The following is a 60,259-nucleotide window of genomic DNA, read 5'->3' as shown; positions in this document are numbered from 1 at the left end:
TTCTGGATGATTAATAAAGAGCTTTTACATCCGTTCTTGCTGGTATGATTGCAGGTTTGTTATAAAAAAGCTAAATGTACTTTGGATTCCAGTGCTAAATCAGCTAGGATACAGACCAGTGGTAGATTAAAGGTCCTGTATTGTGCTATTTTTCATCAAACCAGTGAAAGTTTCACATGTCTCCCTACTGTGTCTTTCTATTTTTCAGCTCAAAATAGTACAAAAATGGTTAATTTTACCATGACTGCATGACTCCTGGTTTAGTCCTTTATCAAACAAGCTGTTCCAACTTCAAATGCATTTGATTTGCTGCTCACTTCAGGAGGAAAACTCTCCCTGAAGTTTCATGAAAATATTGCTGAATTCATAAAACAACCATCATTTTTAACTCGTGTGTTTGGTTAGTTTGATAGACGATGAGTATTTTAGTGGTGCAGAGTAGCTGCTTGTAAATGGCTCTGAAGTGGCTGCTGGTTAACGTGTAGTCTTAATGAGCTGTGTTTCAGTCATTTTGGCCATACTTGTTCTGTCAAAATGTTCCAATTACGACAGCTTTGTAGCAGTTTTGTAAGAAAGTACAGTATATGTAAGCAGCAGAGAAACAGTCAGATGTCACGGTCTGACACTGATACACAATTGGTGACATCAAAACATAATATCTCAACCAATCCTTGTTAATTAGTTTCAATTTGGTCCTAAAGTTTCCACCATCTCTGGATGTCCCTCATTTTCACAGCTTCGTCAGAGCTCTGACCTGTGGGTGACAGATCAAAGCTAATGGTAGCATTGGCCAACTAAGCTGCACAAAGCACTAAGAATTTTCTTTTAGTTGTGATGGCATTACCATCAAAGAAAAAAGTAACTTCAGTTCCTCAAATGCTGGGAGTGCATGGACACTCTTAGAGTCATTTTAGAGTCAGCAGAAGCTCTGAAAAGTATATAAACCTGGATTGAGAGTTGAGAGAGCTGTCGTAGCAGCATTCTGCACGATTATACAAAGTTTGAGCTGGACGACTGTCGGTTGTAGCAGCTCAGTGAAGTTCTCATTGGCTTGTAAAGTTGGAAGGCTGTCTAGTTGTGAGGAGGCATTAGGAATGCCAGAAATAAACATCTTGCATCTTATATCAACAACCACAAAACAGTAAAATGTAGATTTTTGTACAATGCGACCTTGATCCCTACAGTGAGGGGATCTGATGACTTGACTCCACTTTTCCCCTCAGAGGGAAGGATCACTGTAAATCAATGCAAAGTTTTTCTGAGTGAACACTTTTATCCAGTCTGTCTTGATGTAAATTGTCTCTTCCAGGATGACAGTGTTCACATCCATAGGACATGAGGGGGGCACTGAGTGGTTTAATGATGATGAAATTTATTTGAATCATGCTTCCCAAGTCACCAAATATCCACCAAACTGAGAAGGACTTTGGATCTATGTGTTAGACAGCACTCTCCACCACCATCAACAGATAAAATGATAGTATGGAAAAATGGGGTTCTATGCCTCCAGTAGAGTTCAGAGAAGCTGAAAGACGTCAAGGTTCAAAGAAGCTATTCTAGCAGCATATGGTGGCCCCACGTCTCATGTTGAATTTCCTTAAATTTGTCAGCCATCTGCATATTAGATGTATGGTATCACTGCTGCCACATAGCTAGGAATGAGCATCATCGTGTTGATCACAGAGTCCATTTAAGAGCATTTCCATCCAATTAGAGGGTTTCTTCGTGGCTCGGCCCCACTGGTTTGGCCAAATTACAAAAGTGGTTGAGAAATGAAGAGCCACTCCTCTGGATCTATCTGTGGAAACCAAACAGACTCAGTTGTTTATTGTTTCCAGCGGGCTCAAGGCGACCAGAATCCAAATTGCAGGAATGTCTGTACTTCCCAAACAAGCATTATTGTTTGTGTCCTGATTTGTTCCCATTGCTCCATCACAAAATTTACCGACTGTATATCACTGTGACATGTGAGACGCCTTGCTGTTGCCAAATGATTTAATGACCTCCGAAAACAAAGCTTTAAATGAAGCATGAGACACACACATAACTATTAATCACTCAAGAAAATTTGAATTCAATTTTATTTCATCATGCATACTCTCAAATGAGAAGGTGAGAACAGCAGGAAAGAAATTTAGTCATTTACGTGAAATTACAAAACTACCAGTGTTTTTTTACTCATTAGTAGATACAAATGACTGTTTATTTAACCTGTCCCTGTCCCCCATTGACCTAACAAACCAGTGTACAAAATAACAGCGGTGGAGCAACACAACAACAAACTGAGAAAACAGGAGGCACAAACAACGCTCAGTGCTTCACATCTGCATACAAGATACACACATACAACAAAGTAGCCTGTGCCACAAACTGTATAAACAAACAGTGACAAGCAGGACATTTTGTAACATTTTCACCCACATTACTGACAATAATGGTGCATTTAAGATAATATTTAGGAACTAAAAATGAAAACCAAACTAGTTCTTGTGTTTGACACTTAGAATTAAATTCATATCAAATAATAGCATTTATCATTCACAGTTGTTGCATTAATGAGGGGATTCTTATATTAAATTCCTATAAAATCCCCTCCAAAATGTGCAAAGCATAAGCCAGTTATCATACCGACATACCCACGGTTGCAAGCCACAGTGTTTTCAACTCAACCTTTTCTGTGTCAGAGTTAATGTACTGTATAAACCACACAGAAAAACAGACTCGGCTGTCTGACTTACTGAGCAGGCCATTCAGAAGTATGAGTAACTCATATGCATGGGATTTCAGTGGCTTTGCATATTTACAGCATTTCCAACGCTCACAATTACCCAATCCTTGGAATCAACAGCCTGGCTATCAATGTTTATGAGGTAAGATTTGTTAAAGGAGTGTTTTTATTCTTAAATAAAAGATTTGTTTATACTCTACTTATAAGACGCTTTTGAAAAATAGCTGAACTAATACTGAAGGCACATCCAATAGAGTATTTCTAAAGCTAAACAATGTCACAAAAAATATCTTTTAAAAAGGAAGGATACGGGATAGTAAAAGATTTTGAAGCTTCACTAAATTGCCTTAAATCTGCACAGTAGAGTCAATGTGTAAATAAATAAATAAGCAATTTAGAGTCGCCCTACAGGCAGAAGTAGGTGCAGTTAGCTTAAAAATTACATATAGACTAAAAGCTTCCTCGGTGTTTACACAAAACACAATTCAACACAGTGCAGAAACATTTACAGTACAACTTAGAACTTTTTGTCGCCCTAGTAGAACCAGTCTGAGCTACAACACACACATACTGTATACAGGTTTAGCCCACTATTACACATACAGCAACTTCACCATGAGACTTACATTTATCCTTTAAATCAACTGTCTGTCGTTGTTAATGTTCAATGTTAAATAATGAGTTATTCAAGTCTGTCGAGGAGTTTCACCATATCTAATAAAAAGTGCACACAGGCAACAAGAACTGAGCCACACCGATCAGCCACAACATTAAAACCACCTGCCTAATATTATGTTTGTCGTCTTCTTGCTGCTAAGACAGCTCTGACAGCAAATGATCTGGGTTCTGTGGATTGTGGGGTGGCTCTATCAATCTGTCTTGTTCCATTGTATCCCCTGGCTCCACTGGGGACTTTAGAGGCTAGCTGAATACCTTAGGCCCTTTCTTGTGTTCCTTGAGCTGTTCTTGAGCAGTTTTTGAGGTGTGGCAGGCACACTATCTTGCTGAAGGGGCAGTCTGGCAGTGCTGTTTTGTGCAATAGGGGAGTTTGCTTGATCTGAAACGATGTTAACGTGGGTACTAAATTTAAAAGTAACATCCACATTTATGCCAGGACCCAAGATTTCCAAGCAGACCACTGCAATGTAACGAGACGTTCGATGCTACTCACTTCACCATTCAGCGATTTAAATGTTGTGGCGGATCAGTGCAAATGAAGTCCTACAGCCGTTTTAATGCATTCAAGTTGACGATTTGGCTTTTCCCTGGTCCTCCACCTTTTTAATGGCTGCCTGAATCTTTGCCTGGTCTCCCAGCAGCTGTCGAGGTCTCACAGGCCTGAGGTTTTCATCGAGCTCAAGCAGCACAGGTATCCCTGTAGGTAAAGTCACACTGACAATATCCTCATCTGATATACCTGTTGAAAGAGGGTGTAGTATTAAAATCATGCTATGCAGTTTATCCAGCGACAGTTTGCATTATTTCATTTTGCATTAGTGCAATAATGACGACAAACTGTAATGACAGCCTGTATATCCTTTGCTGCATACTATTATCTACAGTAACTGTGAATATGTGATAAGCTACTGAGTGGGCTGTGACACATGGAGCCCTCAAGGTCTGACTGTGTTAAAAGGTCAGCATGGATTTCATTGCCACAGCCTAATGTAACATAAACTCACTGGCCTTTTTGCACAAGTTCAGCCTTCCATTTCTGGAACTGAAATATGTCCTTCCTAATTCAATGACTGTGATCTACAGAGGCCTGGACAGTTCAGGAGCAGCTGCTGATTTCAAATGAATGCATTCACAGCGCAAAGACAAAAGCTCCGAGAGCACTGTTTACAATCGCTCGGGCCAGTTCAATAGCATACCTTCCAGGTGTTTCAGCAGGGCCCTGCAGCTGTTTCCATGAGCAGAAATGAGCACAGTCCTACCACTCCTTATCTCTGGTACCACAGTGCTGTCCCAGTATGGCAGCAGCCTGTCCAACACCTCTTTCAGGCTCTCAGCTCGGGGAAGGTTCTCCTTTGGCACATCACAAGTGGTGTATCTGCGGTCATTGTAGATCTCCAGGAAGTAAGGGTGGGACTCATTTATGGGTGGTGGAGTGATGTCGTAGCTCCTTCTCCACAACTTCACCTTTTCATCTCCATGTTCTAGAGCCATCTCTGCCCGGTTGAGTCCAATCAGGGAACCGTAGTGGCGTTCATTAAGCCTCCAGGACTTGATAACAGGGACCCACTCCTGACCCATAGCCTCCAGCACCAGCCATGCTGTCTGGATAGAGCGGCTGAGTATTGAGGTGAACACCAAGTCAAACTTGTATCCCTGCTCCTTCAGGAGCCTGCCGCAGTCCTTGGCTTCCTTCACCCCATCCTCACTCAGCTTCTGGTCGACCCAGCTGCAGAAACGGTTCTCCTTGTTCCAGGCCCCCTCTCCATGCCTCAGCAGAAAGAGTTTGTACTTTGACATCTGAAACACTAGCAGCAGAAGAGATCTGGACACATTCAACAGAAGTGAAAATGAAGGTTATGCAGTTAGTGAGTGAAAATATTACATACATTTAGGCAGAATCGTCATCTTACAATTGATAGCCTCAGCCAGTCAGAGGTGTGTGATCTGTGTTCAGAAGTAGGGGCTTTATTGGAGGCAGTGGCAGCAAAAGGTTAGAGGTTGTCTTAAAAAAAACTGACCGGCTGGAGGCGGTTAGCTACAGCAGGTTCACTTATCCCCATTCATTGGCTAGACTATAAACAACAGATATGGATAGCTAGCTCTATTTGCACATATTTCATTTGATGCTACTAGAAAGCTATTTAGCTAATGAGAGGATGAGTGAGTAAATGACCGTTTATGTTGCGTGTAATACGGCCGCTCAGACCGACATAAGGATAGAAAACAGAAACACAAGCATGTGGTAACCTCATACCAAAACGACCAGGATATTGTGAAATTGATGTCTTACCCGGTGTGGGTTTTAAATCCGGCCTAAATGTAGCTTGAACATTCGCTAATGTTGACAAGTACTCTGCAGGGCACGCACAACAACGTTCCTTGAATGTTGAGGACTGACATTCCTTTCGTCCAATCAGAATGCTGGATATAGCATTTAGGCGGTGCTTAGGGGCAAGTTATGCCCATATTAGGAGCAGCAGTAACGACTAGGCGCGTTCACGATGGAGGAGGCGTGGACCCGGACATGGCTGTGATGGAGAGGTAAAGTCTGTCAGCTGTGTCTAGGTTTTGTAGTCTGGCTTTGTTAATTTATTCTTTAGAGACTATTTATAAGGTTCGAAGAAGAACCACAACAATGTTAGACAACTTTATTCACAAACAGAGAGAAGACACCGCTTATGTACGCTTGTACACCCGCCTTATCTGATAGTGGTATGTGGAGAAAATGCAAATATGACAAAAAAGTTAAACTTTCTAAGTGACAAAAAGTATAGGTTAACTACCTAAAAGGTTGCTCACTTTAATACTATGCAACGTAACTTAAAGTAAAAGTTAACATTTTTATAAATGTTGGTTGGGTACAGTTTAGTGAATTAGGAGGTTGTTCCCATTCATGTTGGAGTCAGTGGTGAAAGCTGCTTGTATCAAAGTTATTGCTGCATTATTTAAGTCTCAAAAGGACACGTTGACACATAATAATTTACACCCTCGAGATAACCAGCTAAATATATAATCTTAACCTCAAAATTTAATGGTTAAGTTCACAGTAATAGCCAATGATTTAATGTGTAAACAAAATTAAATCCCTCAAACTGTAGCACACCCTAATGCTTTTAACACAGCAGCTCTGCTTAATGAAGCTTCTACAGTCTAGATTATTGTTCACTGGTGAAAGTTCTTCTTTGTTATTGAGGCAAGGGCGGATGGTGGTGGTCTGCTGGACTGCATTACTGCTAAGTGCTTCTAAAACTGAAAGTGTAGAAATCTGTGTATGTTGTACTGGATTGCATTAGATTTCACAGATATACCTAATAAAGGTCTAGATATTTACTGTACATTGGCATACATACGCATACATAGTCTATATCACAATACATTTCTGATAATTTCCCTAGAAAACGTAATGAAAGATGATTATTGGATGGAACCAGGTAATGGGTGTCTGTTTTAGATTACTGCAGTAAGTACATAGGGCAGACCTCCACTATCCACTCTGCTGGATACAGTCAGTTTTCATTTCAGGTCTTTTCTGGGTTAATAAAGGCCATCCTATACAGTTTACTTATTATACTTTCTTGTAGCGTGAAAATGTAAGAAATTAGCTTTTGAGGTAAGCACGTATATATGGTTTATAACATTTGGCCAGAAACACCTGCGCTTTAAGTGTATCACAAACATAAATTTATGACATCATCATACCACCATCAGACAATTAGATGATTCATACAAGCACTTACATAGTGCAGTAAGGAGATCAACAGCATTCTGTGCAATGTCAAATACATTTTATTATTTGATATGCAAGTTTTTAAACTGCTTTTCTCATAATGTCTAAGTTTAATACCACATTCATTTTCAAGGATGCTCACCTTGATGTGTTTCCATGAACAGTTGAGCTCAGCATTAGCTGCCCCTGGAATGTGTATTCATTCTGTTTACCACTCCAGTATAGCAAAGGAGCTTAAGCTTTTCAAGGCAATATGGGCAAAATGATAATGGGATAAGGAAAAGTTCTTTGTCATTTGTCCATATGCATTTCCTGTGAATACTGGTGATTTCTTGTATGTGAAAAAATGTCACAAAGTAAGGCAACATTATTGAGATGACATAGATAATGGATGGTGGTGCTGTACTCATGCATATATAGGATGCTAAAAACTACAAAGTAGTGCACTATTAGATTAAATACATACATTTTCATAGCATACATAATGCAAATGCTATATGTATTCATAGGATTATCCTAAAGACTCTTTGTTTACTATTAACAGTCAAAGAAACATGAACTATGCACGAACCTAGGCTTCGACTGGTCTTCACTTTCCCTTTCATTATAAAGTTCACTGGTTTCACCTGTTTAAGAGCAACAAGCATCTTCACAGAGATATGCACTTCAAATCTACTGTCCAGCATCAAACAGCTTCTTCCTGCCCTCCATACCAGACATGGACTCCACGTTCTTACGCCAGTCAGTCACTTCCTCTTTCTGCAGGATGATGGTATGAAAAAAATTTGATCAGTTCACTCTGAAACGCTTGTAATAGTTTTGGGTGGAGAAGATGTGGATGCATGCTTGTTAATATTAAGCAGGCATAAAGATGAGGTTGCTTCACTAAATATTAGTGTCTCACACTCTGTTTTAACCTTATCTTTAGTGGCATCAGTAGCATCAGTTCAAGTTTCACATCATGGTTGATCTTTTAAAAGAACCTGAACCTACTTAAATTAACCAGAAATGTATTTTATTTGCTTATCTATTAGTCCAGGATATACGAGTTTGTTCATGGGATGAATTAAAGTGAATTAAGTTGAAACAACGCCACATAGTATGTAAATTCAAGCTAACATCTGCTGCTCTTACCTTCTCCTCCTCTTTCTTCACTGTCTTCAGGTTGGCCTTGAAGTCCACAGACTCTTTGACCCTAGCACCCAGCAGAGCTCCCAGCATGGCGTCAGCTGACACCCGCACCCTCTTCAGGTTTGGTCTCTTCATCTTGCCTTTGAGCTCATAGATCTTCTGAGACAGGTCCTGTATCTTTTTCCCCCAACAAAAATAACAAACCCATCCTCAAATCCTTAAAATGTTTAACTACCAGTGAACCTCAGGTGCAGATATTTACCTTAAAGTTTGGCCGAACTCTAATAGTTACAAGTTTTACTTACCTCCATTTCATTTTTTGAGACTTTAGATGCAATATCATACCGCTCTTCATCAACCACATCGATTTTTTGGTGTAGTTCTTTGCAAAGGTTCTGTGGACAGAAACCATGATCGTATCAGACTCATTGTAGAACCATTTATTAGACTTTGATTAAGTGTAACTGGTCTGGATAATCTTACAGACACTCTGACATGGTAAGAAACAGTGCAGAGACAGTACAGCATGTGTATGTGCAGTGATTTCTTTATAAGTTATGCCATAATTTATACAATTATATAGCATGTGTAACAGATTTTGTATGATCCACAGATTAATTAACTACTTTCCTGTGAATAGCTTCACTGGAAATGTTTTTAAATGGTCTCTACTAAAACTGTTAATAAGGACGTTAGTGGAAACTGAGATATTGTTTTTGGCAAATGGCATTGTTGTTGAATTTTCACATTTGAAGTTTGTAGTGTTTTTAGCACCACAAGCTAAATCACTTTCACCTAGAGGTATTATGGCAGCATCATAACTCTCTAAGACTGATACCTCTGAACCCATGTTAATTAACCAAAGCAAACTGCTCTGAGTTCCTTCAGAGCCACAGCTAAAAACCTGTTTTTGTGGATGAAAAAGCTTCTGATAAAAACGTACCTGTAGATCCTGCAAAGACAGCCCAGACATTTGGAGGGATGGCACTCTCTCAGAAAGGATTCTCTCTCGTTCATCTTTCCTGACCTGCTTTTCACTCTCCAGCAGAGTCATGGCCTTCTTCAGCAGTTTGGTCTGGTACACATACAGAATTACACCTCAGTCAAGCAGACAACGTATGCTTTACAGCAGCAAGGTTTCTGCAGCACTACAATCCAAGACTAACACACTTTCACATAAAATACCTTCAAGAACAGTCTGCGAGATGCCGAGATTTTTGGCTTTGGTTTCTGGAAAAGAGGACAGTGCACATTTTGTCCAGACTTCTGTAGTATGCAGCAGTTTTTTGTGTGTTAGTAAAATTTGTTCTACTTCTATGTAGTGTTACATTTTCTGACAGAAGCAGTGTAGTATAAGCACAGCAAGATGTTAGGTTGTAACTAAACAGGATTCAGTGACAGGTATTTTGGTTGTTGGCACTGTCCATGTCAGTATATGACATGCTAATACCCACTCAAGCTGTGAAACCACGTCTGACCTGTAAATCTGGATTTAATTGTATACATATCTTTTTTATTTTGACTTTCAAGTAATTCAGTGACATGAATAGTCAGGATATATTAGGAATAATGGTGCTAAAAACCTAGGTGTTAATCTGATAAATTCCATAAATTCCAACTTCAGAATAAAAGAATTATCAACTCACCGGAGCTCTGTACATTCAGGGAGGAGGTGTGCATTATGCAAGAAGATAGAGAAAAGGTAGATGTCTTACAATGTTGGAATCTCACATACAAAATGTGAATTATAGTTTAATGCAACTTAAAAGGTACTTACCCTTGAGACATGGTTGCAGTTTTGTGTCTCCGCTTGTTACATTTATAGATCCAAAAAAAGAAGGAAGACAATTTATATTTTTAGAATACACACCATTATAATCACATTTACTGCTGTCATTTAGAAACCTCATATAATTTACTGTTGATTGTAGAAACATAGCATTGGACACAAACAGTCTATGACATTGTCTAAAGGTCAAACCTGTGACTAAAAAATCCTATTGAACCAAGTCAAAAATAGTTAAAATTACCTGACAAGTAATCAATCAATAGATATACACCTGGACTGAAGACAACCAGATTTGTAAAAGTATAGCACATAAATCAAATTCACACTCTGTTGTGTTATTTATAACTGCTACTTGGACGCCTGTTTGAGATCAGAGGAAGCCAGCAGGTCTTAAATCTAAGAAATACTCTCTTCCTTGACTTACCAAAAGAGGTTCTGTTAAAATCCTTTATTCAGTAAAATATGATTCCCAGTTTTAGTAAATGTAAACTCTCTTTAACTTGAAGTCTGTTTTAGAGTTAAAAATACAACCTTGCTTTTTAAAATACTGATGAATGTGGCAACACAGTTTCTGTCAAGAATACTGCGATAAAAGTCCTTAATTTGCTCTACTGTTTCTTCATATGCTATTATTTCAAAATAAAATCCTTACCTTATACAGTAAGTGACAAATACTCACAGGCGTCTTTTTCTGAGACGAGAAGGCATCAAAGAGGGCAGATATATAGATTTCAGCGCTCATGTGAGTGGCTCACTAAAATAGACTGTCTGTCCTCACCATTCTTGCGGTGCGTCTCTCATATTCCACATGTATGAGGTGTGAAAGTTCTTCCTTGGACCATCCAGCTGTGATGCTGTCTTAGTGCCTCCGTCTCCTTGTTAAGAAGGAGACGTAGAAGTTTGAAGGAACCTTATTCCATAATTATATGTGCTGCATTAAAGCTGGTCCCACATACAGTCCAGAGTGATTATTAGATTACACAGTGGAGAAAGACAATGGCAGAACTGCTGTTTTTATTCATGAGAGCATTGCTGTAGAGTCCATACCCCAAATATGAATAAAGCACACTCCTGTAATAACTTTAACAAAGACAACAGTTGTATTGTTTCATTTTTAGAAATAGCTTTAATAGCCAATGCATTTTAAATGTCTGGCAAATTACATGACATTTCATCACAACAGATAGTACAATAGCACTTGCTAGTTTATGATGAACAAACAATATTTCTCCTCTGTCAACATACTGTACTGAAGTAGCTCAGTGCATTGTGGGGATTTGAAAGAGTGATGCTGCCATCGCAAGGCTGCAGAGGAGAACTTGCTGCAAACAAACACATGCTTCACTAATACACAGGAGCTAATGGCAAAAAAAAAAACTTTCCAAAAATCCTTAAGTATATTAAAGTCAGTACTTTTTCATTATGCAGTCCTCTCAATATACATTTTAGAATGTATTTAATGCATACTAAACTTTTTTCTATTCCATGTATAAGTTTAAAAAAATCTGAAGCACCCGGTCTCTATTAAAATTATTAGCTGGTGCTTTTCCACGACTATCCGGGTTTTAAAGGTGTCTATCCTGCTAGCAATTCATAAATAAATAAAATATAGATGGGAAAGTAATGAATGGTAAGAATTAGTTAACAGGAGAAAATGTCTTCTGTCAAAGATGGTTGTTTTTTTTTAGTTGCCAGAGGCGTCAAACAGCTTCTTCCTGCCCTCCATACCAGACATGGCCTCCACGTTCTTACGCCAGTCAGTCACCTCCTCTTTCTGGTAGAGAGATGACATGTCAAAGCCAAGATGAAGAAAAAAATCAAAAGCACAGTCACTTAGAGATTTACCAAGACCATAAAGCAAAAGCCAGGTTTACCTTCTCCTCCTCCTTCTTGACTGTTTTGAGGTTAGCCTTGAAGTCGATGGACTCCTTGTGCTTGGCGCCCAGCAGGACGCTCAGCATGGCCTCAGCTGAGATCTTCACTCTCTTCAGGGTTGGCTTCTTGAACTTACTCTGAATCTCGGTGATCTTCAGATTCAAGTTTTCAATCTGGCCAGAGGATCAAGTGATAGAAAGGATTACTGCTAGCTGTGCTACCTTTGTGAGTAAAGTAGTAACGTACCAGTATTTTAGACTCACTGATGCTTATTTATTATTTAAGGAAGCTCCCAGATTTCTTAACTGTCTCTTTCATCAGTTCACTTGTCCACTTTTTGTATAAATATAAAGTTCACTCATGACCAACCTTAAGTCAAGATATGTTTGTTAGATTATACTCGAATAGTTAGAAATGTAGTTATAGACAATGTTTTATGTGGACATTGATATTTTATGGTCAAAGTTTTGCTAATCTTAACAGATTTTAGATTTTACTTTTTCTTAGTGTACTACACTATTCAGACATTTTTATATTCCTTTAAAGTTAACAGCTCTCAAAGGTTAGGACAAAACCATAGACTGTATATATAGTGGACGTAGCATCTGGTTCCAGAATTGAAGCCAACCCGGAAGTGTCAAAAACTTGCAATATCACGCCGTCCACTAGGGTTGGCTCCAAAGAGCTTTTGCTCCATAGACCCCAATTCATTTTTGGAAAAAATAAAATTTGATACTGATTTTCTACAGCTCAGGATTTTTTTCCCGTTAGTTTTCATGGTCAAAATGAGAGATCAGGTGGCCGATCTTAAAATAAATCAATACTGAAATTTAAATAAATCATTAAAGTTGGCGGAGCCAGGGGGCGTGGCTATACTTTATAGACAACAACAGAAGCCTCTGCGGTAAAATTGCTACTTTTATGTATTAATTAGTGGTTAGATTAGTTATTTGATTAATGGACAACTTACCACATGATTGCGTATCAACACATTTTTGATATCTTGCCAACATTGGCCCAATTTATTGTTGGTCTAGCGCTAATAATAGCAGAATATAAATGCCACTGTCAGGGATTTTTGCCTCATTAAATCAGTGTAATAATTGTTGGCTCCAGACTGAGAAGTAGTCCATGTTGCATCTTGGTTTAAGCCTGATGAATGATGTGACCTTTCCTATATAAAATGTCATGAATTACAATGGAGTAGTCTGCATGCTTTCAGCTAAACTGCAAATTTCCAGTTTGCTCCCACCTTTCTATTGATGTAATTAAATACAACTGTGAACTGAGTTGCAAAATGTTTGGAAAGACTTCTTACGACAAAGTCAGGGAGCGACTAGGACTGATATTTTGGGGAATTTAGCAACTTCAGAGTGTGGTATTTCTCTCATAAGGAATTAGAGGCAACAGTGGAGACCAAACTGACAGAGAGTGAATATTGGATTTATTTTTTATATTATAATATATCGGAATTTCCACAAGATGCCAAAAAATATTTTTTTCCAGGCTTAAAGAAGAACAACAAGTTTCATGGATGATTCTTGTACTGTACATCTTGTCGTGTTGTTATCACACTTCTCCCACTTGGGAGCAGTATTTGTTCATTTTTTGTTTTCATTTTGTTATGACCTTGTCTCCACAGTAAATATATTAGATGCAGCAACTTTACCATTTCCACATGCATGTTGTTCTTGCTATCCAAGCATGAGCATCTCACCTCGTTGTCGTTTTTGGAAACTTTGAGACCAATATCATACCACTCCTCATCTACAACATCGATCTTGTGGTGCAGGTCTTTGCATAGCTCCTGAAAGAAGGGCAAAAGATGCCCTCTGGTGGCATTAGAATATTGCAACAGAAATATTTTAACAGAAAGACTTCTGATTACTGAGCGAAAAGGATCTCTGTAATATTCTGACATGAAATACCTGCAGCTCTTGCAAAGACAGACCAGAGAGATTTAGAGGAGGAACCCTCTCTGCCAGAGCAACTTCTCTCTCCTTCAGCTTCTGCTCTTTTTCCTCCTGCAGCATCTGAGCAGCGACCGCCAGCAGTCTAATCTGAGGAGCAAGAAAATGGAAGTAGATGGGGCGTTGTTTTTCACATTTTATGAGGCTCACCAGATGTATTACGGCAGTTCAGTAATTCACGTAAGTGACCATGTAATATGATAAAACCTAACCATAAATTTGACACCTTCTTTATAAATAATGTATGTAAACTGTATTTTAATTCAAATTATAGCACACTATATGCTAATAACCTTGTCACACAACTTCGAAATTCTTGAAGTTGATTTTTATCTGGCCTAAACACAGATTATAAGTGGTCACATTCTTCACATTGAATCGATTTAAAAACATTTGACAAACACTTACCTTCAACCCCAGCCTTCGAGAGGAGGAGATCTTTGATTTTTTCTTTAATATAAAATATAAAAGATATTCATTATTTTCCATTTATACCATCGATTGTGTAGCAAATCAAAATTACACATATGATTTCTATGGCCTTTATAGACTAATACAGTGAAGATGAACAAAAACAGGTTATTAAACATGCTGTGTAAGAGTTACTTACCGGTCTGTTGTGGCATAAATCGGAGGGAGAAAATACATGTGAACAGTTTTTACTTAATGAATAACCACCATATGTTTTACAGCTTGCATTAAAGCTTGTTTGTAAATGAACACGTTAATTTAAACCAAAAGTGATAATACTTACGCATCACCCATTATTGTTGTGAACTCTTACACTAGAATTGAAAAAATAACAGAAACTGTGATCCTGGAAAATTCGAATCATTATGGACAAAAATAGAGCAGATTCTCTCCTCGGCGTGTTTAGTTGAGCTGTATTCTCAAGACTGATCATCTCTCTGATCATTTTATCCACTCCAGACATTCACCGGCCCATTAAAACTCGGTGCACGAAGTTATTTATTATCTGCTAGACTCAGAGTCTCCTTGGTGTAGTTTAGAACTTTAATTAGTTAGTTAATTCTGTAACAATTCACATGTTGCTTTTATTACGTTGCCTAATATTTTTGCCCACTTCATCTTGGTCATACTTTGTAAGTTACATGCAACCAATTATAATGTTACAAATTCAAATTTATATTATAACTACACTGAAATTCATATTACAACTAAATTAAAAATGCACATACCATGCATAAATTCTTTAATTGTATAAGCAGAATTACTCAAGCTCTTGTTTTTTGTCATGTGGAAAGTCTGAAAGAGTTGAGGTGGTGCATGTGTTAAAATAACTGATGAGAGTTCCAGCATAGGTGACAAAAAGGTGAATGACCAGATAATCCACAGGAATGTAAAATGGCAATGTTCAACTTGCTGTTAATCTGAAACAATAACATTATTGCAATAAGCATCACAAGAGGGGCAAGACACTATACTTTTACTGCATTAGTAACGATAGTAGTATCAGCTGTTAGTACTTGCTTTAAAGAATAGTTCAGCATCAACATAACCAAAACAAATATTTAGAATGATCAGAAATCTGTACCTAGCTGAAGCCAGACAACTCCCTGTAACGCGCCTCGAAACTGAAGAAAAGTGTGAGTGTGCGAGGGAGGCACCATCGACTTTCTGAAAGACGTTGGAGAAAAATCAGTCAGATTTATAGTGTCTGTGCTAAATCTGAACGGCTTACTAAAATAGAGTCCTGTCTGTTGCTTCCACCATCAGTGACATTTGCTGTTGCACATAGCATCACCGCAATATTCAAACTGGAAAGGAAGTAATAAAACGTCACTTATGGGCTCTTATGGGATCTCACAAGGTTTCTGCAACACCTGTTAGTGGAGGTGACTGGGAGCATTTAGAGAGGGCGCTGAACTCGTGCTGGGTCAGTGCCACCCATTCACATATGAGCAGGGCCAGCTTGTTAAAGTTTGGATCAAGTTGTTAAGGAGTCAAACAGAAGAAAGAAATCAAAGCTGAGTGTCACTGTTACTTCGGTCACTGTATTTATAGAACAAACAAACAAAACAGCCCAAGTGCAAGATGTCTCAAGATGTCCATCTATAGACATCTAATAGTGTCACTGAGGGTTTTAATACCAACTCCTATATCTGCTTTTGTAGTGGCCACAATTCTAAAAAATGAAAAATTCATCACTTGATTACAAAAAGCCAGATAGTATAATATTCATTTTACATCCTCTGTCTGCTGTACTTTGTATACATTGCAATTCTTCTACATGCGTATGCTGAAACTTTGATAACACATTACAGGACCACCTCGGAGGCAAGAACAAAGCCAAGGGTTAGTCCAGTTTTATTTAGGCGAGTAGAGGAACAAGGACAGGTGTTAGTCAGGGCATGATGGTTTGTAAACTGAGCCAGCCGGACTTCAATTTGCGTCAATGTTTTAGCAGGCAGTCAAATGTTAACTCAAAAGCCTGCGACTCATGCCCCCACATAAGGATAGGTAGGCAGCAAACAATTAAACAAAAATAGTGAAGTAGGACCATCGGGTCACATGCTATGTTTAGAAAACTCTTTGCGTTAAAGTTGTACCACAGTGATTTAGTGTCACATTAAAGTTGCACAACTCTCAGAAAAATTCCGATCAGTGATTAAAACTGGTGCACAAGGTGCAGACAGATATCTAGATGTCTTATGTGTCGTGCAGGTTAATCTCCAAGAATTCTGGTTTTCACATGAATGCCACCAATAGGATCTTCACATTTGACCCTCACTACCTGGTAGACGAGCATAGAAGCTATAAAAATTGCATCTATAGCAGCAGTAACTATCTGGTTGACACTCCAACATAGGGACAGTTACTGTTATGGACTCCCTCCACCTGTGTGCACTGTTTTTAGTGTAATTCGCCATTATAATTTGCCGTAAAAGAGACAAAACACAAATATTAAAGCTTAATATGATTGATAACATTATTGTCTCTCTAAATTTATATACAGTGCCTTGTGAAAGTATTCGGCCCCCTTGAACTTTTCAACCTTTCGCCACATTTCAGGCTTCAAACATAAAGATATAAAATTGTAATTTTTTGTCAAGAATCAACAACAAGTGGGACACAATCGTGAAGTGGAATGAAATTTATTGGATATTTTAAACTTTTTTAACAAATAAAAACCTGAAAAATGGGGCGTGCAATATTATTTGGCCCCCTTGCATTAATACTTTGTAGCGCCACCTTTTGCTGCAGTTACAGCTGCAAGTCGCTTGGGGTATGTCTCTATCAGTTTTGCACATCGAGAGACTGAAATTCTTACCCATTCTTCCTTGCAAAACAGCTCCAGCTCAGTGAGGTTGGATGGAGAGCGTTTGTGAACAGCAGTCTTCAGCTCTGCCCACAGATTCTCGATTGGATTCAGGTCTGGACTTTGACTTGGCCATTCTAACACCTGGATACGTTTATTTGTGAACCATTCCATTGTAGATTTGGCTTTATGTTTTGGATCATTGTCCTGTTGGAAGATAAATCTCCGTCCCAGTCTCAGGTCTTTTGCAGACTCCAACAGGTTTTCTTCCAGAATGCTCCTGTATTTGGCTCCATTCATCTTCCCATCAATTTTAACCATCTTCCCTGTCCCTGCTGAAGAAAAGCAGGCCCAAACCATGAGGCTGCCACCACCATGTTTGACAGTGGGGATGGTGTGTTCAGGGTGATGAGCTGTGTTGCTTTTACGCCAAACATATCATTTTGCATTGTGGCCAAAAAGTTCCATTTTGGTTTCATCTGACCAGAGCACCTTCTTCCACATGTTTGGTGTGTCTCCCAGGTGGCTTGTGGCAAACTTCAAACCAGACTTTTTATAGATATCTTTGAGAAATGGCTTTCTTCTTGCCACTCTTCCATAAAGGCCAGATTTGTGCAGTGTACGACTGATTGTTGTCCTATGGACAGACTCTCCCACCTCAGCTGTAGATCTCTGCAGTTCATCCAGAGTGATCATGAGCCTCTTGGCTGCATCTCTGATCAGTCTTCTCCTTGTTCGAGGTGAAAGTTTAGAGTGACGGCCGGGTCTTGGTAGATTTGCAGTGGTCTGATACTCCTTCCATTTCAATAAGATTGCTTGCACAGTGCTCCTTGAGATGTTTAAAGCTTGGGAAATCTTTTTGTATCCAAATCCGGCTTTAAACTTCTCCACAACAGTATCTGGGACCTGCCTGGTGTGTTCCTTGGTCTTCATGATGCTCTCTGCACTTTAAACAGAACCCTGAGACTATCACAGAGCAGGTGCATTTATACGGAGACTTGATTACACACAGGTGGATTCTATTTATCATCATCAGTCATTTAGGACAACATTGGATCATTCAGAGATCCTCACTGAACTTCTGGAGTGAGTTTGCTGCACTGAAAGTAAAGGGGCCGAATAATATTGCACACCCCACTTTTCAGGTTTTTATTTGTTAAAAAAGTATAAAATATCCAATAAATTTCATTCCACTTCATGATTGTGTCCCACTTGTTGTTGATTCTTGACAAAAAATTAAAATTTTATATCTTTATGTTTGAAGCCTGAAATGTGGCGAAAGGTTGAAAAGTTCAAGGGGGCCGAATACTTTCACAAGGCACTGTAGATGTCACAATAATATTGTCATAAAATGTTGTTGGTCATGCTAATTGTTTAATGAAAACCTGTATGTGACAAGGTAGAAGCTAAGGGTGTAAAATTTTAGATGTGAGATAATTAGATGTGAGAGTTTTAAGCAGGAGATTGGAGTTTGTGTTCTGTCACACACATGCACTGAACGAAGACCATTAGTCCTATTAACTAAAACTACAGCCTTTCCCTATTGTGTAGCTGCCCAACCACAAACACCCATTCATTTTCCAGTCACAGTCTTTTTCCTGTCCTTAGCCATACCTTACTTGCCATATAGAGCAAGAATTAAAAAAAATAAAATAAACATCCACATCTACAGTTTGGAGAACCCAAGCCAGGATTATCCCTGATAATGGTTATTTTCTTTGGGTTCACAAAGCTATCCACAGTACCACAGGAAATGCTCTTCAACTCGCAAATAGTCCTCTAAATGACTAGTTGTTAGATTATGTTTGTTTAACCCGTTCATCACCCTTGTATATGATTTACTACATTAAATACACTGTCATAAATTAATACAGAAAGTTGTTCTCGTTCTGCTTGTTTTGACTTTTGCAAATCTAAAGATAACCATCACACCAAACGCTTTTTTTTTCTTGAGCCATGTTTAGACAATTAATCAATGCAACATTTTCCGAATTAATTCTCCCGATCAAATCAGCCCTCAACCCTACTTTTGTCAGTTTTTACTTAGTGTGAATGTTGCGTCTGCTTTTATTTGTATCTAATGTAAACTATTATTACTAACAAGGTTAATTTTGTGATCCCAGTCAGTAGTGGATTATATATATAAAGGAAAAGTGCTGCATCAATTTTCCGTGTTGATTAAAAGTTTTTATTATCATGGTCTTTTCCACACATTTCAAGATCAAGAAATACAGCAATTTTCCTTTGTTCTTTCTGTGATAAAGTTATAGACACTTTTGCAAGTCCTGACACCAAAAAACCACCACAAAGTGCATCTAATGTCTTTGCAAAATATACAATCACATTCCTTTAAATCTGAACTTGTCTTTGTTTGTTGCATGTGAGGTACATACACCCACTCACACTCAAACATGCGCAGTGTGCTAGCTAATTGTGCGAAGTACCGTTAATGCTGTTTTCCTCTCTACTTCTAAAACCCTGCAAGACAGCATTTGTACTTAAAATATCCAGAAATATTCATCTACTGTCCGGCATCAAACAGCTTCTTCCTGCCCTCCATACCAGACATTGCCTCCACGTTCTTACGCCAGTCAGTCACTTCCTCTTTCTGTTCAGAGGAAGAAAATAACTGTTAGTGATACTGCGTTGTCACAAAATTTCCCCCTAAGAACATGAGAATCCAAATCGAATCTGGACTAAAAGAACAAAGAGACAAGCCAGCCTGACATGATCTTGAAAACTGTAAAAACTAGCGTACAGGAATAAACTATCCGCTGTTAAAGTTGCTGCTCTTACCTTCTCCTCCTCTTTCTTCACAGTCTTCAGGTTGGCCTTGAAGTCCACGGACTCTTTGACCCTAGCACCCAGCAGAGCTCCAAGCATGGCGTCAGCTGAGATCTTCACCCTCTTGAGAGCAGGTCGCTTCATCTTACCCTTCAGCTCAAAGATCTTCTGAGACAGATTTTCAATCTGCAGGAAACAAATAACAAAGTAAGTACAAAGTATGCAGTTATATACCGCCAGTTTAACAATATCCAATCAAATACATATAACTGAAAAATATTATAAACCAAACTAAAGCTTTTGAAATTAAACATTACTGGTGAATAAAAGAAAATCTAGAAAAAAAAGTGTGCTGTTCTTGCTGCTTTTTGCACACATCCATAGAGTAAAGACAGAATTAAATTCGCATGTGAAGCAAGTGTTATGACTGAATACACACCTCTGTGTTGTTCTTGTTCACCTTGACTTCAATGTCGTAGCGCTCTTCATCTACCACGTCAATCTTATGGTGCAAGTCTTTACACAGAGCCTGCAGAACGATAATAACATCAACTGTATTGAACAAAGTTATAAGTACTGTGGAATCCTCAGTCTTATTTTACAGATGTGCATCTCAAAATAAATGTCTATTTTTTTCTGCATGCTAGTGCAAGACTTAGTTATTTATGAAACATCACACCAGGAGGCACAGTGTGGTGTCTTTTATTACAAGTGTCTAAACTGTTAGTGGTTACTTGGTATCCATGTGAATGCCATTGAATGATTTTCTATTATTGGTCTTTTAATTATTTAAAATTTGCTCCAAATACTATCAGTAAATAACCAAATATAAAATTTAGACGACGAGACTGCTGTCCTCTAATGCACCTAATGCACATGGACACACTGAATGCCCAGCAGCTACGTACATCAGAGGGATGCTTATGTGTGAAGCATTTCAACCATGTTATTTTACAGATGTACATCTTACGCAGTGACCTGCACATACCTGAAGGTCCTGTATGGACAAACCAGACAGCTGAAGTGGAGGGAGTCTCTCACTCAGAGTAGCTTCTCTCTCCTGCTTCTTTTCCTGTTTGTCTTTATCCAACATCGCAGCTGCCGTTTTCAGCAGCTTGGTCTAAATCACATAAAAATGAGATTAATGCAATTTCTGTCACAGACCACTGATATTGTGGCCTTGAGGATGGTGTTACAGGATATAATTTGAAATTAATTACTGTCGGTTCTGGTAAAAACATAGAATAAAATACCTTGAGAGCCAGTCTGCGAGATGCAGAGATCTTTGATTTTCTCTACAAATAAGCAGCAGACAAAATACATTGGTTACAGCACAAGAAGACAAATGAGGATTTACATTTTCTTTTGAGATAAGCAGCAAAGCAACAAAAATTCTGTGAACAACTTACCGGTCTGTTGTGAGCATTATGTTATAGGAAAGGAAAAGAAAAAAAGGTGAAAACGTTAAAGGTCTAAAGAATTAGACTGATTTTAGAAAAACACAATTTACATGTATTGAAAACAATCATCACTTACGCCTCAGACATGATTGGCTGTTGTCTGTGAAAACAAAGCAATATTTTTTTTAATTTAATAGATAAAAATGCATTATTTAGAAACAAGGAGTTCCTGTTATGTTGATGTTAGTGTGTATATGCTCAGCATAGTACCCCTACTGATATAAACACGCAACTTTTGTAAACTACAGTTAATTATATTATGATGCACAAACACGTATGTTTTCTTGCTACTGCTCATACCATTTAATCACATCTTGTTGAATGAGCCAAGTTAAAGTCATGCAGACCTTGGTATGGTAACATACCAGCATTAAGCCTCTAAATTAGCAACACTGCATGCCTGAGCGCTGCAGATACTTTAAATGATATTCCTTTTTAAATCCCAATTGGAGCCGATCCATTTTCCACATTAGAAAGGAAATCAGAATTTGTTCTTGTTAACTCAGATAAAAATAACAAAACTTTTTTTGGTCTTTGTAAGTATACAATATTTCCTGCAAGATTTGTTAAAATAAAAGAAAATGTTGGACTACATTCTAAATTTCCTGAGTCATTGTCAACCTGCATGAAATACATATTCCTTTACAATAAAAATATGATACAGTATCAGATGTAGTTGTTTTGTTTTGATAATATCAATTATACATTCTTGTAAAAAAATAATCTACTTTTAAGCTCGATAAGTTGATGAGTAAATTTGCTTTTCTTTTATTTAATTTTTTTTACTGGCTATTAGTCTTTTACTTCTGCCATTATCTAGTAAAGCACCTGCAACTAATTAGTGTTTCTACTATTTTCCATAAGTGCAGCATGAGAAAACTGTCCTTAAAAATATCTCTAAACCACGCTATCGTTACTCATGCAAACATACCTTTTTTTAATCTCTGCAGAAAACCCAGTTGATGTGATCAGTCGCTGTCATTAAATGAGAAGATGAAAAGTCAAGTCAAATTTTATGGCTCCTATTGCCCTCTGTGAGTGGCCAACTAAAATAGCCCCCTCTGTCCTGACAGCCAGTATTCTGTATATCACTGCACTTGTTTCAACCAACAGCAGGTTTACCACAGCAGTAAGCTCAACCATATGTTCAACTCTGAGCCTTTATCTGATGTTCTGTCTGTGAATCTAATACATCATGATTAGTGAGAGAAGCTAGATCAAAGTTAAATATCAAATCTACATATAAAAAAGAGAGAGACAGTTCAGGTATGTGATCTCAGTTGTTTAATCAGCATCACATGTACTACATATAGTGAGACAGCGCCATCGTCTGTGTAATACAAGAACTGCACTTTGAAATCATAACGCAGATCCGACTTTTCTGCAGGTCAGTATTAATATGTAAAGAGGACAGTATGCTTTACAATTCATGTTATTGCACTCATGGCATACAGCTGTATTTCTTTAACATGTTGACTCATGATTAAAGTCTTTTAAAACCAGTTTTAATTCATGCTGAAATGGAAACCTTTCTCAGTTTTGACCAGAATTCGAAGATATGATGGTCTGTAGGATTTGATTAAAAAAAAAACTTGTGCTCAAACATTGCAGACTAAAAATTTATCTTGAGAAGATGACAAGTTGCTATCATAACCTTTTTTTTTACCATGAGCGCCTTCTTACTGTCCGGCATTAAACAGCTTCTTTCTGCCCTCCATGCCAGACATGGCCTCCACGTTCTTACGCCAGTCTGTAACCTCTTCCCTCTGCAGGACAAAAAGATATGCATTGATTTCAAACTGTTTTTATTTCAGCTTCTTTGTATGTGCAGCTTTAGCAGTTTTACCTTTTCATCGTCTTTCTTCACTGTCTTCAGGTTGGCTTTGAAGTCGGCCTTCATGAGTTTGGAGCTGTCAGTATATGCACCCAGCATGTCATCTGTTGTTTTCTTCACCCTCTTCAGGCTGGGCCTTTTAACACCCTTCAGGTCAATGATCTTCTGATTCAGACTCTGGATCTGGGCAACAAACATTACAGTTGAAGAAAAAACTACAACAGCCAGCTTAGTAAATATGGGGTAAGTGTCATCAATCACTGATTTTATTCCTATTTTCTGTACCTCCATATCATTTTTGGCTACTTTAATCTCCATATCATAACGTGCTTCGTCTACAACATCAATCTTTCGATGTAATTCTTTGCAAAGGTCCTGTAAGAGAGAAAAATAAAGCTGTCAAAGTGGTGTAAAATAAGAATTATCGAATGGGAATGACTTGCTGCGGCAGTACCTGGAGCTCCTGGACTGACAGACCTGATAGCATCAGTGGTGGGAAGCTCTCATTTACAGCTCTTTCCTTCTCTTGCTTCTTTTGCTCACTTTCAGCCACAAGCATAGAAGCTGCCTTCTTCAGCAGTTTAGACTGAAAGACAGTCAGGTCTTAATGAAGCGCTGATAAATGCCTAAACCAGGCTCAGTCACAGTCTGTTATATACTGTTAACATGTGGACCTACCTTCAACTGCAGTCTGCGTGTGGCTGAATATTTCTGCTTTCTCTGTGACAAAGAGCAAAGTGTATTCATACATAAAATGTAGCTATCAGTGTAGGTCAGTGCCTCTGTAATGATGATAGATTATCAATCAATCAATCAGTCAGACTATATTTATATAGCACTTTCACACAAACAAAATGCAACACATACACACCAAAAAAACCTAAAAATGCAATTACAGTACCAACAACCCCGGCTTTTACCCACATTCCTACCCCGACCCCCACTCAGTTAATAATCGTGTTAAAGACATTTTAACTCACCGGTCTTCATCATCACGTGACATGAAAAGCAGACACAAAAAAACAATGTTTTTTAATAATTATTCATGGGAAATGGTGAAAAAAAGGCTTCCAAAACTTTTTGGTGGTAATACACATAAAAAAGTATACAGATTAAGGTAATTTTCTCCTGTCTGGATTGGTTGTCCTCCTTTTTAATGTTTAAAGTCTCTATAGAATTGTGGTTAAAGGCTGATACTCACCCCTCAGACATGGCTGCAGCCTGCAGTACCTTTGGAACAAAAATAAACCATTTTCAGTTCATAACATATATATGAGTACATGATACACATCACAGAGAGGGATACATCTAAATTATTATTCAAGCAAAAAGTCTAACCTGCCAAATGTACTGTTTAAAACTGTTTCAATATCATTATTTGATACTTCCCTTTGTCATACAAGAGTGTAAACTGAATGTGCTTTTGTGGTTTAGACTGACAGCCGAATAAAATCTGCTATTTAAATGCATAGTATTGGACTTTAGGAAGTTATAATGGACACTGTTGAAGTATTTTATTTATAGTCAAGCACTTAATCAATTAATCAGGAAATTAATTTGCAGAGCAGTCGATAATGATGATAACCATTAGATGCAGCCTTGCTATTTTCTGCAGTTAATGTAACTGATGCATCCAATCGAAATAATTGTTTAATAAATTCATTTAGTCCAGTTGTCCTCAGAGACTTTCAGATGCATTTGAATTTCTTTCAGGACCAGATTATTCTTCTGCTGTTTAAAAGGCCTGACTTGGAGCCTGTTGCACAGCTATTTTTGGTCACATTGCCCCCATGCTTTGCAGTGTCCCATCAGCTGCTGTGGCCTTGGTAATGCCAGAGAACGCCGAGCTGCATAAAGGTTTGGCAGCCATGAGAGGAGCAACATCAAACCTGTGGAAACCATGAGAGCACTTTAACCTAAACAGCTTTCTATGCAGGTCCTTTAGGTTTCATGTTGTTGCTTGTTTCCTATCTTACAAGGTTGTGTATTAAGTTTATCTGTCATCAGCACATAAAGTTCCAGGATAGCTGGCTCAAGTGAACATTAACTTAGCTCACCATATTTGCTTCACACCGTCCTGTTTGTGTTTCTATCATTTCTTGGTATCATTATTGTCAAAACTACATTATGTCATGTATTTGATGAATTCAACCAAACAGACGAAGGTGACTGAGCAAAATAAAAGCTTTTTCCATGGTTCTGACACAATACTATAATTATGCAACTTAAACTAAGCTGCTCCGACAGAGGGGGAAAGTCAAAGTAAACAATCAAAGCAATGGACGGCTTTAGGAAGCCTGCAGTCTTGCCCTTGTACTTAGAAGGTTGCCGGTTCATACGAGCTAACCATCATCACTTATCACATTGGCTTTTCGACCACAGCGATGGGTCAAACGTGCTGTTACCAGTGCCAGTACTTTATTATGCCGTTTAAGCTTCAGGTTACATTTCCCCACTTCGAGGATGAAGAGATCGTTTAAGAAGCTTGAGGTGTCGTGGAAGTCAAAGCCAGATTGGCATGTTCAGAAAGTTGCTTTAAGACCTTGACAAAAGTGGTGACATAGGTAGGATTCCCTTGCATAAATACCAGCTGCAGTATCTGTGTCAGGGGCATGCAGATATGCAGTCTTTACTACTCCCTTCATTAAAGTCGGACTTAACCTGACCCAGACTCGACTTGGCTGAAGAAACAGGCACTTGGATATCTGGGCTATTGTCACCGTAGCAGAAAAGATGATCCACCAGTCTCCTAATCTCATCAGTGTCAGGTTATTAAGTCCCATTTAATGTCTATAATAAATCTGATTGACGTTTATGTTCTAATAAATAGGTTAGTTATTGTATAAAACTTACCTTGAAGGTGAGAGGAGATCAGACAGGGCAGCAGTGAGTTCGTGAGTCAGAAAAAGGAAAAGCACTTTATGGTTATTAGTGAAAGATTTATGCATTCAAAGTATCATGTGAATGGCTCGCTAAAATAGACCCGCTGTCCACCTGACAATTGTTACATCATAAGGTACAATCCCCCTTTTTGATTTGTCCTCAACCCATGTCCCATTTATTTCATGCGATTGTACTGCACAAGGGCACACCTCACACGCCCCTCACCTAACTGACAGCTGAGCTATATTCTCTACAGATGCCAGGCGCACAGACAGCGTTTGCTTTTAAAATTTATGCCGTGGTGTGTGCTCATTGTGTACTGGCAGAAGATAGCATGAAAGACCATTTGCTTTAAAGGTGCCTTTCAGTGTCAGGTTTAACAGTTGCCCAACTGAAGTTCGTTATGTCTAATTAGATGTTGTTGTTGTTGTTTTTTTAACTGTATAACTTCGAGGTTGTTGTGCACAGTGGTGCTTTGACCTAAATCAGCATGTAAACATGCTTTGATAATGGATTTAAATTCAAAGAATTCCCAAAGTCAATATGATTCATTGAGTTGAGCATGAATTTGTCCACAAAGTTTCATTGCAGCCCCTCCAATACCTGAGACATTCAATCTGGACCAAAGTGGTGTACAGATCCTTACATTCAAGTGACTGGCAGGGTAAAATCAAAGCTCTACAACTGTAATGCTGCCTAGTATTAAAAATATGCTAAAATTTACTGTAATTTGCATTTCTAGAAACTACTCATACACTTAATAGATGCTTCATGCTACAATTCTATAATGTCATAAGTAAATATTTGAGAAATGTTTGTTTAATGTATTTCTCAATGAATGTATCTTGTCTTATAGTGTATCTGTAACTGGAGTATAAACAAATGTTTGCTATATGGTGCAACATGTGACTACACACACGGCTGAGTGTTTACAGTGGAACAGAAGGGAGGGGGCGTATTTAAAGCAGCAGTGTTACACACAGAAAACAAGTTATATCTGATTACACCTGCATTATGCAGTGTTAGAAACAATTTATTAGTCATACTTACATATATATAGTAAAGGGCACACAGGGATTATATAAAGTGTTAGCAAAAATCCTCTTGTCAAAATCCTGAGCACAACATGTCACATCACAGCTGAGACCAGCTGTACTGAATAAAAGTGTATTTTTACGTTTGGATCAAGATGCCACTTTGGATTCTGAATCATAATTGCCATGACACCACTCTCACACACAGGAGGGATCAAATACACCCACTACAGTCTATTCTGGTCAGATTTCAGTCACACATGACAGTCTGTCTGTCTGTCTGTCTGTCTGCCTGCCTTCGTGTTATGCAAACTGATACAGTTGCACTTTGTGTTCAGTAGGAGACACTCTGAGACAACGCGACAGGAGTTAACAGATAGCCACGGCTACAGTCCTATCCTATGCTATAATCCCTGGTAACCAAGCAGTGAATAGCTGGAGGTTTACTGGTCAAAGTCCTGGGCGGTGTGTTGGCATTGCGTGCTGATCCTCTCAGATGTTTGGGTATCTTTATATTTAGCTAATATTGCCAGGAGTCATGCTAAATGTGAAAACATGGTTTAGGATGTGTTCAGTCTGAACGACATAGGTTGAAGAAGTTGCCGTGTAGGCAAATCACCCCGTTGACGTTCTGCTGGAGATCATAATCCTCCTAAATTTAAACAAATTTTCTGTCATTTTTTTGTTTAACAAATCCTAAAATGCCTCTATAAAGCTTATGAATAAATTATTTTCTTTTTTATTTGTTTTGCTTAACTCTACTTATAATGGGAGTAATTGTCTTGGGCTGTAAACCTATTTCAAGCGACATACTACTATTTATACAAAGTGGATGTTTCCATGTGGTAAGTTTGGCCACTGCTGCCCCCTAGTGACAGTTTAGTTCTTTGAGCAGCTGTTTTGCTGTTGGCTTTTATTTATGCACACACTGTCCAGTAAATTTAAGTTGTAATTGATGCATGCATATGGAAACTAAGCAGTTCAGACAGCTGTTTTTGAGTCTATGGAAAGTCCTGCATGACAATGAAACTACAAACCACATATGATAACTTCCTCCTTCCTGCACGGTCGGATGTGAACAACTGATAAAAATGAAGCAAATGACACTGACTGAAATCATATCACAGAGAGCTTTCTCTGTGTTTGTTCGGCCAAACTAGTGGCCTGTCTTTGTAAATGTATTTGATTATTGTGTTTTTATTTTCTTCTTGTTCTTGAAGTTTTTGAAGCTTTTCCATGTGTATTCTGAAAGTACCTGACCTGCTTTAGGATGATCCTTTTTTCTTTTTTCTGTTTTTGTTTGGCTGCTCTGCTGACAGTGTCGTCTTCTCTGAGGATTCTGGGCAGCAGCCTGGACTGCAGACAACCGGTAAGAATTTAGTTATTACAAATATGGAAACAAGCAGCTTCACAAACGTTCATGGATTGGGACTCTGAAGTCACGGTCTGTGTGTTTTGTTGTATTTTGTTTTTTCCAGGGTCTTGACCACTGCAAAATTAGTAAGTATCTTATCTGTCAAATCTGAATAAATTCCACAGACTTACTTTACAGATAGAGAGGAATTCAATCAATGTGTTCAACATGGTAGTATTTTGTGCAAATAGTCTGCTTCTTTGCATTTGACTTTTTTTTTCTAACTCAATAGAGATTTGGTGTTCTTCTAAGCAAGGTTAAAGTGATGTGTGTGTGATTCATCTTCACATATACGTAAACAGCAATGGACTGAATGATTGTTTTACTTGAATAAAAATAGAAAAATGTTAACTTGAGGATGTAGCTAAACATCCAAAAGTAAAATGACTTCTTGTGCCTCATCTTATCGTATATTATATTACTGGACTATATTGGATGCACTAATGCTGTAGCTGGTTAAGGTGGGTAATTTTAATTGCTTTATATGCATAATCTATAACATGTATCGAAAATAATGTTTTTCTTCTATTAATAATCTGAATCTGCCAAGTAAGTGTTGAATTTATCAGATAAATGTAGCAGATTAAACGTATTTAAATAAAAGTAGTAAAGTAAATACCATGAAATAGAAATACCAAGTGTAAGAATGTGAAAAATATGCTTTCGTACAAGACTCGGATTAATATTGTTTACTTTCCGCCACTGCAGCTCAATGGTATATATCCATGAAATGTATCTCAAACATAATATAGAAACGGTTCCCTAAATGTCAGATAACTGCTCAGAACAGCCCATGGTCGCACGTATAGAAGATGCTCCTAGCGGCCCAGAGTGGGATCCTGAACACGAGGAAGTTGGAATGGACAGACATGGGCTGGTTCCTGTCATGAATGTGACATGGAGAATAAAGGCTGATGGTGAGCAATGCTTTTCTGCTTTTCTGGGATGTTGTATTTTAATACTACAAGGTTGTTTGTTGTAGCTCATATTTGGATATGAATCAAGTAAAGCATGGGAAAAAAGCCGGTATTTCTTCAAATGTACATAGAAAATATTGCACTCTTTTCTCTTCTTAGCATCCATCAGGACTCTTCGGGGATCAGAGTTAAACATTGTGGAAGAAAGTACAAATCAAAGAGTGTGTATGCAGTTTTCTTACAGGATTAAAAACTTGCTGACTCCAAACTACAGTAGGGTAGGACAACTATTGTTTGTTGGCTAAATGTTTTCCATTGTGCTAACCAATTAACATAATGTGTAAACTTGACTTTGTTTTTCTTTATTAGTGGACATTTTCCTTGAATGAAGTTGTGGTAGAGCCTGGATACACATATATGGTGTCAGTTTTCAATTTGCCACAGCCTGAGATTGGAGAATACATGATCAGAAAGCGAATTACCATCCCAGGTGAGTTACCTCCACATCTACAGTGAAAATGAAACATTTATAGGGCTGTTTCACTTACAGACCATCAGAATTTTCAGTAGGGCTGCAATTAACAGTGATTTACTTTGTTTATTAATGTGTTTTAAATCTTAAAACAGTTGAAAGTCCTGAACACAATTTCATTGAGGTGACACTGCTGTCATAACAACACATCTTTTCTAAAATCAAAACGGTTGCTGATTAATTTTCTGTCAATCAACTAAGCAATTGTTACGCCTGTATTTGTTGATGTCATTTTCACGTTAGGCTTATATTTACTGTTGAAGCAAGATGCCGCTTAAACTAACGAACATTTTATTAAACTTCCTCTAATATTTACTGTCATAACCAGGATGTGGTAACAAAAGAATCCAAAAGGTCCAATTGTGTCAGGAAAATGGTAAATTATACATTCTTTGTTTCTCTCAGATTTTAACAAAGTTGTCGTTGAGATCCAGGACCATAACATTGCACTTTTTTGTCACTTCAGGTAGTCTGTGGGATTCAAACATACCTGTGGCTGTGTTAGTCAATCGGAAACCTAAAATGTTATCCATTTTTGTGGGGTTTAACGCAACACAGTATTCAGAGAGATATCAAGTTTCCATCCAGAGCGGCGGTTTCTTTCGCTCAAAGAATGTCTCGAAGGTAGTTTCCCTTTTATGTAAATGATGACTGAAATAGTGATGTTTAGAATTGGTGTTTGAATTGCACAGCTTAAGACTAAATCTACTTTTAGGAAAACAGAACATCACTGAATGTGACATTTGAGTTTGGTTTGTGGCAGCTCTCACAATGTGAAATGTCTGTAACGGTGAGTTCAATTTTAATGGAATGTGCCAACTTTAACACTTAGCAAATCATCTTAAAATGTCAAGCACTAATCTTACTCTGCTTCTTTCAAAGATTCAGGCATTTTTTATACGATGCAAAAATGAGTGTTGGAGTCGCAAGAAAACAATTTATTACTGCCCATGTAAGTACAACTTTTTTTTTAGTGCTCAGATAGCGCAGAACATAAATTGTGGTCATCAATCTCATTCCTCATGACCCCTTAAAAATCTACAACATTTCTACACTAAACTTAATAGTATCTAATAATATTTGAATTCACTTTTGTGGCATTTACTTTTCAGTTGTTGTTTTTTCAGATTATCCTCTGCAGACTTTGATTTTAGGGGCCGCTTTGGGGCTGCTCGTCATTGGTAGTTGTCTTTCCTTTTTACTGTGGAGAACATTTCATAAAGGTTTGCTTTCTTATAAATTCACTGTAGTGAATCGAACACACGGCTTGAATAGATAGATAACTATTGATGTTTTTCATCTCTCAGATCCTCCGAACACATCTTCACCTGCTGACAAGGACCAACCAGAAATTTTTCAGCTGCAACAGAGGAAACGTGTTCTCATCATCTACTCCCTCGACCACCCTTTGTACAAAAACATCATTCTCAAGCTTTGTGCCTTCCTGGCAACCAAATGTGGTACTGAAGTGGTCCTGGATCTGCTGGATTCTACCAGACTGGGAGTGCTGGGAAGCATCCAGTGGTTGGAGTGGCACAAAGAGCAGATAGAAAACTCTTCAGATAAGATATTGATCCTGTGCTCACGTGGAGTACAAGCCAAATGGAGAGCAATGTGTGGCGACAAGCAGGTTTTCATGAGACAGGATGCCTGCTCACTTGTAGGGGACATGCTCACTCCCTCCCTCAGCCTCTTGGTCCCCCATTTTATCCGATCTACATCATTTAAGAAGTACATTGTGGCTTACTTTGATGATGTTTGTTCTGAAGACGACATCCCTTCCCCTTTCAACGTTACAGTACGATACAAACTAATGAAACAATTTGAGGAGGTCTTTTTCAGAATCCTGGACACAGAAAAACATGAACCAGGCAGAATGAAACAAATTGAAGGACTTTCAGAGGACAAATACCATCAGTGCCCCTCCGGTAGAGCCCTGTGTGACGCTATACAGGCCTTCCATGCATACCAACAGGAACATCCACGTTGGTTTGAAGATGAACTGATGGAAAGCTCAGAGTTGGAGGTTGAGGAGAACTCGGATGAAATTTATAGAAGCGCAAACCTCACAACATATTATGTGCATGACTCGTGAGGATACTAGAAAATGGTTTTACTACACATAAAACCAGACTTTACATGGCTGACCAGCTTCAAAAGTGATTTTCATTTGAGTTCAGCCTTCCTGTTGTTGAGGACATGCAACTGGTTTGATGTGGAGATGTTCATGAAGAAGATCCAGTTTCCAACTGTGTGAGGAAAATGTCAAGTAAAGTCCATCATTAGTTGTTAAATGTGGAATGGAAACAGAAAGCTCACCTTCTACCCATGAAAAAAAAATATGCCTGCACATTTTTTATGCCAACATGCTTTTAAATTGTTTATTTATGTTGTAGAAATGTGTTTGCCTCAGCTGTGAAACATTTTTGCACAGTGCGTTGATAAAATGATCTTTTGCCAGGAGACAATTCCAGAAAAGTTTAAACTTTCGAGATCTGTCGCTGATGCTTCTGGGCTGTGTAAACAGTGCACGGGTCAAAGTTCAGCCTTCTGGCCAAAGTTTGTAGCATTTTTGTTGCAGTGAAAAGGGTAAGTACTGAGCTGTTTTTGGAGACACTTTTTTATTATGAACTGACTGAATATATTGTGCTGTGGACCTTTTGATATCTCAAAGCAGGAAGACTGCGAGAAAATGTGTTCTCATTCCTTTTGTGTCGCATGATTATTGTTAAAATATGTTAATATTTATACACTCAAGATATACTTTCAAACCATTTTTAATGTAACAGGTTTTCAGATTTTTCACTTTTAAGTGTGTTTGTATTTGTCAGTGTGGGCTGACGCATCTCGAATTCTCTCACTAGCTTTTCTTTACATTTTACAATAAAAGAACCATTATACCATGCAATGCTGACATCAGATGAGTTATACAATTGTGACTACAATGTTTTAGTTTCTGCAAATGTGCTGCTAAAAGTGTGATGCAGTCTTGTTAGCCTTCTCATTGTATACATGCAACGAAGAAGGAGAAAAGTGAGCAAACCCTGCTCTGGAATTTGGGTGTCAGTTTCTGAGAGTGGCCCCAAAACAGGGGGAGGATGGTGGGAATATGTCCCAGCCAACTGGAGCAAAAAAAAAATCCTCACAATGGCTAAATAGGACATGTGCCTTGCAGTGGCAGAAAACACACAGCAGAGTGGGATAAGAATATGAGAGCCCGATTTGACTTCAAGAAGCTGAGGTAAAATTTGCTATTGTGTTCATTTTGATAAGCACACAATTTAGACAAATAAAGGAATCAGTCTAACACAAACCATCCTCTGGGGTGAGTAGTAGTGTTTTGATTCATTTTGAAGAACTGTTAGGCTTTAAGTTGGGATGAACTTAGCTTGTTTTTAATATTGTGGTGCTCAGTTGTTTACATGGATGCTTGAAAAAATTGCAGAGGTGACAATTGTATGTGGAATTTTGATGTTTTGAAGTTAAATTTCTCTCAGTGCTGACTTTTATTAATCAACTGACACTATTTTACTCACATGAAGATTTTCTTTATGCTGTCAGAGTTTCCCTGAAAGTCTAAACAGAATGAAGATATTCAGGAGAGCATCTGCACTCATCCTGAGACGAGGAGTTGCATCTTACCAGAGCACATTGTGCAAAAATGGTAAATGCAGTCTCTAATTATATATCTAACCTTAATAAATATATATATATATATATATATATATAGATTACTCCTTATACTTAGATCAATTATAATAATGATGATATTGCCCTCTTTTCTCAGACAGTCTGTTCAGAATTCATCCATCTGTGTCGCAGGCGTTGGCAGAAACCAAACCCGTGGTTGCACTTGAGAGCACTATTATCACACATGGCATGCCCTATCCACACAACCTGAGGTACCCTGAATGACCTTCAAATGTCAAAGAACTCTGATACCAGAAGTTAATGTTCATTTTAGTGATTAATAATAACCTCCATTTATGTTTTCATCCAGAACAGCAAAAGAGGTGGAGGCCATTGTGCGAGCTGAAGGAGCCACTCCAGCCACAGTCGGTGTGATCGAGGGTGAAGTCCGTGTTGGACTGTCATCAGAGGAGCTTGACTACCTCGCCCAGTGCAGGAGCTCCCTGAAGGTGTCACGACGGGACCTGCCATATGTCATGAGCAAAGTAAGACACCCAGACTTTGATGTCAAATACAGATCTCAAAATAATCTCTTCTTAATGACGTGAAGGTCGGTGCATGCAGTCCTGTATGTGTGTCATTTTTCATAGGGTCTCTCTGGAGGAACAACAGTGTCAGCGACGATGATAGCAGCACACAGAGCTGGGATTCCTGTCTTTGTCACCGGGGGTATTGGAGGAGTTCACAGAGATGGAGAGAACAGTGAGCTGATTACCACTCTGTTGGAAAAAAAGCCTTTTATGCAGTCAGAGGCCAAAACTGATAAGATTTTTTTTCCCCATCTTTCATGAAGAACCCTCCTTAGATTAAACAAGTCTGTCCTCAGGTGGGTCTGTTATTTAATGTGAGTTTTTTTTATGACAAAGGAAGAGTGATAAGGGGACCAGCAGGCGGTTGGTAGAAAACACCCCGCCTCTTGTCAGATTGTTTATTCTGTGGAAGGTCTTAAGTGTATGGGCACCAAACTGTCTGAACACCAAGTTTACTCATGATGTTGATAAGAATAGGTTAGTGTCACATTAACTTTGTATCTAGGGAGTGAAATAGTTATGTGAAAACTTACTATTATTTTCTACTCACCGAATTTTATTCCTCCAGGTCTGGACATCAGTGCAGATCTGACGGAGCTCGGCAGGACTCCCATTGCTGTGGTTTCTGCTGGGGTCAAATCTATTCTGGACATCGGTCGCACCCTGGAGTTCCTTGTAATAAAATCTTCATAATTTATCAGACAATCTACTAAATATACAGGGGCAGAGTTGATGTGATCACATATGTTACCTATCAATGTTATGGTAGAAATGTGTCAAATACACACAATGCCTTTAACACTGATTACTTCTTCCACTGTCTTTCTGTAATTAGGAGACACAGGGTGTCTGTGTGGCCACTTATGGAGCATCGAATGATTTTCCAGCCTTCTTCTCTCCACAAAGTGGATTCACTTCTGCATACCATGTCTGCAACCCAGAGGAGGCTGCAAAACTCATAGGTATATCAGCATTTTATACTGTGAACATTAATAGATTCCGTCAGCTTTTACACAGAGGTCAAGATTCAGCACCAGCCACTGCTTAATTTTGCTGAGCTCATATCTTAGAAAATAGTATGTTAGGCAGAGAATATGCTCGAGTCAGTATAACCATCACACAGCTGGGTCATCTTTTATGCCCCTGCACTGCTAACACGCTGCTTGGGGTTGTCTGTCCCGTAAATGTGGTTGCAGTATAGCAAGAATGCCTGAAGGTAAATTGATTACTTGGACTCGAGGATGAACTGACTCCAATTCGGTCATCAAAATTTACACTGATCTCACAAGCACATTTTTGGCTATAACTGAAGAATTTATATGTCAGTTATCACAACTTTTCACACAAATGTCAAACATGATAAAAGGATGAAGTGATGACATGTTATATCCAAAAGGTCAAGTCTGGGCAGATATGGGTGTAAACTATAAACAATTATACATACAATTGTAAAGTGGTAATTCCACTTTGTTTCTGGTCTGTATTTTTGTTTTTGTGTCATTCAGCAAGCACTTTGTCACTGGGTCTCCAAAGCGGTGTCCTGTTAGCGGTGCCCATCCCAGAGCAGCACGCAGCAGCAGGCCAGCAGATAGAGGAAGCTATACAGGCTGCAGTGACAGAGGCCAGGTACACAAAGGCACTGTTGGATTTTTTTTTTTTTTTTTTACTGTAATGTGCTGGATTCTAAATTGTCAGTAGCTGTGAATGTGAGCCTGTCAGATCAAGTCAGCTAGGATAGACTCCAGCCCTCCCACGGGTTTTTTTTTTTTTTAGATAATCAATGACCTCAGGGGAACTTTTCTGTCTGGACATGCAATTATCATTTTCTGTTCTCTTTTTGATTTCCTCAGCGCTGAAGGTGTCACTGGAAGAGATGTGACACCATTCATTCTTCAAAAGGTCAATGAACTGACTAAAGGAAAGTCCCTTCAGGCCAGTATCCTTGTAAAAATCTGAATAGATGAGAAGTTGCATAGTAAACATGATTCTATCACAGCTTCAAATAAAAAATGAAAAGGCGGAAAGAAGACTGATAAGCATGGTGATGTTACAGGGAAGTGGCTTCTAAGGTCCACGGTTAATGATGATTGACCTTCATTATTCTACATTGAGCTGTCCTTAATGTGGTACGTTTCAAGATATTGCTCTCATTCATAATAATGCTAAAGTTGGCAGTCAGATAGCCTGTGCGCTGTCAAAACAAATGAATGAGAGAACACTGAAAAACAGAACTCATCCTCCTGGAAAACTCTCATCGAACACAGAATCAGATGTTGTGAGTATACACATTTTTTTTTAATGCTTAATCAGACAAAATGAAATAATTTAAAAGGGCCTCTATGATGGCGTTTTGTTGCAGGTTGTTGTAGGAGGAATAAACGTTGATTTTATTGCCAAGGGAAAAACTGAAACGCTTCTTGTAAGTTCAACAGGTGTTCATCTGAAATTCTGCAGAATAGATTAATCAGATTGAGTTCTGAGAAAACTTGCTGTGCGTTTCAGTTTGGCCAGACGAACCCAGGAAGCGTGTGTCAGTCTTTCGGCGGTGTAGGAAGGAACATGGCTGGTTGGTTTTTTATCTGATTATGCGCTTGCACATTTTATCAGTCATTTCCATCCTATTGTTTCGCACTCATTTTTTGTTGCTTTCCTTCAAGATTCTCTGAGTAGATTAGGCCACAAACCGCTGTTCATCTCAGCTACTGGAACCGATTCAAACAGTGATGCAGTGCTGAACTACTGTAAACATATGGTACGTTGATATCAGCAGTTGGTTATTACTGAGCATGATTAAAATCCTAAACATGTAAAAGCTTCTTTTTTTCACATTTTTGTAAGAACACAAGTGGTGTGGCCAGGATAGAAGGGCAGAGCACAGCAACCTACTGTGCTGTCATCACTGAGAGTGGAGAACTGAGTCTTGGGTTGGGGGACATGGACATTCATCAGCAAATCACAGAGCAGTATGTAAGTTCTACTGACAGACTATTCACCTTTAGCCAGTCTAGACTGGGATTAGTGCTCCAGAACAGCCACATTCCCTGTGGAAAGTTATGATGCTGAAATGTTTCATCGTATAAAATCTGAATTGTAGTGCATATTCATGGTGATCAGCTGTACCCACTTAGTTACAGTACCTCTGCATATAGTTGTTTGCATTGTGAGTGGCAGCGTACATTATTCTCACTATGGATTTAAATTGTGTGCACATACATGAAGGATCTACAGATAGACATTAATTTAAAAAAAAACAACAGCCAATTCATAGTGCATACCATGTAATTTAATGTCTCTTTACCTGTAAGTGATAGTTGTGATATTTAGACCTATATTGTAGACTAACTTAACTCTATTAACTGCTCATTTGCATAAAATATAAGTCTCCAATCCTGGCTGTGTTTTATGTTTAAAATTTAGATGAATAATTTTTAGTCGTGCGTTGCTAAATATTTTACATTTTTTCTTCACCAAGTCCCTTCACATCTCACAACCAGCACATCAGTGCAGAAACCCACTTTAGTACAATTTTAACTCCAACAAACTCCTCCTCGGTGTCACATCAACTGAGTTTATACCACATTTTAGAGAGCTTTTAAGAATAATCCATGTAGGCTCACATATAAATTATTACTGCTCTGTTTTTATGCTGTTCATTTTTGAGCTTAAACAATTAGTCATTAGAGTATCGACAATAACATGATCGGCAGCTGCTAATGCAAATAATTTATCAATTCTGAAATGCTAATCTTTTACTGTAATTTACACTTTCCCAAGCATATATATTGGAAGATTTTCTTTGTCTTCCAAAGATAGTGAGCTGAATATCTTTGGACTTTGAACTGCTGGTTAGAAATGCTTTGCTATTTGTACATATTACTGTGAGCTTTGAGAAAGTGGGACAGGTACCTAATGACTGAGCTAATAATGAAACATTTTTAGCTGCACACATTGTGTGTTTTCAATTTTGTTGTTTCATTTTACACTTGACCGTATTATATGTTTTATGTATGGGACTAGAACATGTATTTCATTCCAATGTGTTTTTGTGCACTTGTGAGGAACCTCCAGTTTCAAACTTTCACCTTTTTCAAACTATTTCTATATTCTGTCTTTGCGCAGGTGTCACAGTTTGAGAAGCAGCTTTCATCAGCCACTCTTGTGTGTCTTGATGGAAACATCCCAGTCTCCACCATCGACTATGTTTGTTCTTTTGCCAAAAAGCACAATTTAAATGGTAAGCATGGAGAGATGGTCAGTAAATAAAGAAGAATAATTGTGAAACAAAACTTTTAGCGATTTTAATGCAATATTATCCATATGTGTCACAGTTTGGTATGAACCAACAGATTCAGAAAAGGCTTGTAAGCCTTTTCTTTCAGACGCCTGGAAGTCTTTGTCCTATTCATCCCCAAACCTGGCAGAATTGTGCACCATGAATGAAACACTGGGCATCACAACACCTGAAGGTGAAATGAGTTCCTTCAATAGAAAGTAATTGTTCATATGTGAACATATGTGTCCGTGCTATCAAAGACTAATTCACAGCCAAAGTTGTTGCAGTTAGAGTTCTTGTGAAATGCAAGTATTGTGATGGTAGCTAAGGATGTGGTTTTATATTGTGGCAGTGCTGCCAAGTACTCTTGATGAGATGCTGGGTGTCGCTGTGGCTCTCTCACGCCCCCTTCTGGACCATCTTCACTGTCTGGTGGTCACCCTCGGTGCTAATGGTGTGTTGCTATGTGGAGAACATGATGCAGGAACAATCAACCTGCAGCCAAGAAAACAGAAGAGGGTAAGAACTCTATTCTTGTAAACTGATAATCATGTTGACTAGGCCAGTAATAGTGAAGATGTTTTTGCTGCACTTGTGTTTGCAGAGGCGGCAGCTTTGTGCTCTGTACTACCCAGCACCCACTGTGACCCCAGAGGAGACGATGAATGTGTCAGGAGCCGGAGATAGGTGCTAAAAATTTACTCGACCTACTTTCTTTTCCCTATTCTTATTTTAATTTCCTTTTCCAAACTTCATCTACTACAGTTTCATCCACTTTTCATTTCCAATGACCTGTTTCTCTCCCTGTCACTGTCATCCTTTCTCTCACAAAACCAAGTGTAAAAATTCAAACAAAAGTCACTCATCTATCTCCACTCTGTTTGCAGTCTTGCAGGTGCCTTAATAGCAGGTATTCTCCAGGGAAAAGACACAGACAGCTGTGTTCGAATGGGGCTTCTGGCTGCAAGGATGTCCCTGGCATCCCCACACCCCATCGCCCCAGTGCTTACCTTAGACTCTGTGGATCCCAACAAAGTCCAAGCGCAGGACTGGCCCAAACCAAAATTTGTGTGGATAGATTAAAATTAAAATGTTTCTTGTGAGATTTCTCAGACTTTTATCATTGTCAGTCTTAAGATTTGTGATTAAATACATGTGGAATCAGTGTGTGATATTGTGAATAAATAAAGGGACGTCAGAAGGTGGCACATTTAATAAAACGATTACACTCTAATTAGTTTCATACTTCTGATTGTTCTATTATAATTGAAATCTTGCCAAAATACATAAAGCAACTTTGTCTGAACCTTTACTTAACCTCATGACTCCTCGTCCCTATAAATGAATTATGTAATATTTAAATTCAAAGACCATCTGGTGTTTTGATTTCTTATAGTAAAGAACGGGGCATATTACAAAAAATAAAATAAAATAAATAAAGATAATGAGAAGGAGTAAATAAGAAAAAGAAAGCTTTCTAAGAGGGAATCTGGATTTGTTGGGCTGTCAGGTATGTTTCTGTAGGCTCATAGCTTTAGTTCTAATTTTGTCCAGTTAATCCTCATGATCATATCTTAGACTTAATATTTACTGTTTAACGTTTGTGGGGTATCTTAGTATTTAAATTACCCAGGTAACTTTGTATCATAAAAAACACTGTAGGGTCTTAACTTCTGTATTTGAACTTGTTCGGCTAATTTGTGACACTAATCTTACTATTATTATGTTTATTATTATTATGTTTATTGTTTTTATAAAACTGTTGTGTAAATAACAGTGAATTGACGTTTACAAAAGGTACAAAACCGACCGCACACGGTCTAACTTGCAATGATAAATGAAGAGTTCATTTGCAAAAACAGATAACTTCGTTTTGATAAGTTTTCTGAAAACTTTTTTTATTGTTTACTTGAGATAATATCAATCAAACTGAAGCTGAGTGGATTTGACTCAGTAGAAAGTACATGACAAAATAGAGAAAAAATAAATTGTTAGTGTTATTATTGTTATTATTTCAAGTAAACAATAAAAAAATGAGTGTTTTGAAAACGGAGTTACCTGTTTTTGCAAATGAACTCTTCCAATGTATCATTGCAAGATTTCGGTAGTACACCTTCATCAGGCAAAAAAAAATTGCATTGGAAGACATAAAGTAGCCATACCAAAATGTAAAAAAATACAAACGGAAATCTTACTCTTCAAATTTTGTGTGTGTGTGTGTGTGGGGGGGGGGGGCAGAAAATACTGATGTACTATCAATAAAATGCTGTTGCTTGTGTTCATGTTTCATTGTTATTAATATATTATTGGGTAACTTTTTGTATGTGTTAATTTGTCCGCTGTCATATATCAGCATTTAATGTCAGTGGTTAAATTCAAACAAATGTTATTGCTTTCTACACTGCTATTTAAAATTCTAAGTATTTTGTTTATAATCTACAAAATAACGTCCAGTTAAATCTCATAATAAATATAATTGAGTGAAATACAGTACTTATTTCTGAAATTTACCGAAATTTGGTAGATTCATACTTTTTAAAGCGGAATATTAGTATGATGGCGAATAAGATGTGAAAACTACATCTCCCAGAAAGGATGTGGCCGTTTGCGCAGACTCAGTGGCAATGAATACTTGCCCCATTCCCTCCTCCCTACTATAATGCTAGCTAAGATGGTGGTTTGAGCGTAAATTGTCTCCACAATACCAAGAAAAGAAAGGGGCAAAACATCTTTATAGCCTTTTAATTACAATAGAACAACACAACTACTGTTATCTTAAGTGACCGTTTGTAGAAATTTTGACATTTCAGATACATTGGCTCGCAGTCCCCGCCCAATTTGGTGTGACTCCCTTGGAGTGGAATCCTAAGCTAAATACGGACAGGGTAAGTAACGCTAATGTTAGCCAAGTTGCTAGCTGGGCTAGCCAGGTTAGATTTTACCTCTGCGTATAAAGGACTGTTGTATCTCTTACGATTTTATTGACTGACTTTAGAGTTTCCTCAAGCTTTCTGAATCGCTGTCCAGGTAATCTTAATGTCGTTAGAGCATTGTCAGTTGCTTGTAGTGCCACCAACTTGGTTCCAGTTCAGTGTTAGCTTGTGTAGGCCTCATCGTAAGCTCGGCTCCAAAACCTAGTACATTCTGGTGATAATGTAGCATGCTAGCTACTGATAGCGCTTAGCAGAAAGCAAGCTGTCACTTTCTATGTAGGAGTAACCGTACCGTTATGTCATACGTTTTATTAAATCACGAACGTAAATATTAAGTTATTATTCATTTCTGTGTGTTTTGTTTCAGGATTGAAGGTACAGTTAGCCCTGTAATCCTGCTATCAGCCAGACCGGCTTCTTTTACCAATTCGCGGCTAGCTTTAGCTTAGCATAACGTTAGTCAAATAACATCTGTCATAAGGTACGATCCAGCAGACAGAGCAGCTAAAGTTACCAGCCAGGCTAACGGGGTATTCTGGCTTCGTACACGACTGTACCAATGATGTCTGCGAGTGAAGCTTCAAAACGGTGATACCTCACTACATGTCAGTTTATTAGCAAAATTCTGCCCAGCATATGAACTGTTGGCGTTTCCTTTAATTCAGCTTCACTCTGTCGGTTTTTGTCAGACTGTATTTGTCACCGAGTTCGCCTTCTAGCCGCGGTGTTGTCAGCCGAGGCTGGTGTTTAATTGCTACCTACAGGCGTTTCATGTGTAAATAAACGCACTTTGTTGTATTTCCCTTAAACATCCACCATGACGTGTCGAGTACTGTCAATCCAAGAGAGATACCACAACATCCGCATTATCATTCAGCTGTCATAGTTCTGTTTTTAGCTTGTTTTTGAAGATGTGCAGTCATTTGTCCTCCGTTAGGCTCATCTAGCAGAAACTAGTGCAGCTTAATGCAAAGACCTGCAACAATTCCTGCCTCTTTGACGGTTGAAATGTTATTTTTTGTTAAATGTATGCTGTGATAGTGTTTGGTGGCACCATCCACAGTTTTCCAGAGAACAAGGTGAGGCAGTCGGATTGCTTTAGTGTTTACGGTTTTCTAACTATGAGTCCAAAGCTCAGAGATATTTAGAATACTATTGAGGTTAAAGAAAACCGCCAAATAAGCACACATAAGACTGTGTAAAAATGATATAAATTAATATTTGACTAATAAGATATGTGCAAAGTGATGATCTGACCATCAATTTTTTCAGCTTGAAAAGACAGTGTCTGATATTTATTTGATCTTCTGTGATGTCAGCAATGGTTCTTGATGGTGTCAGTAAAGCAAACGAAATATTAGTAACAGCTGTGTGAGAAGCATAGTGCAACTGAAATGTACAACAAACTGCAGTATCCGGAAGAATCATAACTTTGAATAAGCACCTGTAAAAGAGTGTCATCATAAACTGAACAGTACACCTGTAATTGAAGTAAGCTTTATTGTATTAGAGTGCAAGGTGGACTTAATGAACCAGCAACTGGGTGGTATTTCTTCTGCTGAATAACAGGCAATTCTGTAAATTACAGATGTTTATATGGATATATTTTGGTCGGTGTCTGCTAATGTGGTCTTGCTAGTTATAAAGTCAATTCCCAAGGCTATGCCATCCTGCTTGGCGGATGTGTAGAGACAGCAAGCTCTATTAGTCAAAAGAATTGGTTCAGTTGATTATTTTCCGTCGTCTCTGGATGGAGTGCTTACATTCAACTCTTATGTTTTTGTAGCCCTGTGCTCTGTGACCAGCTTCAGTACTCCCCCTTGCTGCGCCATAGGATGTCCCACAGCCCTGAAATGAAGGACGACCCTATGGAGTGCCCTCTGTGCATGGAGCCACTGGAGATTGATGACGTCAACTTCTTTCCCTGCACGTGTGGCTACCAGATCTGCCGCTTCTGTTGGCATCGCATCCGCACAGATGAGAATGGCCTCTGCCCCGCCTGCAGAAAGGTGAGGAAGAGATAAGCTGGATGTGATTCCAAAAAACTCCTCATTACGGGGTGATTTGACTGTGGTTGGCACAGCAGAGACGATGATGTTGAGTGTCCAAATGCTAACAAAGGAAGAGAAGTTATCTTTTCATCACTCGTCTAAAGTAGCTGCTTATTTGAAACATCTGTTCATTCGTATTTAGACTTTCACATTTGCAGTCTGAACTTTTTTGCTAGTAATGCCTGTTGATCTACATTGCCAGCCAAAGGTCTCAGTTACACACAGGCCTTTATAAAGCCACATAGTGTAGACTAGCAGGGTATTTTTGCAAGCAGTGGATGTCTCAGTTTGTATCTAAGTTCTTTGTGTTTTTGTACAGCCGTACCCAGAGGACCCTGCTGTGTACAAGCCTCTGTCACAGGAGGAGATCCAAAGGATAAAGAATGAAAAGAAGCAGAAACAGAACGAGAAAAAGCAGAAGGTGACAGAAAACCGCAAACACCTGGCCAGTGTCAGAGTGGTCCAGAGAAACCTGGTGTTTGTGGTGGGGCTCTCGCAGCGACTTGCCGACCCAGAGGTGATTACAGCGCCACCGCTAACGAGCTTAGTGACTTATGCTGCCTGTGACACTGGAGTGTTGGAACTCGTGGTATTTTAGTTGGATGTGAATAAATCAATGGCTATGACGATCTAAAGGCACTAGCTGTTAATGCACTATGACAGGGAATGATTTTTAACAGTATTGTGTTCAAAAGGGTGTACAGCATTCCCAAAGTTTTGTGTTTTCATTTTATGCTTTATCCACAGGTCTTAAAACGACCAGAGTATTTTGGAAGGTTTGGGAAAATCCATAAAGTGGTCATAAACAATAGCACATCTTATGCAGGTTCACAGGTAAGACAGATGTGGGCTAGTGTCTGAATATTAATACAGATAAATCAATGTTTATTTTTGAAATTAATGAGCAATTTGTGTTTTAGCAATTGTTTTCTGAAGTTTCACATACCAAGACATCCTTGCTTTGGTTCGCATTACTTACATTTTCTCAGTTATCATATTTTTAAGTGTTGTTTCTTAATATTATATAGATGCAGTTTTGAGTAGTTACATATTACAAAGCACTAAATCAGTTAATATTAAAAATACTTGTGCATTGGTGCAATAGAGAGCTCATGAATGTAATATACAGCTACAGTCAAACTGTTGTATGTTTACTGAAGTTTTTTTTGTTTTTCAGGGGCCTAGTGCCAGCGCTTATGTCACTTACATCCGCTCTGAAGATGCTCTTAGAGCAATACAGTGTGTGAACAATGTGGTGGTTGATGGCAGAACACTCAAAGTGAGATGTTGACCATAATAATATTACTCAGTGTTACTTGTGTTAAAGTGCTGATCTTGTGTGTGGCTATGATTAGAGGTTTCATTTTATGTGGAAGCCATGTGATAAATTTGTCCTTCGTTTTCTTCCTGTTTTCTGCTGTTAAGACACAGACGCCATTACGTTAAACAATGTACCATATCTAGCTCTAGAATTACACAGAGATCAAAAAAGCATCTTGAAAATTAGCTTTGTCTTTTTTGGTACAAATTTTCTTTCATCATTTTCTCTGATCTTTAATTTCTGAATTTCTCCTACAGGCTTCTTTAGGCACAACAAAGTACTGCAGTTACTTCCTCAAAAGTATGCAGTGTCCCAAACCTGATTGTATGTATCTACACGAGCTGGGGGACGAAGCAGCTAGCTTTACTAAAGAGGAGATGCAGGTGCGCGCTTTATTTTCTCCTGTTGAAATGAGAATTAATTTTGGTTGAAGACTTCATTTTAACTCGTTATGTCACTTTCTTAGGCGGGGAAACATCAAGAGTATGAGCAGAAACTCCTCCAAGACCTCTATAAAATTAACCCTAGCTTTCTACAACCTCCAGCATGTGGAACAGAGAAGTCAAAGAGTAAATCCAACTCCACACAGAGGTTCGATTTCATTTTTTTCACTTTTTAAAATCATTTATTTTGACTTCAACAGTTCCACTTTATCCTAGTGTAATGCTTCATGGTATGTTTCCTGCTTTCAAACAGAACCAACAATAGCAATGGTAAAGATGGGTGGCCGACACTGTCAGGGCATAACAAACTGCCCAATGGGCTTTCAGAAGACCGCAAGTCCCCTCCGCTGCTAGATTATCTAGACCAAGAAGTAATTACTTCAGATGGGCTAGAAACAGAGCTGGGTCCTGGCCAGCGTACTGCCTTGTCCCCCTTCTCCTCCAACTGTGACAGCAACAGGTAATACAGACCGCTCCTCAGGACAGGGGTCAGCATATTCTTAAAGAAAATAGTTGTGTTTATAATTTGAAGTCAGCGTTCTCTGTTAATCAGTATATACATTTTCTGCCTGCAGTCCCAGTGACAAACCCCCAGAGTCAATCGGTTTGGTAAATGGAGAGACTTTACAACAGGTAAAACAACCGCAACTAATGTGTTTGGCAAGTTTCAATAATTATTTTAAAAAATGACTCAAGTTTGTAAAGGACAATATGGCAAGCATTTGTTTCTTTTTCATATTGCAGATACCCACCAGTGACTCCCCTTCACCTCCCCCGGGTTTAACCAAGCCCAGCCTGGTGGTGCCCATCAGCATGTCAGACCTCACAGCCCGTTCACCCTTTGAGGGTGCGGCAGCTGAGTCCCAGTCACTCTTTTCAGACAACAGTAACTTCAGACATCCTAACCCGCTCCCTGCTGGCCTGTCCCCCTTCCCCAGCTCCCCTCGCGGCAGTTCTGACTGGCCCATGACCCCCGAACCACAGAGCCTCTTCACATCAGGTACATTATGGACCTTTCATTTAAACTTTTTGTGTATGTTGGATACCTGCTGAATTGGGTCTTCTTAAATGCGATGCCACCAAGCCACAGCACAATGTTTCTTTTCTCCAGCTTTCCAACAATATGTTGAAGTGCAGCTGCTTTATTCTGAATATTTGTTTTCTCAATACTCTGGCTGTTTGGCTGTTGCAAGCAGTGCAACAACATTCTTAAAAAGTGTTACCACTTGCTGACTAAACTATTAGGAAGGTTTTTTACTAAGCAGAAACAAAAAAGTTGAAAGGAGATTATTGTTTTGTTTCATTTATTATTCGGATTTTAAGTACTAAATAGATTTTACAGGGATCACAGATGTATCCTTGACCATCTCAGTGGATGGAGTGGTCTACATCTTGAGGCGCCACTAACTTACCTCTTCTTCTGTCCTCAGACACAATACCAGTGTCTTCTTCCACAGACTGGCAGGCGGCCTTTGGGTTCGGCTCATCCAGCAAACAGCAGGATGACGACCTGGGCTTCGATCCGTTCGACGTCACCCGCAAAGCTTTGGCAGACCTGATAGAGAAGGAGTTGTCAGTGCAGGATCAGAGCCCCTTGTCCCCAGGGCCCCTGACCCAGGGGGGCAGCCATGGTCCCAGCCTGCCACCCTCCAATCCTAACCCTAGCGCCTCCCACCACTTCCCCAGCGGCCTACCACGCCTCCCACAGCTCCACCACAGAGCCATCTACAGCTCCTTCAGTTTCCCCGGCAGTCACAACAGCCAGGCCAGTCAGCAGCAGCCGCCAGCCGCCAGACACCCCTGGATGGGCGTCCCCACACGAAATAACCTCACACACTTGAACCACTCAGCCAGTGCTGCCTCACACAGTAATTTCCTGGACCTGAATCTGCCCCCTCAGCACAACACAGGGCTGGGAGGGATCCCCATCTCAGGTACCTGACACCTGGGTCACTTTGGCAACATTTCTGTGTCTCATGAAAGCAGCACATGTTAAAACAGAGATTAGATGTGCTACATAATGAGGTTCTTTAATATCACAGCGTATGCACACTGCCATGTAGCATTATACTTGTTTTGATGAGCTTTTATTGATTTTACAGAGCATACAAAATGCTGGAAGATGCAGTTCTGAAGTCAGCCACTAGTCTGTGATCAAAACACCTGAGGAGCTGACATGTCTGTTTTGCTTTCCTCTCCTGCAGAAAACAGTGGCTCTATAGATGGCTTAAATGTGAAAGAATGGCAGGACGGCCTGAGAGCTCTCTTGCCCAACATCAATATCAACTTCGGGGGCCTCCCAAACTCCTCTTCCTCTTCATCCTCCTCGTCCTCCAACAGTGTTAACCACATCGGTGGGCCAGCAGGGCCAACAGGAATCTCACACAGCCTGAGCTGGGACGGCACAGCCAGCTGGATGGACCCTGCTATCATTACAGGTAGAGAATCAGTTCACAGTAACAGTTTAGGTCTTTTATCCAGCATAAGTTGCACAGATGTGCTGCTTTCAGCTTCTGCTTTTTGACATTTAAGATTGAGTTAGCTCTGCAAATTATTTATGAGTCTCACTCAATTGCTTGGTCTGTGAAAACATCGGAAAGCAATGAAAGATTTACATTTAAAGTCCAAAATAATGTCTTCAAACTACTTTTAGTATGCTGTTAAAATCACAACAGTATTCAGTGTCCAGTAGCATTACTCAAGGACTGTTGATTAGACAGGACAAATGAATAGAATTTTATATTATCAACAGATTAACTGACACTGAGCATAACTGGTAGTTGCTTCATTTATATATATATAGTTATTATGTTGGGGAGGCAGATAGTGAGGGTGGTTTCCCAGGTGTGGAGTGAATGCCATTTTACAATGAAAAGCCTTGGTAATGTTTGAGGGATTTCTGGTACTTTTCCTGGTGCAGTATCACACAATGTTGTAGTAATCTACAGCAACTAATCAGCTCCAAGCAGCTAAAGTGTATCAAAATTCTACAGACAACTATAGTTCTTCACCTTTTTGATTTAAATTGATTAAAAAATGATTAATTGCCCCAGGATGCTCCTTGTACGACACATTTCCAGTATTTCAGCAGAGCTTTGATGAATACCGCTAATCTAATTATTTGCTTTTACAAAAACCAACGTCTGTTCCTGCCTGACAGTCCCAACAAAAATGAAGCTGAACATTATCTTCACTGTAGTTTTGTTGTGTATTTTTGTCATCTCTTGTGACCCTGCTGCATCAACCTCACCCCCCTCAGGCATCCCAGCTTCGGCAGGCAGCAGTTTAGACTGTCTCCAGGACGACAACCCACCACACTGGCTCAAGTCCCTGCAGGCCCTCACAGAGATGGACGGCCCTGCCAGCTCAGCGGTGCCCACTCCCCAGCCCCTCCACAGCGGCCTCCTCGATGCCCATCTCCCCCTCCATCACAGAGCCGCCGGCGGCTGGGCTCCCTACCTGCCCCCTCCCACAGCCAACCCCGCCAGCCAGTTCCACTCCCCTCCCCCAGGCTTCCAGACCGCCTTCAGACCCATGGGACAGCCCGCCACAGAGCTGCTACAGAGTGCCGCTGTGGACCGCCACTGAACACAGACTACAGCAGGCACCCATCCATTCCCCCACTACCACTTTATACCCAATCATCCTGTAACCCGCTCCCCCTCCCCCAATGCAATACACACCAATCTGCAGAGTATGAAAAATTAACAAAGTAACAAACATGCTTTCTTCTTTTTCTCTTCCTCCTTCCTTTTTGTCTACTCTGAAGGCCTATTTGTTTTTTGTTTTTGTTTGTGGCACACAAATTATCAGTACCCTTTGTCTGCTGCCATCACCACTCCTTAGAACTAGTTCTGGGCGTAACATGGGATTCGTTGTGTAGCTTACTGCTAACGGAGAGCACAAGAATCAGTATAGCATCAAGCGCCCAGTGGTGACACGAGTTAAATCCACAAACTGGCAGAGAAACAAATTAGCTGAAGTGAGGTCTTTTTTAAAAGTAACTAATGATTAAGCATGAACAACATTTGTGTTTTTGAAAGTTGAAGTCATGATTAGTTTTCGAGGAATGAAGCAAGCTGTGAATCTGCTCTTTGAAGCTTTGCCCCAAAGACCCTCATCTTCCCCACTCAAACAGGAGACTGTGAAACGGTTAACCCTTACAGCTACGTTGTGAATAAGGCAAGGTGAGAGACAGAGGGAAGAGGGGTTGGCACTTAGTTTTTTTGAGAGTGGGTTAAAGAGTATCAAAACTAAATTAAAAAAAAAAAGAAGCTGAGATTTGATTCGTAGACAGTGAATGCAGACGACATGGGAGTTGAGGGCACAGGCTATGCATGGGCTCCCTGTTAGGTAGGGACACAAATGGCCTGCTTCAGAGGCCACTTGGCTCACAGTCTCTTTAGTGGGGGGTTCCCACTGGCCCCATCCTGCTGGAGGGAAAATTTTGCTGAACCTCTGTATCAGAGGATAGAGCACTGCCTAACCGCAGGGAGCCAGGGCTTTGGGAGATCGTGGCACACATCCTGAGCACTAGGGTTAGACTCTTACTCACAGTGCCACTGTGTGGTACCTACAATAGCTAGCCCTAACATGGACAGCCACCACATAGATAGGACAATGACGGAGGGAGAGTTGAGTCAAAAATACTAATGAGGGTAGTAAAAGGGTTAACAGGTCCCTGTGTTGGACCCACGAGGGCTTAAACGAGGCCTTAAAATGGACAGATGAGACAAAGGAGCTCGAGTGATTGGAAGGGGAGCGTCAGTGACTGCTGAAAAATATGCAATATTGTATGTGACTTCGGCAACTGTATGTGAGTGTGTGTCACAAAGGTAGGTGCTGTAAGACAATACCAAGTACTGTAGTAGTGATTTAAGGAGCTCTCAGCCTTTAGGATTTCAGATCGATCTCTCCAACCACCGCCTTTTTTCTTTTTGAAGTCTTAATTCTGATCCGTGTTCGCTCTGTCTCTCTTTCTCTCTCTCTTCCCCTCACCCTCCCCCCTGTTGCCCCCTATTTAACAGTATTCACAAAAATGAACAAAGTCATCCAGGAAAACCAACACAGAGTCATACAATGGGTTTTAACATAATTTTGCAAGAAAAAAAAATACAATTTGAGGCGCTTAAAGGAAGTGAACTTTCCTCTGCAGGTCTGGAAAAATGAACCTTAAATAAAACTGAAAACTCAGAGCTGGTGTTTGTCTGCTGTTGTGTTCTCACCAACCCGATTCAATCACATGCACTTATGATTATTACTCTTAGCAGTACTCACCACCACACTGTCCAGAACACCAGAGTAATGTCAGACAGCTCACTGTAAATCACTCTTGTTTCTTATTCTAATGTCTTCCACTAGGGGGCAGATCACTTTCTGTCAGTGAGGAAGCTCTGCAGTCAAACTTCAGGAGAACACAAGGTGACACAGAAAGGCACTGACATCACAGTTTTCATCTGTTCCCCCCCTCTAAAAACAAGCTTTTGTTCGACATTAAATGACTGATTGCAGCCTGAATGCACACAAGACTGAGCTAAAATCCCATTTTCCTCTGCCATATGCTCATCTCCTCAGTGTAGGAGTGCTGCTGGGAGCAGAGCATGCGTGCATATCGCTGTCCTTCAGTTTGCAGCTCTGCATTCTCCTCAGCCAATGCAGCAGTAGATAGTCTGCAGCAGAGAGCTTTCTTTTTTGTCCTGTCGGACTTCTGACAGATGGGGAGGAGCACGGTCGATACTCGTACAATGTCTGCACTATTTCCTACAGTTAATAACTGAATCTCTATATGTTCTATTAATATAGTTTGTGTGGGAGAGAAACAACAGACACGTGATTTGAAATGTCAGTTTTTTCATTCGATTCTAAGTTGAGTTGGCTTATCGATGAGGCTTCAGATGTTTTTGTCTTTGGAGCAGATGTAAAAAAACTAAATGCTGTCTTTACCTGCAGCTGCCATGTTTTGATCTCCACCATCTGTAATTAGCATTTCTAAGTGGTATATAAACATTTTACTGTTTAGAACACACCATAATGTACATGTAAATTAGACCAACATAACAGTTTATTCTAGCTTTTTTGTAAAATACATGAGTATTGTTGTATGCATCGCAGCGAATAAGGAAATGTCGGCACAGAGAGGTGAAATTAAGTTGAAGGTCATTTAGAAACGGCATCAAAAGATTATTTTTACATTCTAAATTGTTACAAATCTGTAAAAAGAGAAAAAATAAAAGACACATGGGATTTGGGTATCCTCTGAACAACATGTAATTCAGCTTCCTATGAAACACAGAATGCTCTTAAACTGGTAAATGTCTTGAATATTTTCTCTTTACTCTCACATCGTAATGCTGTGTCTGTGTTTGATTGTTGGCTGTCGGGAGACATTTATGCATCTATAAAGTGGTGGTTTGTTGTGACTATGGATTGTGCTGCAGGAAGCTGTTCAGTTCTTTGTGGAGTTTCAGCGAAGATCTTCAGACCTGCAGCGACTGAATTACAACTGCTACCCACAGCCGCGAGGATGCTGATCAGCTTGTCATGGGTAAGTCGAGAAATGATTGTTATTAATCATCGGTTAATCCATTAAAAATACATTTTTGACACAAAAATAATCCCTGCTGATAACTTGGTACTGAGTTGTTGCCCAACAAAAAGGTTTTAAAAACGTTTTTCCCCAACAAGTTACACTTTAATTGCACATAGACACAGTTTGAGACACGAGACGAGTCAGTGCTACAACTCAGTTGACTGCATGATTCCTGTTTTCATCTGTTATAAAGCAGATGGTCATCTTTTTGACAGGACTGACAGGATATGTGTCATTACAGAATTCTCTCATAGATTTGTATTTAGGTTTATTTATGTGGTGAGTCTATATTGTAACTCTGGTGGCAGCAAGAGGGCTGTTAAATCTGGCAACTGGTATGTAAATATTCTGTCTAGTGTAATGCTACATAGAAGAGATGGACTCATGAATATGGTGAGTGTTCATTTTTAAATGATGCTCCCATTTAGTGTAGACTAGTGTATAAAGTAGGGTTTGTTTTAGGATGACAACCTTGTGATTAGAGTTTGCTATAGTATCGTCATGTGAGCTGTCCTCGAATTCTCAACCCGATCGACCCTTTGTTCATTTTTACCAGACGTCTGGAGACCAGGAGGAAAAACTCAAGCCTTCAAACCAGGAGTCCACAAACCAGTACGTAACATCCATCTTTTATACATGGTGTACAGCTCAACAATCTCTCTTCACAGTCACAGATTACCCCTTTAATAAATACTTATATCTGCTACAGCTACAATATAACATTTTATAAAATAGCTGGTAAATGTTTACTATTTATAAATGCTCGGTAGGTGTGGCTATGGTGGTGTTAAACAAAAAATTGTGGCATAAAATGGAGAAAAACAACAAAGTTTCCCATCAATAAGAGGTAACCAGTGGGCCTTTTTTGGGTAATCCATGCTCATTTAATATCTGTGCATTTATGGGTCAATATATGATCGTGGGACTTTTTGTAGCACAGTTAACAGGTATCATTGTCGACATTTTTGCTGTTTTCAGGCCTAAAATTGACATGGCCGCTTATAACCAAATGCCACATGGCTTTTTAGAGAAACATTTTTCTAAAAATGACATATACAATTGAATGAAATTGAAATATATTTCTATGTGTTACGGCTCTAGAGCCTCTGTCTGCTGCTGCTCTACTTGCAGGTCTCTGGCTGGGCGGAGCTGTCATCAACTCACCAGCCACACCTGAGGAGTGCATCAGGCTAATATACGCCAGCTGGCTCCTCATTATTATGTTTCTTTACCAATAAATACGCTCTTGTTTCACTAAAAACCCTCTGTGCATTTCCTCCTTTGTTGCAGCATCCAGAGCCGGTTGAAACAAACTGGGGGCTCATCCATCAGGTGTGACCTGCCGTTTGGTATTCTTCTTCCTCTTGAAGTAAGTTTTGTAAAAAAAAAAAAAAATGTCACTTGAATTGAGCACTTTTGTTTGCACAGCGGTATGAGCTGTTGCAGTTTGTGGGCTATGTGCAGTTAAAATTCAACATCCACACTTAACTCGCACATACTTTATATTAAATAACTAAGAAAACCTTGGAGTCTTGCCAGTCTTTTCTTCAGCAGGAAATGACATCATGTGGAGCAAGTCATGTGATTTGGAATTAACACGCTTGTAATGGATAACTTAGTTGAAAGTGATTTCTCAGACACAGATAGAATTTGTCGTTTTCCATATAAAATGTGATATATTGCCAAAAAATGAAATATCTGCCATGATTATCTCAACTTAATAAAAATAGCACATTAAGCTCATTTTGTATGTTTTTATCTAATCAGAAGGTGGTTGTTATTAAATTTGGACGGTTATTTAGTTGACTTTTAAGGGATATCCAGTTATTTTTTGTTAATAAGTGTTTGTTCCTGCAACAAATAATTATGGAATTTGCAAAGACATGATCATAATGAACAACAAACCATTTTTCTTTTTACTTTTAATGAAAATGTATGCAAGATATATCCCATGGGCTTCAAAAGTCCCTCAATTATATATCTGTTATTTCTTCAGCACTTTTTAAAATGTCCATACCTCACATGCTTCTTATCATTTTTTGCACAAACTGATGACTTGTCCTTTTGTTCATTCAGAACAGAATATTGTCATTGTCAGACTACAGCAAAACTAAATTTTCAACTTCCTTGCTCGATAGTATAGAACAATGAATAAAAACAAAATGTATGGAAGCAGCAGGGACCTAAAAAATAAGACCAAGCACACATGTACAAATCTTTAAGAACAGCTTTGAAAATAATATTTCATAATAATATTAATATTGTTTCAGTATATATGTTCTCAAATGCAGAAGAAAAATGGGAGAAATAAATCTGCAGTACAAAACATTCTATTCACATGTGAATCAGTGTTATTCCAACACTTTCTCTTTTTGAAACTTCGTCTATTAATCACAGAAAACAAAAGTGCTCTACAAAGAAAATCACTGAATAGTTGATGGTTCTTTTTCTGCCATGCGACCGGCCGACTGACTAATCAGCTGGTCGTCTCCACAGGCGTCCTGGTGTAACTGGGCATGCTGGCTGAAACAGACTCCCCGGGATGGTTGGAGCTGCCCCCCCTCTGGTTTCAGGCTCCAGGTGCTGAGGAGGCACCAGCAGAGGAAGGTGAGTGTGTAAATAATGCAGGCAGGCAGCAGATTCAGGGGCTGTGACAATGAGTCAGCAGCTCCACAGCGGGGGGAGCTTTGCTGAGAGTGTTCCCGGACCAACAAACACTCATGCACACTTCACTGCACTGAAGCATAATGGAGGGATCTTAGTGATGATGCATGCTTGACGTGTTCAAGAATAGCATCTGTTTATTTTCTACAGCTACAGAGAATAGCTCCAGTGTTCGGGGCTCGTTTCTGACTGGCACAGGAATTACCTAAGAAGACTGCCAGACTTAATGATTAGTTTATTGATTTGCCTGCTTTGCTGAAACTGCATATTCATGCTCCTTAATATGAGGAGATGGAGGAGGACTGAGGATGAATGATGAAGCAATAATTCGCAGACATGAACACCACCTGGGTCACAAAGTGTTACTAAATAATTCCATTTTTAAGCACCGATATTTGAATATTTACAGCACCAGGACAATAATGTGACTTTAAATTCCTCTCTCCAAATATCTGAACTCTTTGTAAAATGACTCATTCTGCCTCAAAGTGATCTGAGTATTGGCAAACCAGAAAGCAGCATTTGACTACAGTCAGGTGATACAGCAGGAGGCATTGCAAAAAGCCCTGATTTTCCACTCTTCCACAGATCTGTCCTCTGCGGGGGTTCGGTCTAATAAACTGCTGAAGCCTTGCTTTCCTTGAGGACTGCAGCTACAGTATGAGGGCATGTGCAGAGGGCACAGTAGCTGCAGTGGCTGGCGGGAAGAGTGCGCTGTCTTTGCTGAAAGGAAGGGAGAGATTATGAGATGTAAGAGAAAAACTCTCAGAATGAATGAAAGGGATATAAATGTGGCACATATATTTTAGCTGTTACTAAGGCATAAATGTTACAAGACACTGTCAAGGAGTGCATGAGGAACGTGATGTTTTCTTTTGGGACTCTACAAAAAATATTGAATTGAGCAGGATGAAAAATGTGATTTTTTTTGTGGACTGACATGGTGGCATGAATGTTTCCATCCGTTAATTCAGTTAGCTTGATGGGAACAGACCGTTTGGGTGAAGGTTAGCGAAACCTTGACTTTGTATTCCGTATTTTCTTCATTGTAATGAAACTGATGTATATCAGAAACCATAAAATTAACTTCCAAACTTACATTTGTTCCAAGCCGGATGACAGTCTGTGTCTTTTACATGACCACAGTGTGCTGCATTTACCTGGACGCGAGCATTCCCAATATAACATTTATGAAGTGTCTCGTTTTTGCCCATATAAAGACATTTAAATTCTCAGAAATCTAGTTATTTATAGAACCTTAATTAAACTGATTCAGTCCCATTCCAGACAGCAATACTATCCATGCTTGTAGGTTGCTGTTGTGATTCTGAATAGGAAAAGAAACTCAATAAACTTGAAATCTTGGGCAATGAATCAACATAGAAATATACAAAAGAGTATGCCCTTACCAAAAATACCATTTGGAAAATATCGGACAGGGAGAGTTTGATATTGCCTGTGCAAGAATGATCTGCTCCAGAAAGAAATCGGCGGTTGCATAGATGATGAGAGTGGTTTGGGAAGGTAATTTAAGGTGTGGTGGTTGCTTCTGGAGCTGAAAAACTTGTATAAATAGTATTCCCTCTTATTCCCTTCTCCCGATTTTCAGAGACCTGATTAGGTTAGCTGGAGCCCTCTGAAGGAAACCAGGATATTGTTGTATTTATGTGTCTTATCCTGAATTCAAACCAATAATCACTGCAACTATTTGTGTGAGTCTATTGCCCTGTCTGTTGCACATTGCTGTAGAATGGTCTGGCTGCACCTCATTATCTTCCTTCTATAGGGGACAACAAACGCTCTGATGTGTTTGTATTTCTTTTAACCAATCATAGATGTCTTGTTCAGGCAGAGGAGAAGAAATACGCATGACCTATGCAGCCAATGGCAAGCTTCTACCCACAGTCTACATGTGGTGAGTCAGACTTCATAGCCACATGAGGCCCTGTTCATATGGAAATATTCTCTGTAATCAGAGTGACTCCATCGGTAAAGTGGAGGACGTGTTTAATATTGACGGTCGCTCTTTTCTCCCATCTTTGCCAATGAGGTGGATGAGCCAAATCCGCAGCACAATGTTAGCATTTTGTGCTGAGCGTGCCATAAGTTAAAATGCTCTCATTTATAGTTGCCAGGGTCAAATTAATTTGAGATTAAACAGCAGTTAAACTGTTACAGGACTATTTGATTAAACTGTTGGTTTGCGTTGTATAGTCACATTAACAGCCAGATTTCTCTGTGCTCCATGTATTAGTCCTGAATGTGATCAAAACTGGATCAGCCTCATAACTTAGATACAGGTACTTATTATCTATTTTTTTCCCCTGGCCATGGGCTGGCTGGCTGCATGGAAAACCTGCAGGGACTGCTCTCAGCAGAAAGCACTCTCTCCATTTGTCAGCCTTTGACAAGCGCTCTCACCAGTGGAGCTGCCTGCACTGCAAAAAATGACCATTTTGACAAGTTATTTAGTCTCATATTAGGCTGCTAAGTCTACAGCAGAAATGTTATGTCAGTTCATCATTTCATTGTTCAGCAGATTAATGTACAACTATTGTGGTAATGTGGTTTTCAAGACCAAACTGAATTCATTGACTGGTTTCAGAGTCTAATATGCATCGTGGTCTGTTCTCTCTCAGTGCACACTGGGAAAAAATGTTTTAGACCAAACAACACTGGAAGATTTCATTATCAGCTTTGGACAATCATGATGGACATTTTTAATTGATTCATTAAGAAAATAATTGGCAAATCAATCAATAACAAAAATACTTTTTTAGTTGCAACATAAGCAGAAAATAAGGTATTTAATTCCATCTCCCACCACAGCCGAGTATTTACATTTTCTTGGGACAGGGAAAAAAGTTTAATTGATTCTCAGTACGCATTCCCTTATTTACTGGCACACTCAGAGGAGTGACCGTGACGATATTTTTTGCAGTGTGCACAACTCTCAACAGACCCACACGAGTCTTTACTGTAAATTCCACCAGCAGTCCAGTTAATGTGTCCTGGCCAGGAAAACTGACATGCTCCTCCATCATCGTACGGTATGTAATGGCTCTGCTGTACCAGGTCTGTATGTAGCACAACATGGACCACAGTTTATGTCCAGCAATGTCCCTGCAGCTTCTCCTGTAATGTCAAAAGTTGCAAAAGACAACTTTTATTGTCTCTCTTTTAGGATGCTTTTGTAGAAAACACAGCGGATGTTCAGGTGTTTAACCTGAGCATCAAAATCAGCCTTTAAAAGCGAGAGCGAGAGCAGAAGTCACAGATCAGTAGAGCAGAGCAGTTTGTTGTGAATGATGAATGAGTTTTACACTGTGGGGAAAGGGTAGAAGGTAGTGGAGGCGTCTGACTGGATCCTTCTTATTTAAAGGAAAAGCTTGACATTTTGGGAAGCACGTTTTGATACAGGTTTCCATCAATACCACTTTCATGTCTGTTCAGTAAACAGAAGCTGGCAGCTGGTTAGCCTGCTAAAATATCCTCACCAGCACCTCTCAAGTTCAGTATTTACATCTATCTTTTCTTATCATCTACCTGATATAATCTATGTAGAACCATAGCATAAAAATAACAAATATTAAGAATTTTTTCATATCCGAACACTTTCATTTCCTAAACAGGTGAAGTGAACATCATGACTTCAGTCCTTGTGATCCTCATGAGTCATGTCTAAATCCCTGCCAGCAGGTGACCTCTGTAAAACCACAACAACCTGATTTTACACCTGTCTTATGCAGATCAGACAAAGAAGAATCACTGTGTTAATGACCTCTTTGAGGAGACCCGGGATTATTTTACAGTCTTTATGCTAACGGCATCAATACTGTCATCTAATTCTCACTGTAAAAAAGACAATAAGCACATTTCCCAAACTTTTAACTACTCCCTTAAAAGATAACTGCTTTTTCCAGTAGTGACCCTGCTGCTTGTAACCACTAAGCACCCTTTCTGGCCTCACGGTGACCTTTGCTGGTGGCTCTAGTCAGCATCCACAGACGATGCTCAGGTTGTGTGTGTCTCAGCAGGGCCCTCGTGCTTCATGGTGATATCCTTTTGTGGTTTTGTATTTGCCAGCCTCCTTGAGCGCCGTGTGGTGATGTAATTGAAGCAGGAAGGTCACAGCGGCAGTTTCGTGGATGTTAAGTTTTGAATTTTTCTCCCCCAGACAAGCACGCTGACACTGCACACTGGGCAGGAGAAGCATGTAAACTGAGATCCACATCGCCTGATACCACAAGGGCACATCCAGCCCAGGAGTGTTGATGACAGATTCTGCCAAGGCTGCTCAGAAAGGTAGCGTTTCATTGACAAATTCAGTCGTATAAAGTTGAAATAATTGGGCAGTCTATCTGGTGTTTTCAGGGGGGGGGGTTGTGGCTTGTGGCTTGTGTGACTCTAGAGACATAAACATCAACTGGTCCACCACTTTAGTCCAGACTTAAATACCTACACAACTGCAGTACGGACCGCTGTGAAATGTCATGCAGACATTCATGGTTCCCGAACCCTAATGACTCTGGTGATTCCCAGACTTTTCATTTAGCACCACCATGAGGTTTACCACAGGGAACATGTGTGTCACTTTTACGACACTTTTTCTCCGCTGTACTTTGTTTTAGTGCTAATCATCTGTTTTTAACATGATAAGATGCTAAATAAAGATGGTGCAAATAAAAAAGATTAACTTTTTTTAGTTTAAGATCTGCGCGCAGTGGAAAGCTTGACAAACAGACTGTGATTTTATAGTGGTTTAGGCTGGAGTATTTTGTCATCTGTTCTTTTAACAATGCCGTCATGCTAGACACAACACTACATGATGATTGAATGAACTCCTGGAGAACTTTCTGTCTGGATCACTACAGTGGTGTTGCGCTGTCACTGGCCCCAAGTAACGATGTACATTTAACTGGCCTGAGCTTCACAGAGACCATTTGTGGACTTCCACAAGGACGAGGAAATTATGGACGTGCCCTTAATTATTAAACAAGTGTGTCAGCAGCCCGGCCTGATGGAGGTAATGCAAAGAGGAAGTGGGCCAGAGAGAGGGCCTCAGGGAGCCAGGGGAGTAAGAGAGGCTGGTGGGCTCGGACCTGGGGGTGGGGTGGTGTTGGACCCAAGGGCTTTGGCTCTAGCATGGGAGATCCGATAATGCTGTCAAAGCTGTTTTGCACGTTGTTAGCATTCGGAGCCTTTATGAGCCTGTTCGAGGTGGACTAGCGTGCATATAGGCCATAAAGTCGACACCAGAGGACACTTGTGATTTGATATAGTAATCATATGATACTGTGCAGGCACAGCTGATTGGGCCACAATGAAAAGGCCCTTGAGAAACATTTTGGATGACATCAACAGGAATGGCATTGCGTTTTTCGTACAAGGGATATGGGATGAGTGTCTGTCTTCAAAGAGATCGATCAGGGAATATCAAGAAGCCTGACTCAGGCGAACTGGCCATCCTCTGTGTGTGTGTGTGTGTGTGAGAAAGAGAAAAACAATGAAAGGCTGAGGCAGTGGGGTAATGAGCACACACAGCCACAGTACATTGCATGCGGACACGGCTGTAAGCGCTCACTGCTGGATAAGAACTTGCTTGCCTAACAGCTGACTTTTCAATTCAAGGAGATGCGCTCAGGCAGTTGTAGGATACCGTGGAGCTTCCAGGGAGGAGGAGGGGGGTGTTAGGCTGGATGGAGGCCTAGTGCACCGCTGACCGACAG

At 39.5% G+C, this 60,259-nt stretch overlaps 8 protein-coding genes across 15 annotated transcripts; 3 read left to right on the top strand and 5 right to left on the bottom strand.

Annotated features, from left to right (window-relative positions):
- Positions 1-2,063: 2,063 nt before the first annotated feature.
- bpgm (2,3-bisphosphoglycerate mutase) lies at positions 2,064-5,828 on the bottom strand. 2 transcript variants are annotated; one of them, XM_022192775.2, is made up of 3 exons: positions 5,697-5,828; positions 4,603-5,228; positions 2,064-4,145 (listed from the first exon to the last, which is right to left on the bottom strand). In XM_022192775.2, the coding sequence occupies exons 2-3, from the start codon at positions 5,201-5,203 to the stop codon at positions 3,970-3,972; spliced, it is 777 nt and encodes a 258-aa protein (XP_022048467.1). In that variant the 5' UTR covers positions 5,204-5,228; positions 5,697-5,828; the 3' UTR covers positions 2,064-3,969. The 2 variants fall into 2 exon arrangements, with proteins under 2 accessions (XP_022048467.1, XP_022048468.1); XM_022192776.2 differs by having other exon boundaries at positions 4,603-5,211; positions 5,697-5,789.
- A 1,953-nt stretch (positions 5,829-7,781) lies between these two features.
- On the bottom strand, positions 7,782-9,441 carry LOC110950287 (troponin I, slow skeletal muscle-like). Its single transcript, XM_022192787.2, has 4 exons — positions 9,208-9,441; positions 8,570-8,659; positions 8,268-8,441; positions 7,782-7,892 (listed from the first exon to the last, which is right to left on the bottom strand). The coding sequence occupies exons 1-4, from the start codon at positions 9,316-9,318 to the stop codon at positions 7,806-7,808; spliced, it is 462 nt and encodes a 153-aa protein (XP_022048479.2). The 5' UTR covers positions 9,319-9,441; the 3' UTR covers positions 7,782-7,805.
- Positions 9,442-11,157: 1,716 nt separating this feature from the next.
- LOC110950289 (troponin I, slow skeletal muscle-like) lies at positions 11,158-14,072 on the bottom strand. Its single transcript, XM_022192790.2, has 4 exons — positions 13,857-14,072; positions 13,646-13,735; positions 11,928-12,101; positions 11,158-11,827 (listed from the first exon to the last, which is right to left on the bottom strand). The coding sequence occupies exons 1-4, from the start codon at positions 13,959-13,961 to the stop codon at positions 11,738-11,740; spliced, it is 459 nt and encodes a 152-aa protein (XP_022048482.1). The 5' UTR covers positions 13,962-14,072; the 3' UTR covers positions 11,158-11,737.
- A 5,313-nt stretch (positions 14,073-19,385) lies between these two features.
- LOC110950290 (troponin I, cardiac muscle-like) lies at positions 19,386-21,793 on the bottom strand. Its single transcript, XM_051952088.1, has 5 exons — positions 21,788-21,793; positions 20,951-21,082; positions 20,402-20,491; positions 19,975-20,148; positions 19,386-19,786 (listed from the first exon to the last, which is right to left on the bottom strand). Exons 1-5 carry the CDS (start codon positions 21,791-21,793, stop codon positions 19,700-19,702), a joined length of 489 nt encoding a protein of 162 aa, XP_051808048.1. The 3' UTR covers positions 19,386-19,699.
- Positions 20,045-32,944, top strand: LOC110950286 (interleukin-17 receptor A). 5 transcript variants are annotated; one of them, XM_051952047.1, is made up of 13 exons: positions 20,045-20,169; positions 23,386-23,499; positions 28,493-28,542; positions 28,652-28,673; positions 29,373-29,504; positions 29,664-29,782; positions 29,874-29,994; positions 30,365-30,412; positions 30,503-30,660; positions 30,752-30,826; positions 30,919-30,988; positions 31,164-31,259; positions 31,344-32,944. In XM_051952047.1, the coding sequence occupies exons 5-13, from the start codon at positions 29,381-29,383 to the stop codon at positions 32,129-32,131; spliced, it is 1,599 nt and encodes a 532-aa protein (XP_051808007.1). In that variant the 5' UTR covers positions 20,045-20,169; positions 23,386-23,499; positions 28,493-28,542; positions 28,652-28,673; positions 29,373-29,380; the 3' UTR covers positions 32,132-32,944. The 5 variants fall into 5 exon arrangements, with proteins under 5 accessions (XP_051808007.1, XP_051808006.1, XP_022048478.2 ...); XM_051952046.1 differs by having other exon boundaries at positions 29,361-29,504; XM_022192786.2 differs by having other exon boundaries at positions 28,652-29,504.
- LOC110950288 (troponin I, slow skeletal muscle-like) lies at positions 22,692-24,103 on the bottom strand. Its single transcript, XM_022192788.2, has 5 exons — positions 23,935-24,103; positions 23,711-23,842; positions 23,542-23,631; positions 23,269-23,439; positions 22,692-23,188 (listed from the first exon to the last, which is right to left on the bottom strand). Exons 1-5 carry the CDS (start codon positions 24,001-24,003, stop codon positions 23,102-23,104), a joined length of 549 nt encoding a protein of 182 aa, XP_022048480.2. The 5' UTR covers positions 24,004-24,103; the 3' UTR covers positions 22,692-23,101.
- A 357-nt stretch (positions 32,945-33,301) lies between the features above and the next one.
- On the top strand, positions 33,302-39,846 carry zgc:136858 (uncharacterized protein LOC678543 homolog). Of its 2 annotated transcripts, none has more exons than XM_022192782.2 (18): positions 33,302-33,700; positions 33,824-33,938; positions 34,037-34,211; positions 34,317-34,428; positions 34,825-34,931; positions 35,092-35,218; positions 35,762-35,882; positions 36,107-36,192; positions 36,395-36,531; positions 36,616-36,675; positions 36,759-36,822; positions 36,914-37,008; positions 37,095-37,223; positions 38,376-38,490; positions 38,603-38,722; positions 38,882-39,048; positions 39,134-39,216; positions 39,417-39,846. In XM_022192782.2, exons 1-18 carry the CDS (start codon positions 33,622-33,624, stop codon positions 39,610-39,612), a joined length of 2,088 nt encoding a protein of 695 aa, XP_022048474.1. In that variant the 5' UTR covers positions 33,302-33,621; the 3' UTR covers positions 39,613-39,846. The 2 variants fall into 2 exon arrangements, with proteins under 2 accessions (XP_022048474.1, XP_022048473.1); XM_022192781.2 differs by having other exon boundaries at positions 33,303-33,700; positions 38,585-38,722.
- Positions 39,847-41,171: 1,325 nt separating this feature from the next.
- cnot4a (CCR4-NOT transcription complex, subunit 4a) lies at positions 41,172-50,472 on the top strand. 2 transcript variants are annotated; one of them, XM_051952231.1, is made up of 13 exons: positions 41,172-41,414; positions 43,297-43,471; positions 43,833-44,030; positions 44,261-44,347; positions 44,691-44,792; positions 45,092-45,217; positions 45,301-45,425; positions 45,531-45,737; positions 45,853-45,910; positions 46,022-46,277; positions 46,708-47,211; positions 47,482-47,715; positions 48,537-50,472. In XM_051952231.1, exons 2-13 carry the CDS (start codon positions 43,298-43,300, stop codon positions 48,863-48,865), a joined length of 2,400 nt encoding a protein of 799 aa, XP_051808191.1. In that variant the 5' UTR covers positions 41,172-41,414; position 43,297; the 3' UTR covers positions 48,866-50,472. The 2 variants fall into 2 exon arrangements, with proteins under 2 accessions (XP_051808191.1, XP_022048484.2); XM_022192792.2 differs by having other exon boundaries at positions 43,249-43,471.
- Positions 50,473-60,259: the final 9,787 nt, after the last annotated feature.

This window comes from Acanthochromis polyacanthus, chromosome 8, assembly GCF_021347895.1.
Source record: "Acanthochromis polyacanthus isolate Apoly-LR-REF ecotype Palm Island chromosome 8, KAUST_Apoly_ChrSc, whole genome shotgun sequence".
NCBI lineage: Eukaryota > Metazoa > Chordata > Actinopteri > Pomacentridae > Acanthochromis > Acanthochromis polyacanthus.
This window is presented reverse-complemented; position numbering and strand designations above follow the sequence as displayed.

Coding starts and splice junctions, on each gene's coding strand:
- cnot4a (XM_051952231.1), top strand. CDS start 43,298: ATGTCCCACAGCCCTGAAATGAAGGACGACCCTATGGAGTGCCCTCTG. Junction 45,911..46,021: donor ATGGAGAGACTTTACAACAG/GTAAAACAACCG, acceptor TTCATATTGCAG/ATACCCACCAGTGACTCCCC. Junction 47,716..48,536: donor GGACCCTGCTATCATTACAG/GTAGAGAATCAG, acceptor CACCCCCCTCAG/GCATCCCAGCTTCGGCAGGC.
- bpgm (XM_022192775.2), bottom strand. CDS start 5,203: ATGTCAAAGTACAAACTCTTTCTGCTGAGGCATGGAGAGGGGGCCTGG. Junction 4,146..4,602: donor CCTGCTGAAACACCTGGAAG/GTATGCTATTGA, acceptor CTCTTTCAACAG/GTATATCAGATGAGGATATT.
- LOC110950290 (XM_051952088.1), bottom strand. Junction 20,492..20,950: donor TGTCCATACAGGACCTTCAG/GTATGTGCAGGT, acceptor ATCGTTCTGCAG/GCTCTGTGTAAAGACTTGCA. Junction 19,787..19,974: donor TGAAGAAAGAGGAGGAGAAG/GTAAGAGCAGCA, acceptor TCCTCTGAACAG/AAAGAGGAAGTGACTGACTG.
- LOC110950286 (XM_022192786.2), top strand. CDS start 29,354: ATGTCAGATAACTGCTCAGAACAGCCCATGGTCGCACGTATAGAAGAT. Junction 29,783..29,873: donor TGACTCCAAACTACAGTAGG/GTAGGACAACTA, acceptor TTTCTTTATTAG/TGGACATTTTCCTTGAATGA. Junction 30,661..30,751: donor GCTCAAAGAATGTCTCGAAG/GTAGTTTCCCTT, acceptor ATCTACTTTTAG/GAAAACAGAACATCACTGAA.
- LOC110950289 (XM_022192790.2), bottom strand. CDS start 13,961: ATGCTGCAGGAGGAAAAAGAGCAGAAGCTGAAGGAGAGAGAAGTTGCT. Junction 13,736..13,856: donor TGTCTTTGCAAGAGCTGCAG/GTATTTCATGTC, acceptor CCCTTCTTTCAG/GAGCTATGCAAAGACCTGCA. Junction 11,828..11,927: donor TCAAGAAGGAGGAGGAGAAG/GTAAACCTGGCT, acceptor TCTCTCTACCAG/AAAGAGGAGGTGACTGACTG.
- LOC110950287 (XM_022192787.2), bottom strand. CDS start 9,318: ATGACTCTGCTGGAGAGTGAAAAGCAGGTCAGGAAAGATGAACGAGAG. Junction 8,442..8,569: donor TCTCAAAAAATGAAATGGAG/GTAAGTAAAACT, acceptor TGGGGGAAAAAG/ATACAGGACCTGTCTCAGAA. Junction 7,893..8,267: donor TGAAGAAAGAGGAGGAGAAG/GTAAGAGCAGCA, acceptor ATCATCCTGCAG/AAAGAGGAAGTGACTGACTG.
- zgc:136858 (XM_022192781.2), top strand. CDS start 33,622: ATGAAGATATTCAGGAGAGCATCTGCACTCATCCTGAGACGAGGAGTT. Junction 33,701..33,823: donor GAGCACATTGTGCAAAAATG/GTAAATGCAGTC, acceptor CTCTTTTCTCAG/ACAGTCTGTTCAGAATTCAT. Junction 38,723..38,881: donor GGGCATCACAACACCTGAAG/GTGAAATGAGTT, acceptor ATATTGTGGCAG/TGCTGCCAAGTACTCTTGAT.
- LOC110950288 (XM_022192788.2), bottom strand. CDS start 24,003: ATGAATACACTTTGCTCTTTGTCACAGAGAAAGCAGAAATATTCAGCC. Junction 23,632..23,710: donor TGTCAGTCCAGGAGCTCCAG/GTACTGCCGCAG, acceptor TCTCTCTTACAG/GACCTTTGCAAAGAATTACA. Junction 23,189..23,268: donor TGAAGAAAGACGATGAAAAG/GTAAAACTGCTA, acceptor TTTGTCCTGCAG/AGGGAAGAGGTTACAGACTG.